Below are 62,015 nucleotides of genomic sequence, written 5' to 3' on the forward strand. Positions count from 1 at the left end.
GAAAAATAGTAGTCTAATTCCCAAAACACTTTACTCGAAAATTCTCCAAAGAGAAAGTCATAGAATATCCTTACAGAAAAATTATCACATAATTTCCCTTCACGAAACTCAATAAGTTTGAGAATTTATAAATTTCACACATGCATGTTAAATCGAGAATAATAAAGTAATGAAATCAATGAGTTATGAATAAAGCTTCTCAATACCAGTATTGCATACCATGGGTTCAATCAATTGACATAGTATATCTCAACTCCTTACTCAACACCATACATAAATCATGCTAAAAAGTAGTACTCGGAGTACATACATGCACCTCAAAAACATGTTAAAAAACATTGCTCAAAGCATCCTACTGAATAACAAGTTAATCCACAAAATGTAGAACCAACCAATTAAAGGTAACTGATTTTATGCAATATAATGTCATGCTCATAAAATATCGACATTATAACTTTTACTTTCTATTAATCATTCAACAAATAATAAATTGACAAATTCAACATTCTTTGTCAACAACCACAAAAGCATATATTTGTTTAGATGATTACTAGGAATTAACCCAAATGATATAATAACATAAGACTTGGTTTAGAATGAACCTCCCTTGAATTAAATCAAGTAACATGTGTGAGACCTCTATGAGATGTCCAACCGTCCTCGTTGTAAATAAGAGCCTCAAGATGTCATCATAACTCACTAATCTGAACAGCTAGTGAGAATCCAACCGGTGAAAAATAAGCCTCATGTGTCCCAAACATACTCCCAAAATTTCAGCTCAAACCGACCAAGGATGACCTTTGATCGGGGGTCATCTTTGGGACTGCTCCTGTAAATCCGCGAATAACGAACAAGCCCTAAAGTCTCAAATATATAGCATATTAAGGCATTAGAGAATATCAACAAAAAACTCCACAAAACAATGATATTTAGGAAACACTAAATCCCAAACAACTACAATGAAAAAATTAAAAACATTGTACAACTCTTTATTTTAAGGAATAACCAAATAAGATTGCAAACCGTAACAAATACGAGTGCAACCAGTAACATTATAATTTCCATTATTAGTCATTGAAATTAAATTATTAATAGCCATAATCAAGCAAATGAAAAGGAAATCCAAATCCACCAACCATACAAAAAGTAACGTACAACACTAATAAGCCTTAAAGAGGCTAATTAAATGGGTAATTAACTAATTATGGCTTAAATTAGTCTCTCCTTTCGACCGTTACTAACAAGTATGTGTGTTGATGTGTAGAAGGATAATAACCAAATAAAGCTTTAACCAAGCCAATCATATTTTTAAATAAAGTCAAAGACTCAAAGCTATTCTTCTACATAGTATCAAATAACCACCGAAACATGTCAAGAAAATCAATTGATTAAAAATAAAATAAAGAAAAGGCCAAAATTCCATAAACATACATATAAACATGTATTACGGTTGACCCTAAGTCCATAACGTACTAGTTACGTAGTACAAATAAATAAACAAAAGGCCTACGGAGCAACAGTAAATAAAAAATGCATGCAACTCATAGTTAGAAGCAATATACTCTACAAATTTTGGCATTACCCACTAATTAGAGGTCGGAGGAAGATCAACCAATAGAAGTATAGAATAAATACTCTATAAACTCATGACAACTAATAACAAGAAGATGGTTCTTATTTCAATACAATTCATCTCGTCACATACCCAACAAATTAACAAAATATGGTCCAAATAAAACCAAAACCTTATGTAAATTTATATGAAGAACCCACTAAATAATTAGTGAGGAAAATTAACTTGATGCATCATATAAACACAAACCCATAGGCAAATAAATCAAAGTTTGTTAAACGCAACCATGTCCACCATATAAAAAGCAAAATCAAATAGAACCAAAATATATGTGCATGTATTACTTCATGTAAAGAAGCCCAGCAATAAATTAAATCAAGGGAAATTCCTACTACTAATAAGAATAGTGGAGAACTAAGTATATACTCCATATTCATTACGAACAATCGAGGATGGCAATTTTTTTTCCAAATAATACATACCCCTTCCCACAATATGGGACAACCATCAATCTTATAAAACAACTACCATCAATACCCTCAAATTATTCATCATAAAATTAGTAATATGACCAATAACTACACATACACAACACAAAATAATTCGTATGTATTTAATTTGCAATTTCAACATATACGGAATCAATAAATCGTCTTTTAGATTGTTAGAAAATAAGCAAATTAAACGAAAAAATACTCATCTCAATGTTGTGTAGACCAATTGAAAATTGCCGCGTCGTGGTAAACCACTGACCTAAAAGACGATTTCGCGCTACCCCGGTGCAGTAGACATCAAGCGGTCGCCCTCCAGGATAAGCACGGCGCCGGAATTTGTGTGCACTCACAAACCCGACTGGAATTCAGAATACTTGCCCAAAAACCAAAAGAATATTTTTTAAAAAAGAATAAGAGAGTGTTTTATTTTTGTGTGTGTCATCTAGTAGTCAAGGAAGCTTGAATATATGTAAGTATAGAAGAAGGCAACGGCCAACCTTAATAAGTGGAGTATTAAGTGCCATTGACCAACTATTAAAATGAGTAATCAAGGAGGCAACGGCTAGGCAATAAGTAACAACATTAATCAGCAATAATGCCCATTAAATTAGCAATAAGAGGAAGCTAAAATCAAGGGATTCCAATAGCCATTAAATCCCAACAGTCAAAAGAATAAACATCGTAACTTTCTTGGTTTTACTTCAAGAACTTCCAACAGCCTATGTTCCTTTTATCGTATACTCGTATAGTGGCCTGTTTATGAACTTGTACATCCATGTGGTTGTTATTGTCACCCTATAGTAATGGTTACTTATAATTTTATAAAGTGTACGTAGTTGAGAACTGTCTTAAATTTTGAGATAAAGAAATCTTCAACTTGGACTGTGAAAGATCCTAGCTAGTAATATAATCCTGCCGAATTATACAAGTATACTGGTAAGCTGAGGTTGGACCGTTTACACTGTTTGGTTGACCATGCATGTCTATGATCGATCATCATAACTCTTTACGTACGTTGCATTCTTTGATCGTCTATAAGTGTCTTAACTGTCAAGTTGCTAAGATGTCTTAGTCTCAAACTCCCAACTGCCAAGCTTCAATTATCAACGTTTACACTGCGTGCACACTCATCTCTAACTGATGATAATGCTACAAATCTGTACAAACTACGTAATACTGACATATTGTACTAAGTTGCTCCTATTTGGATTGTCTCGATAAAAAGATGAAAACATTGGCCAAAAAATTGCTCAACGTTACCCTTAAAAACATTTCAAATAGGGGAGGGGAATAATTAAAATATGCGACCTATTGTATAAAAGCTTTTAATTTATATGCTTATATATGGGCTGGGGTTTACTTAAAATTGTTCAATATGTATTCCTAAAATATTAACTTAAATAAATTTTATAATACATAATCGATTGATGATGAAAGATGTGTAGTTAAAATTGTGAAATAACTAATAAATCGAATATTTAAGACCAACATGTTTCACAACACTAAGGGGTTGATGTAGATCAGATCAACAGAAGATTAGAAAGAGTAGAGAATTCAATATTGTCCCAAATAAGAAAAATAGAAGAATTTTGTGAATTCATATGCATATTAAGTTATTAACCATCCCTTGTGTTCTCTTGCTCCCAAGTCCTTTCCTAGTGTACTGTCACCGTATAATGAATGACATTTATTTGATTAGGATCGGCATATTATGACGTCGTCAATAATAATATTGCATTTTTTTAATTGCGTACGTACATTAAATAATTGAATTATGTGAAGTTTAAGACGTTAATTAAAATCTAATAATGCTAAATTGCTAATTAATAAGCTTGGACCGTCCATCTTAAAGTGGAAAAAAGCAGACAAATTAGAAGTTAATGTGTGATAATTATATGCATTTGTAGTGAAATGTGTGATCATTAGACGAATTTGTAGCAAAATTTGTTGTTGTGGATGAGATTAGACACAACAATCATATGTTCTTGAGCAGAATATTCGATCGAGTGGCACATAAAGGCCTACTTGGCTTATAGTTAGGAAAATTGGTCATAAATCAAGTTGTTAAGAGATGACACACGCAATAATTAATGGAATTTTGTGAGAATTGTTCTCTTACTTTTCTAGCTGGGCTGCTCTGAAGTTGGTTCAAGCAACTATAACACCCTTTATTGTATTGGCTGTTTTATGAAAATGACATGATGATAAATGACTAATAATATAGGGAGTAAGTGAGGTGTTTTTCTTGACCAATATGAACACCCACCTCTTTATTTTGTTTTCAAGGAGGATACATATAAAGATACAAAGGAAATACTGGTGAGATTTGGGTTATCGGAATATTTAGCAATATGACTTATCTATATGCAATTTTTTTTATTGCTTCCGCCTGTCTGGACTTACTTGAATTCATGCTATTTTACAACCATATTATTTCTCCAATTTAATAATAATATAAAAATTCGTTTTCACACAATATTAATTCTCATTTTCTTGTATATGTATCTATATATATTGATCGAGATGAATATAATGAAACGGCGAGTTGATGAGATAGTGGGAAAGTCAACTTCTGATCAGATCAAAAGTTCAGACTTTACCATCTACGACTTGTATTGTGCCTAGGACTAGAGAGATATTTCGATTACTTTAATTAATTTTTTAACTCTCAACTATTTACGTATATAGAAGGGCTAGTTAACCTATAAAAGGTTATGAATTGAAGGTTCAGTACAATTAAGGTATTGTCCTTGTTAACAAAAAAAAAAAAAAAAAAAAAAAAAAAAAAAGTTTCCTTTCACGAAACTTCATTTGACCTTAGCTTACTTGCACTTGTCTATCTTAATGATTTGGTAGAAAGTCTATGTTTGAATTAAAAATATCTATGATCGTATCTCTTCTCTCGAATTAATTAAGATTTTCCTGTCTTATTTGCATGATTAATGGTTATTGTCTGGTTTGATGTCTAAACTTTATTATTCTATCAAGTAGAATTTTGTAACTTGATCTCAGTATACATATTCGGTTGGTTTTTTTTTTTTTTTTTTTTTTTTTTTTTTGTGTGTGTGTGTGTCAAATGCATGTTGATATAATTAGTATTTCGTATATATTATTGACTGCTATTAAGTGCATTTGAGTACATACATCATGTTATCAAAAAAAAAAAGGAAAGCTTTTGCATGCATTTGTTGCATAAAATGAATGGAAATTGAGTAACTCACCACAAGCTAAGTTTGGCTATAAATGAGTTATAATTAGGTCAAATATATATATTAAATAAATCCAGTAGTTTATTGGTGTGTATGAAATTATTGTCACTCCACAAATTAAATACGAGACCTCTTATTCGAGCCACCCAAATGATGCGAAAGCTACCATGCATGCACATTGCGCGTATTTATAATAAACTATTACACGTTTAGACCCCGCACCATTTATGTATACACTTTAACCAGCTAATTAATTACTTTGTACGAGAAATATTTAAGCTAATGTATTTTGCTTGGTGGTTTATTAAAAATATAAAGTTAGTTTTATAAATGTAAAAATACAGTAGTAGTTGAGTACATTCACAGCATATCACTTAAAAGTCCATGCGCATCTAAGGAAATAAATTCTTTTAGGGAAATTATCAATAATACCCTTCAGGTTTTGACTTTTATCAATGATACACTTCATTAAACTTTCATTATCAGCGGTACCCCTAAACTTTTTCCTAAATTGCTACAGTAACGTTAAGTTGGGTGTTTTAATGGGTTGGGAAAGTGAAAATACTCAAATGCCCCTACCATTTAATCTCCCTCCAAAATTCCCTTTCAGATTTCCCTCCTTTTATTTCGATATTCCCCTCTTTCCTATTTAACCTTCTCCCAACTTTTTTTCTTTTTTTCATTTCTCATGTCTTTTGTCTTCTCTTCCTTTCTCTTTCAGAATTCTTTCAACTCTTACACTTCAATGGCTTCTTCTGGGAATGTCCTAACTAAAATCTCATAAAATTCGACATTTGGGAATGTCCTAAACATTCTCCATAACCCACCATCATCATCTATTGGCCAGTGTTTACCAATATAAGCATAAGCAAAAATAGAGTTTGATATAACTACTAACCTTTTTTTTTTTAAACCTATCTTCAAATTCTATAATTTAATCCATGAGGTTACAAATATGAGGATCCACATCAATGTCAATAGTATGCATCTTATACTTAAATCAAAACAAAACCTTCTCATACATTCTGCAAAATCGGATTAAATTACCTTAATTTAACCACACCAAAACATCTCATACTCAAGAACAATACAAATTCAAACCTAGGTTCAACATTTAAGAAGTAAAACTGTTCCATGCAAACACAAACACAATTTCCTACTCAAATGTATATTTATATCTAACAAAATACAAAATTTAGTATGTGTTTCGGGTGAAAACAATGGGGCCTTGTCGAAGGCCCGCTGAAGTGGCTGAAGACTGGTCCGGTCCAATTGATGCTGGGCCGAAGGTTTCCTGCACAACTAAAACACGTAAACTGGCCTCGGGGGTGGATCCGAGGAAGACCCCTCCGATGCCAGAGTCAAACAGTGTTTAGAGAGAGAAAGCTATGCAAGAGATTTTATGCTTGAGGCTTTGTTGTGTTGTTATGTACAAATGAATGAATTGAAGGCTTTTATACCTTTGCACATGATGAGAGGAGAGAAATTGGGCCTTTAGATAGTCATGGGCTGACCATGGCAATTCGGACCAAAGGACTCTTGGTTGACTTGGCTTGATTGGAGGCTCGGGCCTTGACCTTGGAATATGAAGTCATTTAGTGACCAGGCCCAATAAGATAATTGGACCCAAATACATGACTAGGCCTAATTAGATAAATTGGACCCAAACAACTTGCCCCCCAGACCCGATTTGGAAGGATGACGGGTCGGGTTTGAATCCAATAAGAAATGGAGGGAAGTAAATGATTTAATCAAAAGATTTAAATTTTTAAACAGTTATTAATTAAATAACTGTAATTTGGATAATTAACAGGAAGTGGAGTGGATAGTGGGCGGTTAATCGAGAGAGAGAGTGTTTAACGGTTAATTAAGGAGGCATTTAAGAGAAATTTGAACTCTTCGACCTTTGGGATTCTCCTTCCTGGAATTATAAGGTCTGATTCGCATTTCAACCTCATTTCTTCACCAACTTACACTCAAATTCTCGCGCAAGCCCTTTTTCGCTCTGAATTTCCAGCGTACCGTTTTCGAATCCAAGTTCGAGACTCAAATCCATCGCTTTCACTGATTTGACCGGCGTATTCCGGCCAATTTGAAGGTAATTTTCTCCGAGCTTTTTCGATTTTCTTGCCCTTTTTTAGGGAAATTCTTCTTCTCCCTTCTTTCCTTCTCTGAATTTGATTATGGCTCGAGAAAGGAGGCGTCAGCCGGGTCGACGGGGTCAGGCTAGGGATCCCCGTGACCGCGCCGACGTTTGGAACGGGGAACGAGCCGGTGAAGACCCGGAAAGGGGGATTCCGGCAGTTCCTTTGAACGCCGCGCCGCCTCAGCAAGACGCCGAGGCCGGCGAGGCGGAGCAACCTGAGCAGAGAGAACAGGCTGGGCAGGCTGAAGATTTTCCCCCTGTGCTCTGGGACCTGCTTCCTGGGCATGCTGAATGGCAGGACGCCGAGGCCCAGGACGCCATGGTGAGAAATACCCCATACTCATGGTGGGTTCGGCATGCCGAAACCTACCGATTCGCCGAGCAAATTGAGTTGCACTACGACATTTTTGAAGAGGATGGGCATTGGTGCCGAATGCCCTCGCCAACTGACAGGATTCACCGTCCCCCTCCTGGGTATGTAGGGGTGTACACTCGGCAATTGCAATACGGGCTTCGGTTTCCTTTGGATCCCTTCGTTAGGGACATTTTAATAAAGTACAAGATCTCCCTGTGCCAATTAACACCCGTTAGCATTCGGCGGGTGATGACTTATCTCTGGGTGTGTCGGTTTTTTGCTGTTGAACCGAATTTGCACTGCTTCCGAAAGATGCATCAGCTAGTGCAGAACCTCCAGAGCGTGTACGGCCAACACGGGTCTTCAGGCTGGTGGCGAATAGAGAGTCGCCCCCAATATCTGACTATGTGGCCGAACGACTCCTCGGATAAGGATTGGAGGGGTCAATGGGTCTGGGTGAGAGTTCCCGCTGATCCGGAGCATCCATATTTTTTCGGGGCTCCCCGATACCTCTCCAGGCCTGATCCGAACATGCAAGACTTGGGTCCTGAGGACCCTGATGCCACTAGCCACCCGAGTTATGAGAAAATGAGCTTCTTCGGGAAGCAGAATAACCCCGGGGGAGTTGGCCGAATGAGAACTCTCCCGGCCAGATGGCTTCCGGATAACCATTACATCTTTCAAGAGAAGATGTTGGCAGTTGTCGGTCTCAGCCGAAAGTACAGGGGTGGTAAGTATGTTCGGCTGGGGCCGAGGACTTTAACTTAATCAATTTTGATTTGTCTTTGATGCTTATTCCCTTAGTCTAACCTTCGTCTGTTCTTTTCAGAGCTGAGCGAAGCTACCTCGGGAATTGATTATAACCGGCTCGGGGTGAACGCTGAAAGGGTCATTCTAGACCGGGCTCCGGCAATCACAGCTCCGAAGAACCGTCCGCTGCATCTGCACAAAACGGGTCTTCAAATTGAAGCCGCTGCCGAATACACCAAGCAGAAGCCTTGGTGGGAGAAGCGAGATCCCCTTCGGCCTTTATTACCTGAGGAAGCACAGGCTGCTCAGACAGCAGCTGACGTGTCCTGAGTAATCAACTCCTTGGAAGGAGGTGTTGGAACGTCTGGTGCTGCTGAGAGGGATATCCCTGCACCCGGAGTTCAGCCGAGGGTTCCAGTAAGTTCCTGACTTGCTTGGTATTTATTTTATTTTATTATTATTATTTTATTTTATTTTTTTACTCATACTTTGCTGCCCCCCCTTTCTGCAGTCTGAGGAAGGGAGCGGAAGAAGAGAAGGAAAGGCGCCTGCTCGTTCTGAAGATCCATCTTCGTCAGAATCTGAAGAAATGGACGAGCAGCCCTTAGCAAAGAGAAGGAGGAGGTTGGCCGTGCTGGGGCCTCGGCAGTTTCAGATGGGGATGAGGCCTACTGGGGGCATCCTCATACGGGAGCTTGATGAAGGTAGACGCTCGCCGAGGGCTCCCCCTCCGCCGGAAGCTCCGCGTCCTCAAACCCCCCCTCCACCTCCCGAAACTCAAGAGATGGAGGTGGACCAAAGAACTCCTGATCCGAAGGGGGGGGTTCAGGGACACCCTGCTGAAGAATCTGAGAAGCCGATTGCTGAAGGCTTCTCAGATGATATTGATAGGGAGGTTGACGCTTTTCTTCGTCAACCTGATCTGGGGGAGGAAGCAGAGAAGGTCGTTGCTGCTGACCCTGGTGGAGACCAACTGGGCTCCGCCGAAGGAGAAGGTCATGCTGAACCTGAGAAGATTCAGGAGGTTCCCTCTTCTTCCTTTCCCTCATTCCAGACGCTGAACTCTGGAGATTTGGGTTTCTCGGCCCCCCGTATTACAGTCCCAGAACCTGTTTGGGAGCGAATTTGGGGCCAGAACCGTGAAGGGGCTGCAGGCTACTTCGGCGACTTGACTAGCATGTCCGAAGTGGACCGAGCAAGGGTGTGGTCGCTGAAGGCCACGGCTGGGATGGGAGAATCCAGCCGAAGGGTCCCTGACCCTGCAAGAGACAACCAGCGTTTTCTGATGCAGGTACTTAACCTTTTAGCTGCTTTGCTTTCACTCAGCTCTTCTTTATTACTTTATTTATTTCAACTGATGTGCCCCTGCAAATAGGTTGTGCACAATCAGACTCTTACTGTAGAGTTGATTGACACCCTCCAAGACAAGCTGGAGCATGCCTGGGAGGAGGCAAAAATTGCCCGGGAGGAGGCGAAGCTTGCTGAGCTGAAGCAGCAGGCTGCTGAAGAGAAGCAGCAGCAGAGCGAAGAGTATGAAAAGAGGGCTGCTGAAGCCATTCAAACCTTCTGCTCGGCTATGGAGAAGGAAGTTTTTCCCCCGCTGATGGAAGGGGAGAAATTCCTTTAGGAGCAAATGGGAGTGGACATCTCCAAATTTAAAGTTGCCATCGAGATCCGAATTCAAGAAGGAGCTGCTGCCCAAGCTGAAGTGCAGCGGAAGCTGGAAGCTCTTGAAGCCAGCAGGATGGCTGCTGAAGAGGCTCTACAGGCTAGGGATGTTCACCTTTCTGCTGCCCAAGCTGCTGCTGAGAGCCAAGACCAGAAGCTGAAGGAGTTGGAAGATCAGCTGAGAGTCAAAGGAGATGAGCTGACCCAGGCCAAAACCGAAGCTTCCAACGTCCAGCTGGAGCTTAATGAGCAGAAGACTTCTTCCTCCAAACTCTCAGAAGAGTTAGAAAAATCTAAAAAGGATTTGGAGGAGAGTCAAAAGAAGTTTGCTGATGCTGAAGCCCTACTCCAAGTCCGCCTATACACCCAAGAAGAATATGAGATGGGCTACATTAATGGGTTTAAGGTGGCTCGGAGGTTGGCTCTCCATGCTGAGCCTTCGCTGGATTGGTCCAAGTGTGCGCTTTGGGCTCAGGACCCCGAAGATCCGCACATGCTGTATGCCACTCCTGCTGAGCATGAGATCCTTCAGGCTGAACAAGCCGAGGAGGAAGCTGAGCGGCAGGAGTTGGAGGCTGAACAGCGAGCCGCTGAAGCTCAGGCAAGGGCCCAACCTGCCTCCTCTGCTGCTGGAACCGAGACTGCCCCGGGGCTTGGCCCGGCTGATCAGCCTGATCCTCCAACTGAAGCATAGGAAATCGGGCAGTCGTCTTCAGAATCTTGCGGATCAACATGCGCTTAATTTCAGACTCGCCGCTTTCTGAATCTCTTTTTGCCTTATCTTTTTGCTTCAGCTTGCCTTGATGTACAAACAGTTTATTTTTGTTTCTGTACGTATTTCGGCAGCTGTTATTTTCCGCTTGTGGGCGGCTGCCGATATAGTCTTTAATCTATTTGAACTTGTAGCTCACTTTTTGAGCATGAGTCATTAATCTGATGTTCCTTTCTTCAACTGCTTTGTCTTATTTTGAATGCTTTACTGTTTCTGAGCTTGAGAAATTTTCGCAAAAATTTGCTAAGTACAAAGCTTCCGGCTTGAAGAATTTTGCTGAACATAAACTTGCACTGGTAGTGCCTCTTGCCCCCCCAGAAATCTGAAGATTCAAGTCTTTGGATTACTGAGCTGGGTTTTGTTTCTCTATCTTTTAAAAATGGATATCCGAAACACAGGGTCAACTGAAGGCAATGCTTCGGATAATGGCTTTCTGGGATACAAGGCTCAGTTAAGGCAATATCCCAGACTGAAGAACAAGTCTTTGGAGAACAAGTTTTACTGAAGTTTGACTTCAGCTGAAAGACCGGAGTTCTTTAAAAAGACGAGTTTGTCAGCAATCCGAAACCCAGTTACCCGGAGGCGAAGGTTTCAGACGGGGCTGAATAAAAAATTTCCAACAGTTGCTGTTATCCTTGATTTTCTGTCTATCTTTAAAAAATGGATATCCGAAACACAGGGCCAACTAAAGGCAATGTTTCGGATAATGGCTTTCTAGGATACAAGGCTCAGTTAAGGCAATATCCCAGACTTGTCCATGGACACATGTCTTTCATTAATTCAAAATGTACTTACAAAGATTGTTCTGCCCCGAAGGGTTTACACATGATATTTCTTCAGTACATCAGCGTTCCAGTGATTTTTCAACTCAGTTCCATCCAACTGCCGAAGTCGGTATGTCCCTGGCTGAAGCTCATCACAGATTTCATAGGGCCCTTCCCATGCGGCTGAGAGTTTCCCATGGACTCGGCCTTTCTGAACTGCAGCAGCATTCCGAAGGACAAGGTCTCCAATTTTGAGTGGCCTTGCATGGACCCTTCGGTTGTAAAATTTGCTGATTCTCTGCTTATAAGCAGCCATTCTGCCTCGGGATGAGTCTCTCACTTCGTCGAGGAAATCGACAGATTCCTTCATCAGTTGCTCATTCTCAGCCGAGAAGTGGTGCACTCGTAAACTCTCAGAGCCGATTTCCACTGGAAGAACAGCTTCGGCACCATATACCAGTTCAAAAGGTGAATAGCCCGTTGCCTCTTTTTCAGTTGTCCGAAGGGACCAAAGGGTTCCTGGGAGCTCCTCCAGCCACTTGGACTTTTGATCTTCCACCCTCTTTTTGAGGGCATTTAGGATCTGTTTATTTGCAGCTTCGGCTTGTCCGTTACTTTGCGGGTGGCATACCGCCGAATATGCCAGTTTGATGCCGAACTGATCTGTATACCGCTTCAGCGGTAAGTTATCGAATTGCCTCCCATGATCGAAGACAAATACTCTCGGGATGCCGAAACGAGTGATGATATTCTGCCAGATAAATTTCCTGACAGTTTGCTCTGTAATGTTCGAGGCTGCTTCGGCCTCGATCCATTTGCTGAAGTAGTCAACACCGACTATCAGCCATTTTTTCTGGTACACAGCATCTGGAAATGGTCCCAGTATATCCAGTCCCCATTGGGCAAACGGGAGTGGATTAAGGATCGGCTGAAGATCCCTAGCTGGCTGATGGATAACTGGTGCGAATTTTTGACATTTTTCGCATTTCCGGACCAGCTCTTTAGCATCTGAGATCATGGTGGGCCAGTAATATCCGGCCCTCAATGCCTTGTGGGCTAAGGTCCTTCCCCCGATGTGGTTCCCGCAGATGCCGAGGTGAATCTCCCGTAGGATATAATCTGCATCTGTTGGTCCCACGCATTTCAGCAATGGGGCTGAGAAGGACTTTTTCAGAAGTTCCCCCCTGAAGACAATGAACCTTGAGCTGGTTCTCTTCAGCTTGGAGGCCAAAATTCTATCTTCGGGAATCTCTCCCCGAAGCTTGAAAGCTAGGATGGGGTCCATCCAGCTAGGCTCTGGGTCCGCGCAGCACACTTCAGGTGCTTCGTCGACACTTCTTTCTCGACACACTTCCACATATACAGATCTGTTCAGCTCAGTGAGAGTTGAACTGGCGAGTTTGGAGAGTGCATCGGCCTGAATATTCTGACCCCTTGGGATCAGCTGAACCACAAAAGTTCTCAGCTTTGCAATGACTGATTTGATCTTGGCAAGATAGGCTATCATGGAGGGCTCTTTGGCCTCGTAGCTGCCACTGATCTGATATGCAACTAGCTGAGAGTCTGTTTTCAGGCAGACATGCTCGGCTTCCATGGAGATGCACAATTCTAGGCCAGCGATTGCTGCCTCATATTCAGCTTCGTTGTTCGAAGCCTTAAAAGAAAATTTTAGTGCATACTCAAAGGATTTGCCTTCGGGAGAGGTTATCACTACCCCTGCCCCCGAACCATTTACGGTGGAGGATCCATCCGTAAACACGGTCCAGACTTTCCTTTCATTGTCTAACGTCTCTTGGTACGAGCATTCGGCCAAGAAATCCGCTAGAGCTTGAGCCTTGATGGCAGCCCTCGGCTGGTAGCTGATGCTGAATTCGGTGAGCTCAAAAGCCCACTTGGCCAGCCTACCAGATTTTTCAACTTTGCCGAGAACTTTTTCCAGCGGCTGATCAGTTAAGACCACTATCTGATGGCAATCAAAATAGGGCCTCAGCTTCCGAGCAGCTACCACTACCGCAAAAGCGACTTTCTCGAGTAGAGGGTAGCGAGTCTCGGCATCCGTCAGGGTGTGACTGACGAAATAGATCGGTTGCTGAATTTTGCTTTCTTCCTTCAGCAGCACTGCACTGATGGTGGCTGGGCTAACAGCCACATACAGATACAAAGTTTCTCCCTCTGCTGGGCTAGCCAGCGTTGGGAGTTGAGCCAGATGCTCCCGAAGCTGCTTGAAGGCTTCTTTTTGCTCTTCCTCCCAAACGAGCTCTTTTGTTTTCGGGAGTTTCAGGGCTTTGAAGAAAGGTAACCCCTTATCCGAAGCTCTGGAAATGAACCTCGAGAGAGCTGCCATTCTTCCGGTGAGCCGCTGAACATCCCGCTTTGTTTTCGGCTCAAGAAGGTCGAGCGCTGCTTTAACTTTGGAGGGATTGGTATCAATCCCCCTCTTGCTGACCATGAACCCAAGGAATTTCCTTGACTTCACGCCGAAGACACACTTCTTCGGATTCAGCTTCATTTGATGCTTTCTTAATGTGGCGAAGGTTTCAGCCAGGTCTTTAACATGGTCCTCAGATTTTTTGCTTTTGACGATCGAATCGTCAACATAGACTTCCATGTTTCGGCCCTTTTGATCGGCGAAAACTTGATCCACCAGCCTTTGATAGGTTGCCCCCGCATTTTTCAATCCGAAGGGCATCATTTTATAATTGTACACCCCGGCGTTCGTGACGAATGTCGTCTTTGCTCGATCGTCGGGGTGCATGAAGATCTGATGATACCCCGAGAATGCGTCCATGAAACTAAGCAAGGCATGGCCACTTGTCGAGTCGACTAGCTGATCGATCCTCGGCAAGGGATAGAAATCCTTCGGACAAGCCTTATTTAGGTCCGTGAAGTCAACGCACATCCTCCAGGTACCATTGGCCTTCTGCACCATCACCACATTTTCCAGCCATTCTTGATATTGACAAGGCTCGATGAAGCCTGCCTCCAGCAACTTTTGTACCTCGGCTGCGATGTCTCGGTTCTTATTAGCGGAGTAATTCCGCTTCTTTTGCTTAATTGGTCGACACGTTGGGCATATCAGCTGCCGAGAAAGCAAACACATCTCTGTTGTCCCGAAGGAGCTGAATAAGTTCACAACGGGTGTTCGGATCAAGGTCCATCCCGATTGTCACACATTTCTCAGCGTCTCCTTCGGCCAACTCGACCGTTTCAGTCTGCTGGTCCATGTCCATTGCTGACTGACTGGACTCTTCACAATCTGGCCTGCTGTTTATGTCAGCAGACGTCCCAGACTTTTTGTTCTTCGGCTGGCTCTCTGAGTCTTTCGGCTCAGATGAAGAGCTAGCCTTTTCCCTTTCTGGCCCTTTTTCTCTGGGCACAGAACCTTGGGCCGAAGCACTTAGGCCTTTCGGCTTTTTTGTGCTGGGCTCTTTTTCTTTTTCTTTCTCCTCCTCATCCTGGTCATCGTCATCTGGGCGACTAGTGGATGGCTTGAGGTTAGGGATGGCAATAGATCCGTATCCGACCCGGATCCGTGGATCCATATCCGTTTTCACGGATATGGATCTTGTTAAATTGGACCCGTCGGATCCGGGTCGGATACGGATCCTGTCCTGAAAAACGGATCTGGATACGGGTCTGACTCAAATACCCGTATCCGTATCCGTTTACCCGTGTTTTTTAAGAAAAAATATTTTTAATATAATATACAAGCCCAGCCCACAAGATATGATTTTATGCCTCTAAGGGCCTTAAGGCTCTAAGTTCTAACTCTACCAAACCTAAATCTCACGCACACACCCTCTGAGAGTCTGACTCTTTCTCCTCTCTCCCAAGTCCAAACTCCCAAACGACACCTTCATTCTCCCATATTTTCCGGCGACCGCAATACACTCCAGTAGTCCACCTCATCCTCTCCGACGACCGCAAGTACACTACAGCAGTTCGTGTTCTGGTAAGTAGTTTAATTAATCTTCGAATTCGTTACTTTATGTTTGGTTTTATTAAAGCAATTTTTTCATGTTAATGCTTAATAAATTGTTAGTATAATGAGTGGATCTAATGAAGTAATGAGTGATGTCTGATGTTTCGTTAGTTTCCGACTTTCCGTTGCATGTTTTAGTTTTTAGAATTTTACTTTATGTTAAGTTTAATTAATTTTCATGTTGTAGACTTGTAGTTTTAGCTAATTGTAGGATCTGTAAGTTTAATTAATTTGCTGCAATTCTTTTGCATGTTTTAATTTTCATTTTGTCATTTAGTTTGTAAATTTTGGTTATGTTGTGTTTGGTTATCAGGTTATGCCGTGTATATGATTTTGCTTTAAAAAGTTGTTGAAATAGATTGTAAATTGTTGATGAAAATTAGTTTAAATTATTATTCTTTGTAATATTTCAGCCTTATGGATGAACAATCAAATTTTAAAGATAGTAATGAAGTACCATTTGTGGTGGTGTCAAATGCAAATGATGAGGAAGGGGATTCGGAGGAGGGGTTTGTTGAGGTCCAGAATGATACTAGCAAAGAAGTTGAATCTAGTTCTTCTAAGAGAAGTAAGAAACTAACTTCTGAAGTATGGGATTATTTTGATTTGGTTACAATCAAAGGTATAGAAAAGGCACAATGCAAGTATTGTAAAAGTAAACTCTCTTACAACGGAAAAAATGGAACTTCACACCTTCTCAAACATGCTAACAATTCATGTTCGGGAAAGCATTTGAAGCTTGCAGCCGGTCAATCACAGTTGAAAATTAAGACTGAACTTGATGGGACTACATCTTTGACCGTTAAGGAAAAGCAAAAGAAAGTGATATTTGATCAAGATGTTTCAAGGCGAGAATTGGTTAAGATGGTAGTAATCCATGAGTATCCTTTGTCAATTGTGAATCACACTGGTTTTAGAAGCTTTGTCAAGAGCTTAAATGAGAATTTCAAGATTATTTCAAGAAACACACTAAGGAGTGATGTGATGAAGATGTACAACAATGAGAAAATTTCTCTAAAGGCTTTGTTAGAGGCTAATGAGGGTAGAGTGGCTATAACAACCGATATGTGGACTGCCTCCAATCAGAAAAAAGGATACATGGCTGTGACCGCGCATTTTATTGATCATCGATGGGTTATGCATAATCGAACATTAAGGTAATTGTTTGATTAATTTTGTTATTATTTAGTATAGTTAATATAATGTTTATATACTAGTATTTCATTGTTTTTTGTAATTTGAATTCTGGTTATATGATGATATGATGTTTGTGTTGGTAATTGTTCTAGCCTTAATTTGTGTATTTGGTATTTTGGTATGTATATTTTGTGTGTAGGTTTTGTTTTGTTCCATGTCCACATACAAAGGGGGTTATTGCTAAGGTTCTAATGGATAGTTTGTCTCAATTCTCTTTGGAAAACAAAATTTCTTCTATTGTTGTTGATAATTGTACCACAAATGATTCCATGATCAATGTCTTGTTAGAGAAATTAGAAAGTAGTTGTTTGGTGTTGAATGGAGATTTTTTGCACATGAGGTGTAGTGCTCATATTCTAAACTTGATTGTGAAAGATGGTTTAGAAGTTATTGATAGTGCAATTGTCAAAGTAAGAGAGTGTGTAGCATTTTGGATGTCTACTCCTAAAAGAATTGAAAAATTTGAGGAAGCTTGTCGTCTTTTGAATGTGACAAAACCTAAAAGAATAGGTCTTGATTGTAAAACTAGGTGGAATTCTACTTACTTGATGCTTGAATCTAGTTTGCCTTTCAAGGAAGTTTTTAATAAGTTGAAACGTCTAAATAAAAGGCTTAAGTTTTCTGTTCCTAGTGACAATGATTGGACTATGGCAACTCTTGTTTGTCAAAAGTTGGAAATTTTCTACAAGGCTACCAAGGTTTTTTCTATAAGAAATCATCCAACAGCTAATTTGTTTTTCCGAATTGTTTGTGAGATTAGACTTGCTTTGAATCGTTGGGTGCAAATTGAAAATCATGAAGTTATTAGGACAATGGCTAAGAGTATGGTAGAAAAGTTTGACAAATATTGGTCACATATCAATGGGATTTTGGCTATTGCTGCCATTTTAGATCCTAGAAACAAAATGGATTGTGTGGCTCATTATTTTGGAAAATTATATGGAGATGATGCTTATATTGAAATGACAAGAATTAGAAAGACCCTTGATAATCTAGTCCATGAGTTTCAAAACAAGCCCGAGGTAGTGAATGAGCAATCACCATTAAAGAGAGGGTTTAATGACCTTGGTGATGAAGATGATTTTGCAAGATCTAAGAGACAAAAGGTTAGAAGTACACCCTTGAGGAGTGAGATTGATCAATACTTAGAGAGTGAAACTATGCCGGAGGACAATGAATTTAATGTTCTTAAATGGTGGAGTAGAGATCAAAATTATCCAACTTTGAAAAGAATTGCCAAGGATATTCTTGCAATCCCTGTCTCTTCGGTTGCTTCGGAAAGTGCATTTAGTATGGGTGGAAGAGTAGTTAGTGCCCATCGTTCTCGACTTCATTCTCAAACCGTGGAGGCTTTAATGTGCTTACAAAGTTGGATGGTTGATGACGTGAAAAGTAATATATATTTTGCTTAGTTCTTTTTTATTTCCTTTTATTAATTATTAAATTCATCTTTTATTTCTAATATAATGTAATTTTATTTATTTATGACAAAGGTGAATTTGAAGGATCACTTTCATGCTCCACTATTACGGAAGATTGTGAGGATGATAATGACACACAAGGGATGGATATCATCGACATGGTAATATTTGCTAAGTTGTATCAATATGTAAACATAGAAGTTTTACTCTTTGTCGATAACTAATTCACTAATTCTTTTGTTTGCTTGTTTTTCTATTTTAGGATGTTGATGATGTTAGTAGTGATGAAGATTAGCCCTCTTGGTAGTTAGTCCAAAGACTTCTTAGGAGATGGATTTGGATGCTCATCTTTCTTGTATCGTTGTACTTGTTTGTATTGTTATTCATAAGACATGTATTAATGGATTGTTGAGATTGTTATAAGTTGTCTTGTATTATTGGAGTAATTGTAGAACTTGGATTCAAATATTGAACGAAACAATTGAGGGAGGTTTGAGAATTGAAAGTTAAACCACTGTTTTAATTGAAAACTACATTTTTTGCTAAAAAAAGGTACAATGTGCAGGATCCGTTTTGGACCCGTTTTGGACCCGGATCCGTAGGATCCAACGTATATGGATATGGATCCTCCTTTTTCATACCCGACGGATCCGGATCGGATCTGGATCCAGGGTGCAAAAACGGATCTGGATCTGGATCCGGTCGGATCCGGTCCAGATCCGACCCGTTGCCATCCCTACTTGAGGTAGTTGCACCTTCGGGCGTCCTTTTGGCTGCCCTGGATCCTTTCGGGGAAGCCGGCGTCTGAGACGTAAATCATCAGCTGATGATAAGTTGAGACGACCCCTTGGATCTCGTGAATTATGGGTCTCCCTAAAATCACGTTGTACACTGAAGGAGCGTCAATGACCAAAAATTCAGTCATGACATTCCTGGCTGCCTCATCGCAGCCGATGGTGACAGGAAGTGTCACCTTCCCATCTGGATAAGTTGAAGCCCCGTTGAATCCGGATACCGGGTAGGGTACCGGCGTAAGGTGCTTGGGCTTCAGCTTGATTTGATTGTAGGCCTTTCGGAACAGAATGTTTGCTCCGCTGCCACCGTCAACAAGGACCTTGCTGACGTCGTGGTTGGCCACCGTGGCGATGATCACCAACGGATCCTCGTGAGGGAACGTTACCCCCCGGCAGTCGGCGGCTGTGAACGTCATGTTCGGCACCGGCGACTGCGGAGGCTGAATGTCAGCGTTGTTCACCTGGTGGGTCAGAGCCCTAAGGTGTCGCTTGTGTTCCCTCCGAGAGCATATTCCTCCCGAGATAACATTGATCGGAGAGAATTTTCCCTCCGCATTTTTACTGTTCTTCCGGGGGAAGTCGAGGTCTTGCCGAGGGTCCTTTGCTGACTTCTCGGCCTCCTTTTTCTCGCGGTGATCCGCGATGTATTTTTTCAAATATCCCTTCCGGACCATGTCCTCGATCTGGTCCTTCAGTTGGATACACTCCTCAGTGTTATGTCCCGGAGATTCGTGGAACTTGCACCACTGATTTTTATTTTTTCGCTGATACCACTCTGGGAGTGGTCTCGGCTTTCGGTAACTCTGCTCTTCCTTCGTCACGCTGTAAATTTTGGCGCGTGGAAGAGAGAGCGGAGTGTAGGACTCGTATCTGCCTGTGTATGAGGCAGATTTTTCCTTCTTCGGCTCATTGGCCGAAGATTGTTCCGAGGCCTTGGCCTTTCCCTTAGTCCTCTGGCCTTGGCCTTCAGACAAGGGTGTTTGTTTTTGCTTCCCTCCCCCAGATTAAGGTTGGGTTTTTGTTTTGTTCCACTCTTCGGCTCGGATGAATTTATCCGAGGCGTTCAGAGCTTCCTCCAAGGTCTGCGGGGTATGCATGACCATGAAGTCTAGGAACTTCCCGGGCTGAAGGCCATTCTGCATTGCAAAAACGGCTAGCCCTTGGTCCAGCTGAGAGACGCTGGATGACTCGTTGCTGAAACGGGTCAGACAGTCTCGGAGGCTTTCGGCCTCCCCTTGTTGCAGACCCATGAGTTCTGCAGTAGTCTTCTCTCGGCGGTTTTCCGTGGAAAACTTGCTCCTAAATTTGGAGGACAGATCGTCCCACCCTGTTATAGAGCCTTGCTTCACTCCCTTGGAGATCCATGCTTGCGCGACCCCCTTGAGAGTGGTTGGAAAATATTTGCACCAAGTCGCTTCGGATCTGGGGCAAAGATGCATATGAGCCTCATACGAGGCAATGTGGTCCTTCGGATCCGAAGTCCCATCATATGTGATGTGCGACAGTATTTTAACCGTGGGCACGTGCTCTTCCAGTATCCATTGCTCGAATGGGGAACTGGTGGGTAGCATAACGGCCTTGCCCTTGTTCCTGGCCGAAGGGACCGCGCTCCGCCCTCTTAGAGAGGTAGGAGTGGTTTTCGTCCCTGGCTGGGAAGTCTGTGCCTCGGCTGCAGGGAACGAGAGGCGACTGTGCACGCTCGGTTCCTTGCCGCCGAGTCGGTCGAGGACGCTTCGGCGAACAGTCTCAGGTTGTTCTCGGCGAGCAGATTCTGGCCGAGAAGCTGAGCTGCTGCTCTTATGCGTTTCTGGTCGGGAGGTTGAGGATCCTCTGAAAAATTGAGGGTTCTTTTTCCTCTCTCTTTCAGTTCTCCAGGTATCCTCTTCCCACTTTTCCAGTTCCCGGAAGGAAGGAGGTTTCCCACCATCATGGTCTAGCTTCCTCCGCTGATGCCGGGTATGCGGAGGAGTTCGATCGCGAGGTGGAGGCATATTTTGTGCCCTCATTGCCTCCATGAGCACTGCCAGCGCTCTCGCCACCTCCTCCGAGCTGGGCCCCGTCAAAGGGGTCCTCGGCTGAGTGTGGGAATGAGAGCGGATGGTCGATGGTTGGCTTTGGGGCATTGAATGAGTCCTGTGATCGGACTGACCCCTGCTAGACCGAGAGGGACTCGGCCTATGATGAGAGTTGTGAATTACGGGAGAAAGGGAATCCTCCCTGTATGATCCTCCCCCCGAACTGGCACCCTTGGGAGAGTTCCGGTCCGGTGAGGGTGATGGTGTAGGAGTTTTAGGCTTTTCGCCTGCTCCTTGACGGAGGCTTTTGCTCTTGCGGTTCTTAGCCATTGCTGCTAAGATGATTGCAAGATGATTTTGATTAGAAATTTGGCTTAAAGATTTTTGAAAGTCTTCCCCACAGACGACGCCAAATTGTTTCGGGTGAAAACAATGGGGCCTTGCCGAAGGCCCGCTGAAGTGGCTGAAGACTGGTCCGGTCCAATTGATGCTGGGCCGAAGGTTTCCTGCACAACTAAAACACGTAAACTGGCCTCGGGGGTGGATCCGAGGAAGACCCCTCCGATGCCAGAGTCAAACAGTGTTTAGAGAGAGAAAGCTATGCAAGAGATTTTATGCTTGAGGCTTTGTTGTGTTGTTATGTACAAATGAATGAATTGAAGGCTTTTATACCTTTGCACATGATGAGAGGAGAGCAATTGGGCCTTTAGATAGTCATGGGCTGACCATGGCAATTCGGACCAAAGGACTCTTGGTTGACTTGGCTTGATTGGAGGCTCGGGCCTTGACCTTGGAATATGAAGTCATTTAGTGACCAGGCCCAATAAGATAATTGGACCCAAATACATGACTAGGCCCAATTAGATAAATTGGACCCAAACAGTATGCAAACTTGATCATATGGAAATTGATTAGAATTTAGAGCAAAATCTAACAACATTTACAAATTGTATATAAAATCCAACAAATTATGCAAAGATGCATACATTAACTTAAACCTAACAATTTAAACCAAAAAACCAAAATTCACAACAAAAGTAAGCACTAACCTTTTAAAATCCATAAAGAATCGATTAATCTCCAAGGATCTTGCTTCACTTGAACGTCAATTAAGGTTTACGGAAGAAGAAGAAGAACAGGGGAAAAAGTGAGGGAGATGAACGATAAAAAATTTTGTATTTAATGTTGTTGGTTGGGCTTGGAGGGGGTCTTATTGAGTGGGGGGCATTTTAGTCAAGCAAATTCAGCCCAAAATCGCTGTCAACTAATGGTAATTAACGTTTACTTAACGTTATGATTACTGTAGCAATTTAGGGAAAAGTTTAGGGGTTCCGCTGATAATAAAAGTTTAATGAGGTGTATCATTGATAAAAGTCAAAACCTGGAGGGTATCATTGATAATTTCCCATTCTTTTATTATCCAACATGTACCAAAATATATATTTATTTCATAAACCGTAAAATTGTACTAATATGAATTGAAGGATAAATTATTGTTCAACAACAGAGCCAGGGTATCATCATTAATCGAATGAATCTAAGTCTCTGAGACCATTTAATTTACTGACCAAATCCAAATTAGGATTGGTACACTTCTTAGTCACAATTTTTGTAAAATGTATATGTAGGGTTAGGCTCAAAAAGAAGCAAACTTATTAAATTGGTTTATAGCTCTACTACCTTCTCTATCTAGGGGTTATAGTTAATGATTAGTTTATGAACTGAAAGTATCGGAGGAAACACAAGTATGCAACGATATACAAGGATAAATTAAAATCGCAAAGCAACATCATAAAAATCTAATATGCAACATATATTTTGCAAAAATGGATCTACTCAGTTATTAGGAATGTTCTTACGTACTCATATAGTGATATATACTCCGTATGTGTATAAATCATGCTTCTTCACTTGTTAATATATTTATAAATCATAACAATATACGGAGTCATTAATATAAATACAAGTATACATGGGAAAGATAAAAATTCTTCAATGATCCTGACTCGTTAAGCGCAGGAAACGCTACAACTTGATGGTACTAAAGAAAAAGCCAGACTACTTTTGATATTCTGAAAACTCCACATTAAAATATCACTTTCTAATTAAGAAGTACGTACTTGTATTGTATAAATAATAAATCTATCTATTTCTATATTTGATAAGTGGTGCAAATATGCTTCTTTCTAAACTGCCTGCAGTAGACAACTCAACTAAAAAAATTGAAGTATCGAATCCTCAACTACCAAACCATTTACCAGAGTCATTCAATTTTAAGCCTTTAAGACTACTATTACACATACACCCAATGGACCATAGAGCGCGAAGCAAGATCTAAAAGATCAAAATTGTCATTCACCAATTTAATTCGATCTACACGTAGTACTATTAATTCAATTTTAGAATGTATTACTCAACTACACGTAGTACTATTAATTCAATTTTAGAATGATACTATTACTCAAGATATGATATCAAATCTCGTCTATTTCAACAGTACCCTTTGAGAACCCTTTTGAAAACATGCATTCAATAGAGTCCATACTGTACATCAAATCCTTAGCTTAGTACCCTTTTGAGCCAACAATCACATGATTGTAATGAAATTGTGGGAAATTTCTGTAAGTCTATCCAATGACAATGATGAATATTGAATATCATCACATTTGAGAACTCTTACCTTGTATAAACTGAAGCTAGGGTAAATAACAATTTAATCTTCAATGCAAAATTAAATTCCACGTGGATGAATAAAGAGTTTTCTTAAATTATAGTGAGTAATGACTGAAAACAAATAATCAGCTAACAAGAAACTGATCCAATTAATTATGGATTCAACCAACTTGAACCACTATAATTTGATGGTACAAAAATAAAAAATCTTTTGTTAACATCAAATAACAAGCTAATTCAATCAATTCTTAACACAGACACTTAACCAAATCTCGAGGTCAGCTTCATTCGGCCCATGCAAGATAATGGGCTGTGGTCCTTTTTTTGTGTTTAAAGTTTAAACTATGACTTTGCCCGTCCTATTCTATTTAATTTTTTTTTTTTGGGAAATCCTATTCTATTCAATTCATGCTTATCTAATTTTAGGCTTATAAATAAATATAAGGACTGATTATATATCGGACTATTGCAATTTTTTTATTTTTTTATTTTTTTTTTATCAGGACGAAATCTAGGCCAAAGAAGAAACAAGGCTAAAACAAAATTACAAATAAATTAAGGAGAAGTGAAACGGGACATTGTTATGCGCCTCCACCTACACCGTCAGATCCTCTTCTAAAATACTACGGAGTACTAAGAGCTAAAGGTATATATTCCATGGTCTAACTTTTATGTGTTAGAGCCACTTCAAGGTTGGCTTAGCCAATCAGCTGCAAAATTTCCCTCCATATTGATCATAGAACGACATTACAATAATTGATCAATTGCAGAAACTCGCCAGTCACCAGCCTAAGTCAACTTAGATTAGTTGTAACCTATTGTTTCTAGAGTATCTTATTGTTAATAGTCTGTTGAGTCTTAGTCTATCATTAGCTTAGTCAGTGTGTATCATTTAGCTTATTAATAAGATGTATCTTATACTGACAAAGTGTGCTTAAAAGCATGAACACATACTAGATTATCAAGTTGGATCAATAATTTGCTTATCGCATTTCTCTTGTTAGTTCAATCTCACAAATAAGAGCCATATTTTCTGCCCCAAAATAATTACAGGACTTACAATTTGCAGAAAAAGCCGAGACCATAGTTTCTAAATCCTTAATTTCACATTATTCGCATGTTTATAAGATTGTTTCAACATTATTCATCACCTGAGATAATTGTTTTTCTGGGGTTTGGGGGAAACTGATAATAATTCTTGAAGCAGTTAATTTGATTAGAATGGGATCTTGGCGATATTTGATCAATTACAAAAGTTTTAAAAGAAGTTTAAGCCTCCAAGACAAAGTTTGGTCGCCATACAAACAACTTCATCATTCATAGTTCAAATGAGATAACAATTTCATAGATTGGTGCACCACATCGCGCCCCTGGTTCAGTGGGGGGATGGTTAACCACCACATGACAATTGCATACGCTAGCGTCTAACATTTACAGCAACTCCATTTTTTGCATGGATGGCCCCATCTTCCCCCAGCCCCTTCCCTTGAATTAAAGGGATATATTGACACATTTCCGGAAAAAAATAAATTAATGGCCGGGGGTTGGAGGATCAAGGGTCGATTTCATAACTTTGAATCTTCATCATTTGAATCACTTTTCCAAACGACGTCTTTCAGTCCTGATGAGAAATTCTTGAAGAACTGTCATGGAACAACAACAAATGTACAGTGTTAGTTCTATGTAAACTACCTCAGGCTAAAAATATTATCAGAACTAATAAACACTGAAGTTTAAAAAGAAAGCTGCTTACCTTGTGAAATTCCAAAGTATCACCTCCAGTTTTACGCAACTCTACTACATGAAAAGAAGGCGCTACTTCAAACACCTGAGGTCAAGGAGAATGTAACGTATTAAAGATTGTCCCCAATCGAAGTTGTATTGATCTTCACAACTAATGATACATATAGTTGTATACAACAAGCAATATACATATATATATTAGATCAGATAAGAGAGGATACCTCTGTAGCCACAGAAAGGCGTCCCTTTCTTCCACTTGCATGACCTTGCAGCTTCATCTAGAAAGGATAAGAAAGAAGAAAACATATAAATCATGATTAACACAGGTATTGAGGCCAAGCATGCTACATCGAATAGAAAACTGATGAAGACAGAACGATAGTCACCTTATAATTTTGCTTACGAACATTGAAGTCTAAAGACTTTGCAGCTTCCTCAATCTTAGACACAATCTCATTTGCAGGGCATTGGGAAGTAAACCTTGTTTCTCGCTTTACAGTACCCTGTAAGGTAAATTTGAATAACAAAGAAGTTAATAACGAACTTGGTAAAATATATACAATTAAAGGAACAGCAAATATCAATTATGAAATAACTACTTTGGTTATCAAAGGTTAATAAAAAAAATTAGCATCCTGAAAGAGATAATGGTGAGACCAATTATAGAAAAGCTTGTCAAACCAGCCAAAGGCCTATCATCCCAAATTCCCAATGGCACTAACAACACAAAGCACGGTGGGTGAAGTCAGATGTATATATAGAGCTTTGAACATAAAAGTGCAATGAACCACTTGTAGGCTAATAGCAATTGCTCTAATATTGCAAAGAGTGTTTCTGTCTGTCAGATTCTTGATTTAAAAGGCGAACTCGATAGCCTACTACTACATACAAAGCTGCGCAACAAGTATTTATATCATGAACAATAATTTACCCTTGTATCCACTACTCTAATGACATCCAAATTTCCACATCTACCAATATTACAGCTTACTTCAGAATTGGTTATGAAGATAAAACTCTGCAAGATTAGTAAGAGAAACATACGGGTTCCCTATTGAAGAGACTGTCAAGACTGAAACCTTGTGACCCAGAAATAAGCTCAAAAGCATTCATTGATACAGGCTTCTCCCGTCTCTCTGTTACAAGATTTTCCTGCAATGAAAATAATACAAATGAGAAACCTATTCAAAATAATACTGTCAAAAGAATGTCACCATACCATAATAAGCTGATTTTAACTCTCCTAATTGTCTTAAAACGTTAGAGTAAAATTAATTATAAGTTTCAAGCTACCAAAATTGACACAAGCTAATTAACAAAAAGAATGTTCACATTTATTGGACTGAATAACATGACTCAAGGAATGTTTGATTAGTTTGAGGTGGTTTACTCGTTTTCACAAAACGCCATATATTTTTGAATGAGAAGATACAACTTGCTAGCTCACAAGGTTGCAAAAAGAGAGAAGATACAAGCTGATTAACAAAAAGAATGTTCACATAGTAACCCTTTTTAAACCACTAGCTAGCTCACAAGGTTACAGGTTGGAAACAAATCTATTCTATATCGCCATACTATGATGAGAAAAATAGCCTCTGTGATCACTATGGAAAAGAAAAGGAGTTTAGCTCTCGTAATCAGACCAGAATCCAAATCTAATATTACAAACATAATGCTCACCTCTGAGTCGTCAAAAGCAGCATCTACATCATCAAGATTCACATCACTTTCCTCAGCAAAACTCGGTGGATGGTAATCCTTTTTAAACCATTCATCTTGCAAAATTTCTGAGATTGTAATTCTCTGCAGACAGATAACATTCTCATTAAAGAGCGCCAACTTTGACCAAGTGTGAGTAGATGCACAAGAGTTATTCAATGATGGGATCTTACAGTCAGAGGATTAGGATCAAGAATATGTTTGATAAACTTCCTAGCACCAGAAGAAAACCATGAAGGAGTAACAAAGGAACCATTTTGGATCTGCAGTAGAAAAACAACTCCTGTCAATGATTTTTGTTAATAAGTAGTGCACCAGACGGTAAAAAATATCCTCAACGCTCACTTTTTTGTACAAATTCATGAGGTTTGGGTCATCAAAGGGCAAGTACCCTGCCATAAGGACAAAGAGAATGATCCCACAAGACCATATATCAGCTGCTGTACCGTCATAGCCTTTATCAGTGAGCACCTGATTGGAAATGCAGGAAATTAGAACACATGTAAATTTAACAATAATGGTAGATATAATACTGAGACTCTGCGAGTGGATACCTCAGGAGCAACATAATTAGGAGTTCCACAGGCAGTGTGAAGTAGACCATCTTCCTGCAAAATTCCAAAATACTATGTTTAAAAGTACTTTCAAAAGACAAGGGAAAATTCAGTTCAGCAATCAGCACTTAGGTATTCAACTGATAAACATAGGTCTTTATAAACACGAGAAACCAAGTATTCTTACCCTCACTTGCTGTGAAAATGCACTTAATCCAAAATCGGCAACTTTTAGAACACCATAGGAATCCAAAAGCAGATTCTCCGGCTGCAAATTAAATTATGTGTGAGATAGGGAGAAGAAGTAACCAATACAGAAGGACAAGTAGGCATGTTATTACTAGACTGCATGCAGATGGAATTTTCTCTCAAAGAAGGAAAGGAAAAACTATAATCAAAGAAAAAGAGGAGAAGAAAAACCTTTAAATCCCTGTGGTATACACCTCTGCTGTGGCAGTAATCCACGGCGTTGATTAGCTGCTGAAAGTACATCCTGGCTTTGTCTTCCTTAAGTCTGCCTTGTTTAGCCTGTACAAGAGTGAGCTCAGATAAGATTCCTTCTAAAACAGAACAATAGTACGTGGCATGATTTCATTCATACAGACATTTGTGTGCAAGAGAAATGCATTAATATAACCCATTCCGTACTAGGGAAGAAATTTTCATTAAAAGTACTCACAATTAAGTCAAAGAGCTCGCCTCCATCAACTAGTTCAAGAACAATATAGATCTTTGTTTTGCTTCCCATTACCTGTTCAGACAGACGCGATTAATCACATTCAGATTTCAGACACATGTTATCATTAGAAGTAAATACAACACGTTGGATTGCATCCTAAACTACGATGGAAAGAAATCAAGGAAGCAGCGAGGCAATATGACCTAGTACATTGCAGATTAAACTTCATAAAGACTCAACCAAGAGAATGTCACACAGATCGCTTTTAAACATTAATGATGCAATACTTATTTGAACCTACTTCACCCTTTTAGTACTGCAGCCATAAAATTAAGCACGACTGCAGGCTGCGATTACAGATACACATACATATGCACTTATCTAAGCAAAGAGAATCCCATTTGACATCTAACCGAAATTACATACAGTAGGCAGGCCTAGAAAAATCAACTTTTTTTTCACAATCCTGACCATTTGAAGACCAGTGAAGGAGTTAATATTGGACCGAATTTCATCTTTAGACTACCTAATCAACATTGTGCACCACATTTACCTCCGGCCCTTAGGCACTGTCTCAGCCTAATTGAATACGAAAATGCATGCCTTTACCAATGTTATTCAAAGTTTATCAAGCAAAGGTCTCTTTTATGTCAAAGACTCAAAGCTCTAAACTAAACCTCAGTTACATACTTGTAAATCATTCAACTTATGTTCGGCTTTGAAATGTAAATTCCAATCCTTGTCTTAATTTATCTAAACTTATTACAAGTAGATTAAGTTCGGAGAAGATCAATGCAGGACCTTTCTGTCTAATAAGTACATATAAGTTCATGAAAATTTTCCATGTCCTAGTTAAACAAAAGACCAATGTAACACGTCTTGATGAAGTTTACGTAAAAATTGTAACTTTTACGGATTACTCTATAATTTAAAGCATTGAAGAATAAACAAGAAGATTAGTACCTCATAAAGTTTAACCACATTAGGATGCTTAATCACCTTCATTGTCGAAATCTCCCTCTTTATCTGGTATAATTAAATAATATACATTAAACAAAAAAATTAATTATTGAAAATCATTTGTACGATAAAAATTATGCTCTATTATGATTACGGAATAATGTTAATAGAATATGCTTCAATTATTCTCATAACAATAACAATGAAAGTGAGAGTATAAGAAATCAATGATTCATACAAAAAATAAATATATGTACGGTCCGTATTGATAGTCAAAAATCAAATCAAAATAAACATCATAAACCAAAATAAAAATTATAAAGTGAGGATCTTTCGAGAATTACAGAGCATAAAATAATCATCCATTCAAATTTTGGATGTCATCATACCAGAATTAAAAAGTCTAATCATCCAAGATAATTTTTTTTTTTTGAAAAAAAAATCGTTCCCAGAATTAAATTATTTTTTAAAAAAATTAAAAGCAACCTCGTACGATATTGATGTATACTGATATTATACTGTATTGTTTATTCATGTAGATCAACCAACTCCAAATTAAAAAAATCAAAATTACAAATTAAAAAAGGTTGTTTATAAAGTTGGTTAAAAAAAATGTCAAATTTCAATAATCACAGATATTTTTTTAATAAATAATCGTAATCAACATCATCAAATAATAATTCAATTGTTAATCATAATTCAATTGAGAAGAAAAATTAAAACCTGTTCAACCATCTTGTGTTGGAGGAGATGTTCACGACTGAGAACTTTAACAGCGACAAAATCCGAAGTTTCAACATTTTTAGCTAATTTCACCTTGGCAAAGTTTCCCTCACCAAGCGTTTTTCCCAATTCGTATTTACCGACTCGAGTTCGAGTTGCCGGAGTTCTCCTGTTCATTCTCCGCCGATGATATATTTTTTTTTTTTTAATTTTTATGATTATTGATATATTTTTTTCAAATACAACAGATACACAAAATAGTTGTATGGTTTGTGTTTTGTAACTCCACAAAAATAAATATGAAAGAAATCAATGAGATATGGTATTTAAAAGAAATAAATAAATGAATTGATTTGGTTTGATTTGGTTTTTTATAAAAGGGGTATGTGTATATCAGGTATGGGTTTGTCTGGGGAAAAAATGGGGGGAAAAATGAATGAAATAAAAGAAGGAAATTAAATTGATAAGGGTGAAATAATAATTGAGAGAGGCCACAAAAATACTCGCACAGTACACGGTGTTGACGTGGCATGTGGGACCCAGGTTCATAAGTGAGTATGTTCCAAAAGTGGGGTCTTTTGGATTTTCAATCAAGTATTACCAAGATGGTCCTTACTCTCATTTTTTTAAGACAATCATCAATTTTGTGTTTGTTGACGACATCCACGTTTAAATTTGTCACATGATGTATCATTATCATCTGGTTAAATTTATCTATGATAATTAGAGGCTTCGTCTAATTAGGGGTGTGCATAATCGGGTTTAATGTATGAGTTTATGAGTCTAAATTTTTTTTCTTTTGAAAACATTGTGTGTCGGAATTTTAATAGGAAATTCGGTTTAATAATGTGATTGGAATATTTAGTTGTTTAAATTTGGATGTTTGTGATGAAATTTAATTATGAGATTTGTTGGAGTAATGAAACTTGATTGTACCTGTCGTACGTTTTTAAATGTATTTATTATGCATTAAATATAAAGGTGTTATTGTAACCATAGAACATGCAAGTTAAAGATATGTTTAATGTACAAATGTACAATATAGGCTATATAGCATTAACTTGTATTGTACCATTGTACGTAAATGTCTGTAATTTGTTAATTCAGTTATATTACTCCATACTTTGAAATATGAGCTGCTGACTTGTAATTGCAATAATCTGTATAATATGTTACACGGAGTAAAAAGTATTTAAATCCTCTAAACCAAATGTATCAGTATAACATGAAGGAGAAAAATCCACAATTTTATTTATTTATTTTTAATAGAAACATATCCACCTAATTCAACTCAACCATATCTGTCCTCCCATTTAAAATTAGCTTATCATGTCGAATTTTGAGTTTTAAAGTTTGTTACCAAGTAAGCATTCCATTATCCTTCTTTTGTAGGTGCTAAATTATTAGTCCATTAATTAAATAATTAGTCTTTTTTAAATCTCTTTCCATTTTCTTTGTTATTTGGAGCTGAGATAGAAGATCCGTTTTATAAGTTCATATATGTGTAACAAAGGCATTGACATAAACTTTTAGGTAAAATTTGTTTATGAATGTTTTTTTTTTTTTTTTTTTTTTTTTGAATAGATTTGTTTATGAATGTTAAATTGAGAGAGAATGATATAAATGTATGTGGTGAAGAGTGAGATAGAAAGAAATGATAATTTTAAAAGGAAATAAAACATTTGTTATACTACGTATATATCGTGTAACATTCATTTTTAATAAATGCTGCACAAAATGTGAAGCTGAGGTACTCCCTCCATTCCAGAATAATTAAAACGTTGGACTTTAGTTTTTTTTTTCTAACATAATAAAATATATTTTATTATAAAATATTGATAGAGAATATCCATAGAATATTCTCATCCTAGGTTTAGGATATATTTTGTATAAGATTATCTTTTATATCTGTACATATCTTATAGTTACCTAATATGATTAGGTTTCTCATTGTAACCCTATAAATATTGATCAATGGAAATCACTCTATCAAGGAGTTTATATTATCTGACATGGTATAACAGCTTAGGTTAGATCTTGGGATTATATACAAAAATTCTCACCCTGCCGGTGGGTTAGAAAATTAAACCCACCGGCGGGATATACAAAGTTTTTTATACTTCCGCAAACACACATATAGATTTTTTTTTTCTTTTCTCAAAGTTTTTTTTAGAATCTTTATGTAACCTTGCGCCTCCCACCAACAGTAGCAATCGCGAAAGCCTCCTCCATCATTGTTGGCAATCGCATACACTACCGCCTCCCACTACTGGCAGTAACCACATCTGCCAACCTACTCCATGTGCCGCACTCTATTTCCACCTCCCCATGACCAACAATGATTCTTACATTGCCTCATTGGTTTTTTTAACACATAATCACATAGATTTTGTTTGGGTGGTGGTATATCACAATAAGGTCAACTTTTGCACATCTCTTTTGCTATCAAGTTAGCTCATTTTATTGTTGCAGCACTTGGAATCTTTGTGGAGTATTACTTCTTGCTACCTGGTTTCTCTTCTGAGAATTGATTCATTTCAAGCGGTGGGATTTAATCTTTTCTTGCGCAATTTTATTTATTTTTCTTCAACTGTGATTTCACGTAGTAGTGTAGTGTCTTCTTCCCGATGATGGTTTGATCCCTTAGCTTCTTCTTCTCTGGATCTGCAACTTAGCCCAAGTCTGTGTGCGGCTCTTCTCCTTCTCCTCCGGCCTAGCAGTGCTTATCTCTACTCTATGTAGGTCGTGGTTGTTGCTTCTCTCGTCATCACCGACACATTTCTACTACTTTCTCTTTTGATCATGGGTTACTATACTATGCTTACCGTTCGATGCGTGATTCAGATCCAGTCTGAGCATCCGATTTTCTCCCGCTCTGACTGCGGGGGTGTGATAGAGAATATCCATAGAATATTCTCATCCTAGGTTTAGGATATATTTTGTATAAGATTATCTTTGATATCTGTACATATCTTATGGTTACCTAATATGATTAGGTTTCTCATTGTAACCCTATAAATATTGATCAATGGAAATCACTCTATCAAAGAGTTTATATTATCTGACAAATATGTTATTAGATACATATTAATATAGTCATTGTGGGATTGAACCTCCAAGCTCCAACTTCATGGTTGAAAAGATACACTCGTTTCTGAATTCTGATAGACCAAGCAAATTACGGATCAGACACGAGGCTACGAAGAGCTGAACAAATGAACAATACGGAGTAATACATTGGCCGAAAGAGAGGTGTGTACGTTCACGGATCACTACATTGTCATTGACTCATTGTACTGTACGTGATTTAGAAGAATATCAGTTATCACGTGGTAGCGTCTTTTCACATGCATTCTCTTTTGATTTTTGACTACTCCGTATCTTTGCTCTAAGACTCGTAAGTCGTAACAACTCCGTATTCAAGATTTCAAGACCAAGTACCGAGACCACATAACCTATAAATAGACAGACGTGAACTTTTAAGATATCTAAAAAAGAAACGAAGTATTGGTGTTTACTTATAATGACGGATGGATCTAATGAGGTCTAAATTAAATATAGAACTCGACTGGCAATATACATTCTCTAAATCTTGTGCTATATATGCCCCTTTGAAGTTTGAAACATCCAATATGCTATATGCCCATGTTAGAATAGATCTAGCATCTCTCTAAGTCCCTTGTTGTTATTAAGTCAATTGGAACGCCATAACTCATAGTGCATTTTAATCACAATGATCCAATAATAGCTAGTAGCATATACTTCTAAATTATTATGCAACAGAGAATCATAGATAAAGGATCCTCGTGTTTCATTATTAAAAGACATTGTCGATTGAAGGATAAGGTGATTTATAATATCATATGCATTGTTGGATTTGATGATGAGCATGGGGCTTGCTAGCCTGGAAAACATGTCAATGTTATCTTTTTTGTAACCTTATGTGTCCTCTTATACCCCATTTTATTGAATTTAATTAACATCAAACAAAATCATAAAGATATGCATGTCATAATTAATGCCTTACGTACATAGATCAGATCAAAGACTAATAGATTGAATAAAGTTGAACTCCATATAACGTACATAGATCAAAGACTAATAGATTGAACAAAGTTGAACTCCATATAACGTACATAGATCAAAGACTAATAGATCGAATAAAGTTGAACTCCATATAACGAGCGCAGTGTATTATTTGTATAAAATAAAATTGATATCTATACTTGTATACAGAGATCAGGGGGGAAGATGATTACACAAGTCTAAAAGAGATTCTGGTCCCAAAACTATATGAACAATAGGAGAAGTAGCTCATTGGCATTGTAAACTACTCTGATAGTTAACTCTATCTGCTTTTATCAATATAAAGCACTACATGCATGATTTGAAAAGGTAAGACTAACAATTCAACAATATCACACAAAATCACGCACGTAAAATAGATGATTCCATAAGAATTTTAATTCCATTACAAATTTACAACAAATATAACTATTGTTATATAAGCATGAAGCAAGATATGAACAATGACATGTCGTGTCTATTGTACGTAACTGTTAATATGGTTGCTCATCATTATCAAGAAAATAATATAAAATATTCCCTTTGTCCTAGTTGTATTTAGATAGAGTGTTTTATGTCAATGTGTCTAAAAACAGTATGTATGTTGATACAAAACAGCCGAGTATAGGAATATGCCGGGAAAGTGATTTTAAAAAAGAAAGATACAAAAAGGGAAATGAGATTAGTAAAGTAAAGACGTATAAAAATAGAGTTCCTAAAAATCTAAATTGTAATGAGGAAAGTGCAATTATTGAAAACGTCCAAATAACAGCGTCGCTTTACAAGGCTCTTTAATTTCTACAAATTCGGTACTTGACTACATCCATTTTTTCACCGTCCGTCATTCCGTATAATTTCATGACAAAATTGACAATAGTATTCTAATTCTAAGGTTTGTACTTTGTAGCAGTTGTTGTATAATCTTCCTCCACGTCATCCTTTTCATGACCATGCAAAGTCCACAAACTTTTTTGCAAAAAAAATTACTCATTATAGCGCGAAACTTTTGTTTTTTTTATGCAACTGTGCGAAACTATTAATACTAATTGTATTATTATTATTATTTTTTAAAAGGAAGTCGCATTGATTATATATATATAACTAAATTTATGTCAAGTTATATTTTCCGTTGTAAAAGTTACTCGATCCTTTAAATTATAATCATCATATATAAATTCAACAAGTTCAGTCTTTAATTTAATTGGTGATAGGTGAAATAGTTTACCTCCTAGTTATTTTTTCTCTATAATTTTGATATATGACAACTAAGGGTCTGTTCTAATTTATTGAATTGAGCTGAACTAAACTGATTGGAGTTGAGTTGAACTGAATTATATAGAGTTGAAATGAATTGTTAATAAGAGAAGAAAATTAGAAAATGAACTGATTGGAGCTTAACTGAATTGAACTGAACTGAACGAAATTAAGGTGAAGAGAAGGCCCTAATTCCGATTCATATGTTTTGTTAGACATTTGTCCATATTAACCTCGTAATATATTAGGATATTGTGTGTAAACCCTAAAATGGCACTGTATACATTTTTTTTTTTAGAAAAATGACAATGTATACATATACTCTGTGATTAATTATCAGAAGCCTTCACGGCTTCAGGGAGGAATTTCCTATCTTACAAATTACAATGTGGATGATTTTCCAAACTACTCATTGTTTGAAGAAAAAAGGTGGGCCAGTGGCCCAGAGTATTTTCTGGCCCAAAGAACAAAACAGGGCTGGTTGATTGGAATGGAATTCTGTTGACATATTGGAGGCGACAATTGGCTAAAATACAGTCCAATTCATGTGAAGCGCAAAGGGCTAGCTTATCGGTTTCTCATATTGGTCTCAAATAATCATACAGATCAATTCGTTCACATCCAGCCCATATGGATAAATAGAGTTTTGATAAATTAGGAGTTTTTCTTCTTCTTATATTATTAGAAAACCTATAAAGCCAATCAATTTAAAAATTTTCTAAATATTGCCACTCTCAAACATTTAATAGTTGGTAGGGCTTGAATTTGAAGTCACAAGGTGAATTCCCCACCAATATATTATTATTATTATTATTATTATTGAAAAAGCTAGTAAGTAGTAACATGGATATATAACCATATATATTTATTTATTTTTGACGACGGTAAGAAAAGGGGTTAGCCCTCGGTAACCCTGTGATAACAATATATTATGGAGTATACTTTATTATTTTTGTTGTCTAATAAATTATAGATGTGAATTATCTTGATAATAAAATAGATTTCACATTATATTGTAGTGTACGTATAACTTAACTTTTAAATTATACAAAGTATCATGGAGAATATTATTTCAATTTTAATTTAGCACTAGCTAAAGAAAGCTCTTATATGTGGTGAATGATATGATTTGAGAGTATGTCCTCACCTAGTTTTTGTAGTCAAATTTTGTTTGTTTATATATTGTCACAAAGGTTATTGTTAACTTGAATCATCACATGTTCTTAATTATAAAAGGTTGAGACTCGAGAGTATGTATGCGATAATTGTGTCGCAAAGTATAGTTGTATTATAAACTCAATACGCTAATAGGAAATGCAAAAGAAATTCAATAATCCAATGAAATTTTGATTAACTATTAATTACTTAATGACTAATACTCCAAATTAGGTCTATATGTACTCATGGGTGCATCGGTAATTATATATTGAGAGGGACAACTGATGAAAAAAATGTAAAAGTGAAAATGAAATTGGTTTTGATCATATACAAATATACAATCACATACCATCCACAAGTTGATAACATGCAGTACAATTGATGAAGATGGTTGTCTTTTTTTTTTTTTTCATCAAACACGCATTTATCCTATTTTATTAAAATTATCCCTAATTTCTCGTACAATCTATTATTGATGACTACTACATATATTATTTCTTCGTTCTTTGTTTATGTTAACCATCTAGACGCTAAAGATCTCCTTTTTTAAAAAAAAAAAAATAGATTTTTATTTTTACTCTTCAATTCTTTGACTCAACCTACTTTGATTTAAGCATTACTTTCATACTTTTCTTTAACCAAAATATAGTAATGTTTGTTAAAATGACCTCAATTCATTATATTTATGTTTTCTTTATATGGCTTCTAGTAGTTGATAATCAAAGACATGATAGTTACAACTACGCATTAGTAAGCAACTAAGCATGATAAATAAAACAAGATAACAACAACAAAAAAAAAAGAAAAAAAAAAAAAAAAAAAAAAAAAAAAAAACAAAGAAAGAAAGAAGTATATAGTTGAAGTCTTGAAGATAATAAAGGCTAAAGATGTGAATTTAGATGAGTTGCAACTAATAAAGAAAACAAAATTAAGAATTACAAGTTGCAAATGGTGGATCTTTCTAAAAATAATTTAATCAAACGGTCAAATAAAACTCCTCTCTAGAAGAACTACAATAATTGTAAATTTGTAATGAGGTATGACACTCATCCATGCATGCCCTATTTCATGATAATTATTCCATTCTATATTTTGCTCCACAACGAAGTCAAAATTATACCATGAGTCATAAATCATAAAACTTAATAAGGCGGCAAAATTAACAATTCTAAAGAGAGGATGACTTTCTCAAATACTTCCAATCTGAAAATATCCCAAAGAATCCAAGAATATAAAGATCGAGCACAAAGATAGATTTTGTATATTGTGCAGCACTTTGTTATAAACATGTCCAAATTAAAGCAAACTAATAGTAATAGCCTTACAAAATTGACATCCATTGAAAACGACCTTAAGAAAATCCAATCAAGAACTCTAGTTTACTGAAAAACTAATTAATCCAATCATTAGTGCTCAAACAATTAATCCTAGATTATCTGCTTAAACTTTTTTCAGCACTTTAATAAAGTAAAAAGGCAGGCATGCAACTAAATACAGTAGAATTACTTCATAAAAATATTATAAAGCAATTATATCTAGAATTTTCCTAACATTTGGCACATGAAGTTTAATTTGAATTGTAAAATACAAGTGAGTAGTTAAATTGCAAATCACCAATAGCGACTAAGGCCCTGTTTGGTTTGATGTAAAAGGTTTTCATGGAAAATGAATTTTCCATTTTTTCCCATTTTCCTTTGTTTGGTTTGTTAAGGAGTGGAAAACAATTTTTCAAGGGTGGAAAATTTCATCCTTAATGATGAAAAACATTTTCCTTCCAAAAACAAGGGAAGCCACATTTTCCTCTCTCCTCCTTACCTCTTTTTTTACTTCCCTCTCATTCATCCTTACATTTTCACTCTTATTTTTTATTTTTCTTGGACTTTTTCTTGTATGCAACCAAACAAAGGAAAACTAATTTGCAATTGTGTTTTTCCTTGAAAATATGTTTTCCATTGAAAATATTTTACATTAAACCAAACGGGGCCTAAATAAGAGCAGCCACATTAAATTGGTCCCATATTCATAAAATGAGATTAATTAACTAAAGTAAATAATGGGATTATATTTAAGTGGCGCAGGTGGGCTGCTAAGCCCAAAAACACAATCTACTTTAGGCCCACCATTCCACCAATGCGTATAAAACGACGAGTTTCAAGATTCTACTCGTTCGTTTAGAATTCAAAATTGAATTGATGGCGTTCCCACTAGGTTCACGAAATTAGACCAGTTATCGGAGGAAGTCTCAATCAGCTTGAGTCAAGATTGAACCATCTCACTCATTTAGGTCAAGTTTTCAACCTTTTTGATAGTGACTACTAGATTTTAGATTTTTAACCATAAGCTGGCTACCATTCCAATTGATGCCTCACTTATATAGTTATATTCCCTGTATTTGTTTTTGTCGTTATGACGTTATTTACTACCTCAGCTACTTATTGTGTACGACTTTTGAATTTTTTATATCATAAAAATAATACGGAGTACCTTAAAATTGCATATTATTGTAATATGTAACGGAGGTAATACAAATATAATTGCTCTTGAGTACATGTTATAATTTTGTGAGACCAAATAATCATTAACAAACTTGCGTGCATAATTAAAACAAAAACGGCAAGGAGCACGACTGCACGAGTATAACTTATGCACTAATTTTAATCTTTGGTTATATGAAGTACAGAGTATGAGTTCAAATTAATTTTCGTGAAAAGTAGGAGTGCTATGCAAATTTAGATTAAAAGAAAAAAAAAATTAATAAAATATTTAGAATGGTTGAAACTTGAAAGATAACAGATTACGCGGCTATATATTACGCCAGTATGTACAACAATAGCACGGCATGAATTCTGATAATAATTAGGGAAGATCATGCCATGCCACATGACTACAAAAAATCAATTAACAGTTAATTAATCACCACCTAATTAATTACACAATTCACTAATATAGTATTGAGTAAAATCTGATCGAAAACATCTTTCCTCAGATACGACCATTATTTCCAAGTCGTCAGTGACAAGCAGCCTATTGTTAGACTTGGAAAAAAAACCCCACTTTTGAAACGTAACTCATTGGAAGTGTGAGTTTACTTATTTTTAATACTATTATAAACGTATAATATATGCTCATACAAAAATGACCTGTTTGTTAAAAACTTAATTGAGTAACACTCTCCTCTTATGCCTCACAAGTCACACATTTATCCTACCTCAAACAAACCCAAACAACGTTCCTGGTAAATACCTCTAAATGAAAGTACTTGATATGCTTAAAGTCGTTGATCATTTGTAGGAATGATCGATCTTTAAGGTAAGGTTGTGTACATCTGACCTATCTGAAAGCGAGTTTTTAGTTCACATTGTATATTTCGAATGTATTTGATGGGAGTTGAGAGGAATGGTGTAGAAGAGGTTCCAAGGAAGAGGAAGATACAAAAAATCCTAGCTTTATTATTGTTAGCAACTTTGGTAAGCATGATTGGAGGGGTAGTTTTGGTATATTGGGTTATAAAATACCACCCAAAAAACAGAGAATTGTGGATGGTTCCTTTTGGGTTGGTGTTGTTCACTACTCCTCCGCTTGTTTGGTTCATCTCTATTGCTGCTGATTTTTGCTGCCCTAAAGAAGAACAACTCGCTGATTTGGAGCTTAGTCATCAACTCGCTGTCGGCTCGCTCAGTCAACCGGTTCAAGACATGGAAAGGAGATGATTGCTTGATCAAAGGACTCAAATTTCAATATTAAAAGGTGAATATGAATGTATTTTGAATACTGGATTTTTTTTTTTCGTTAATTCTTATTTTAGGAATATAGATTCTGTGTTTAGAATCTATCAGTGACTAGTTACTGTTAATATAAATGTTTTAGGCTGTGTCCTAGATTAGTTTCGTAACTCAATTATCACAATTCATACACTTTCCTTTGTTCGGATTTGGTTGTTAGGATGACTGACATGAAACAGAGGAAGGGTGCAAATTTTAAGGGATACTTAAAATTTGAAAGTCGAGGCAGTGTCAAATTATATGTTAGTACTCGTCCTAAGATATAATTTAAGACATGTTTGATCACACAAACCTTGCGTTACTTAAACAGGCAGGTCAATCACTCAATCTAATGCTAATTACTGATCATTGTCATCATGTACATCCAAGCTATTATGCTAATCCTTGGATTAGTTTTGCCTTCGGCGTGCGTGCAGAGGTTAATTAACTGTAACGTTTGAGCTAGAACCAACACATTACATCCCACCAATTACGAGTACTAAACTTTTATTTTCAACCGTGCTTAAATCGTTATATGAATTATTGTTTTTCGATTTTTACATATATACTCCCTCTACTTCTAAAATTCGTTAAGTCGTTTTAAAACTCAATTTTGCATTACAATTTTTTTTTTTTTTTTTCCGTAATCTCCATAAAAAAATTTACCAATATTCTATTTCTCTTACTTTATACACTTTTTTCTAATCTAAACTCACTTTTTGTCTTCATGCATAAAAACAAGTGAGTCGGAGTATAATAAAACACACTTATGTGAGATTAGTATTGTGAATGACTACATTAGCTCACCATCACTGCAATAAAATCAGCAATTGACCAATTGAGAATATTTAAATATCGAAGAGCAAATAGATAAATAAAATCTATAATTCTCAATTAATATTCCATAAAAAGGAGCAATAATTCTAGTATTTAGAAATAATATTGGTTAGAAAAAGAGGAAGTTGTTGTCACAGGCTTACAACCTTCCCCAGTAGAAGGCTGTACCAGTGAATTAATAAGCTTAATAATACTCTGCTTTTGCTTCCGAATCAAATAGCCCTTAATTCAAGGTGAGCGCTACCACTAGCACGCCATATAAATCATCACATATAGTGACTCCCTCCATAAAAAAGATACAGTAGTATCTAAAAAATAGACCCTTACTATTTATTTAATTACTAATTGTGTCACACAGAATTATTTTTTTCATAAAAGTATTATAGTAAAACCTATGTTAAGAAAACTTTAATCCTACCGAAGAGACCCTTAAAAACAGCATAATCACAGCATGTTGTTTGAAGGAAACAATAACCGGCTAAAAAGTCTTTTTTTTTTTTTTTTTGAAAGAACGGCTAAAAAGTCATTAATGTGCCCACACATACCCCATGTCTTCATTTCATTTTCACTAACGTTTCGGAATCTATTTTTCAATCCACTTCTATTCGATGTAACTTGAGCTTCCCATTAGAGGTATCGTAAGAATCCTAACTTAAGTACGAGTACTATTTTTTAGGATACGTTAGTAGCTTTTCCATTGTTCGAATCAGCTCTTGTCAAAAAAAAAAAAAAAAAAAAAAAAAATTGTTCGAATCAATTGTCTAATAATCTAATCTTTTCATTTGACATACGGTACATTCAGAATGCTACACAATATGGAATACAAAATACAAAATTGAATGACTAGCAATCTAGCATAATTAGAATAATTTTCATGTTTCTAAGATTGTTTTAAAGGTGACCATGCATATTGACTTGCATGATATCAAATTATCAATGCATAATAATTACCAATTAAAATGGAAAAACATCGAAGTATACAACAAAAGTCATGCTTGGCCAAAATTGAGAAAGCCCCAAGTAATAGTCGAAGGAAAGTATAATGGTCCATTTACATGAAATTTAACAGCTTCATATTAAAGGTCCAAAATTGATTCAAGGTTTTATGCTAGACAAATAGTTGTAGACCATAACAAAAGTCAAAGGTATAATGCTTAGATGCAGCGTATAGAGCAAAGGGGGGAAAACGAATAGCATTGAATATTGTCTAAGGTGAAGTGTACGACACCAATTTTGATTTCGGGTCGAGGAGTACGGGATTCTGAGCCAATGAAGGTTCACGTCAGAAACTACAACATATTGCCAGACCCCCTTGCAAGAGGCTGCATAGGACAGCGTTATATGAGCCAAGGGTACTTAAAAGTCATTTTGCGAGCGCAATTGTAGTTTCCTTTATTTCGAACTTGTAATTGGTTCTTTTGTCTTTGTATTGTTCGATTACGATCTCTTATGTAAGTGTCGTATGGCTTATTATTAATGAATTTTTATCTCCCCCCTTCAAAAAAAAAAAAAAAAGTCCATTCCTTTAATGTATACATGCTCAAGGGGAAGTAATTAAAGGACCACATGATTTTAGGAAAAGACAATTTTGCATGAATTGGAACCTTCTGCAAGAATAATCAGCAAATTCGTAACTTAACCAATTAGCCATATCTTACCTAAATCTAATACGGAGTACATTGTAACTTATACGAAGTATAACCTAAATTGTAAACCCAACCATTACGATGCAAATTCTAACGGGCTAACAAGACATGTTTGCCCTAGCGTATCATGGACCTAGTTCTTGGAGTGGCCAACGCGAGATGAACTTAGTCATGCCTTCGGAAGTCTCAACCCACAATTACCACATCTAATTCCATGCTTATTATAGATGTTCAAGGTTTATAGTACTCATACCTTGGAAATAAGCTAAGATAGATATTAATATCTTATAGTCAGATTGTTCCCATTGTAAGTGATGACTGAGAAAACTCTTAGTCAAAACCAAAGGTGTGTCATACAAAATTATTGTTTTGGAACTATCAAACTCTAAATTGTGTTGGATATCAAACACCTTGTTTTTTAGTGTAGACCAAACATCTAATATTAGTCAACAGACCAGTAGTCCAGTATGCTTGCCTTTTCAATCTGTTCCCATCAACATGAAGTATATTACTTCGTATTCAGTACTGTAAGAGTTTTAAACACCTTGAATTCTTAAACAGCCTGACGGGAAAAAAAGGTAAACTGACTCCGCTGCTGCGAGTCAACTTACCTCCTTTCCTGTATATATTGCAAGAATTCAAGGAGAGTTAAAGCTTTGCCCTTAAATCCATTGCACGAAAACATGATAATGGATTCAATAACTGTTTGAAACTAAATCCCAACATGCCAGCCACTTGGTTTAACGGCAAAGTCTTATGTGTGGCGCAGGGTTCACAGTTTGTGAGGAATGATATCACATGAGACTTGCTGCAAAGGATATAAAACATCTGCATGACAAATTCATACAAATCTGAAGCCTGGAGAAAGAACTGCAAGGGATAATGAGCAGTATATGCAGAAGACGCTAGTAGTATCACACGTCCACACTCGTGACACTACAATATAAATTTTAAGGAGGGAAGATAAATTTTCTACACTCAAGAATGAATGTAACAGACTAACAGTTATCACCTACTTGTATTTTTGACAATGATGATGTAAGAGGAACTATCACATAAACAAGTATTATGGAACAGGTTTGCCACTCCAGCCGTTGCAATAATGGTGCCGCACTCAAGTTCAAATATTACAATGGCGTCATCTGGCTGGTGTGATGGCACCCTCAACAACACTAGGGTCAACTAATGTTTAGTCACCAGCTTTTTACGACTCAGAATCATCACGCACAGGAAAATGTGTGCCTTGTAGCGAGGGTACATTGTCTAAATCATCCTTTGTAAACATTGGAAGAAACCATAGCGCTTTTTTCGTGCCAAAGACCTGCAAAATTGTTACAGAAATGTGAGCCTTTTAATAAATCAAGCCAAAAAAACTCAACCAAAACATAATATTTTTAATTTAAGTTCAAGTTGCGTCATCTTTTGCCACCCCAAGCATTCACGAAACATGGAGGTCAGGAACTTGAAACAGAAGGAACATAGAAAAATACTCCAGATATAATTCAGTTTGTTGAAATAAAAGTAAAATAGGCTTCTTGAAGAACTAGAAACATACTATAGTTAAAATTTGTTTATTTAGTTGATCAGTTAGAGTTAGTAATACCCCGCATTGTTTTAATAATACGATGTAAACAAAAACAACAAAATTAAATTCATTCTTCTGCAATGCAACTTTAAGAGAAAAGGAAGGAGAAGCAAAGTCCAATAACCTCCTCAACATTCTTTCTCCAACCCAAGTCATACTTCCATCTGGATGCCGTTTCCTTTTTATCCCTCTTCTTCTCATAAACCTGGAATATAAAATACAAGCTCAAATAAGTTACAGTATAGTACCAATCTATCAGGTGGAGTGGCAATAGCACATTAGGAAGTTATAAATTATAAGTAATAATACACCACAAAACTTATAAGATCAAAGTCAAAAACAGCAACAACAAAGCTCAATAGTTAAAATTTAGGACAGTATTAAGTTACTAGGGCTCTCCATACCTCGATAGTTGTTGTGTTGCTCCAAAGAAGTGTTGCATGCATGATCACAAAACAGAGGAGACTAAGGGCAAAGGCCAAATTTAGAACTGCATTAAGTTACAACATCTGTAAGAGAAATCGAAAAGATGAGAATGCTGAAATATGTAAATAATGACATGATCAGTGAGAGCAAAACCCTTACCAAATGCCAAAACCATGACTGCCAGATTACCGGGAGAGGCAGAATGTTTCCTTGCTTCTCCAAATAAAGCAATAACTTTAGGAAGCAATGCAAATGTGTCCAATGTTGTCTCCAGAAATGTATATATCTAAACAGAAAACCAGGAGGATTAGAGAGGACACAAGGAAGTCAATCCCATAAATTAATTGCCAATATTGTTCAAAACATACTCGCAAGCAGTATTATTATTCACCATCAAAAGAGATCGTTACACTAAAATGAAATCACAATTCAAAAGGGTTCTTCAAGACAACAGCCATTTTAACTCAGACAAGATACATCATCACTTTATCAGTCAATTCCAACACTCAATTCAGGGGAAAAAAAATAAATAAATAAAACCTTCCTGCCATGAAAAAGTAGAAACAAAAGAATATATATTAAAATGACAGAGATTAGAGACTTACAAGAAATAAGAGGAAGAACTTGTAGTTGCGTGCCCCAACACAATTAACTACCCATACACAATGGTGATCCATTTTGAGAACACACTTTTGGCCTATACAAACAAGCAGTTATAATTAGTTAAAGTCCCTCAACAACAAAAAAAAAAAAAAAAAAAAAGGAAATTAAGTAAGAACTATTCAGCCTGATATAAATTAAAGAACAAAGGATAAAGATGTGTTATAGGTGGAGCATTAAAAGCCAGTATCAATTATTTCAATAGAAGTATGGAACAGAATACAAGCAAGTACAAGTATGTGTTGCCCACAACACTAGAATGGGAAGAATGCGCAAATGCAAGTGTTTGCTTCACTTTTTAATAAGATGCCACAAAAAAAGAAAAAGAAAAGACAGGAAACAACCGTGAAACTAAAGCCAAAATATTGGAGTAGCTTACAGACAGAACAATGGTGGCAACGTGGTGGCCTGGGATTCTGACATCGACTACAATACCCCACAGTTGATCTTCGCTCTGATACATTTGATGCAGGCCGTGGAGTTGCTACAGATGAAGATGAAGTACCTTCCTCCAGATTAACATCCAATACTGGAGCCCAGTTTTGAGGTATAGAACCAGGATCTCGGAAGACTACCATAAAGTAGCTCCAGGTTAACAGTATAAGCTACAAAAGGAGTAGTCTACAAACAATCAGAATAACCAATTACAAACAATACGTATAAGCTACATCAACAAACAGCAACAAACATACAAAATGATATTTATAGCAAAAAAGGAATTTATCAAGCTCACAACTTTGCTTATTGGTACATTCACTAAATGCAATCCATTAGTCCGATGCCATTGCTATTAGGTATTTCTATACATCTTGAGCACAAATGTTTAGCAATCTTATGAATTCAAATAGGATTAGTAAGGATGTGCGTTGTCAGACACAATACTACATTGAGTTCATAGCCCTATATGATTCTCTTCAAAATTCATGTTAGAATTTTCTTAAACTCAGTTAGTGTGACACACAGAACTAATGCAGAGAAGAATTAATACAGACGAGGATTCCAAAAACTCTGATAACATTAAAAGAAGTCTATGATGTCACTGTAAGAAGCCAAGTGCTCTCTTCCTCTCTTCTAGTGTTTTCTAAATTTTTGACCGTTTAGGCCGGAAATAGTCTTGTTTTTCTTTAATTTATTCATGTAAACCATTCAATTTATTCATGTAACAACTCCACCTCTTTGGTTGCATGCTGACCTCTAGAACCATAGCATGCCCACTTCACAAATGGAGAGTACATAAAACCTCTTGAACTTTCAAAGACAATTACTTGATGGTTTCAGCCCAAATCAATGTCCTTCGTTTCTCGAAATTTATAGATCATGCTCACTCCTTTGCGAACTACGTTACAAAGAACCAAGGGCGTGAACTGACAAGTACTAAATTGAGCGTTCTGTATGGTTTAGAGTAACGTGATCTAAGAGCACAAATCTCAACACCTAAGACTCCAAGGAGGACAATTCCGAAAAAATAGCCAATTGGCAAATCAAGCCAATCACTTTGACAAAGAGATAATACTATAAAGTTGACATCTTTCCATCCAACCAAATTAGCTGCAAACTGATAACTATTCAACTTATGTTCATCATCTCTTACCAATAAACCTCTAAAATCTAAACACTCACACTACCTTCACCCCAGCCCCTCTTTCTATTCCACCAACTTCCTGCCAAAATTGAACTTTGATCACTCATCAACCTTGTAAATCTAGACTCGATTAGTAGGAGTGGGATTGGGTCTAGATTTACATCTTAAACTCCTAAACCCTGCCAACCTTGTAATCCTATCAATTGAACTATTCCCTCCTCTCAAATATAAAACTTTACCAATTATACCAAAACTTGTAAAAGTTATCACCTTTCCAACCAATTATAGATCCCTAACATGGCAATTGGCAAAAACAATCAATATAATCATCTCCACAAAATCATAACCAAACAACTAAAATACGGAGTACCAAAATCATAACCAAATCAAGTAGTAAATTTAACAATGAGAATAACTAATCATCAATCAAACAGGAATCAGAAAACAACGCTAATTCAAATGAACGGATGATGAAACAGTAAAGAATCAGCAAACTCACAAGAACATGGAAAAGAAGAACAATGAATGCAGCCAAAACCGCCGGAGCACCACCGTGGATCAATTTGGGCCCCCAAACAAGAACGATAACGGCCCAATAAGAGAGGGCAATGATACCCAAAACCATAAAGATCATCAGGTAGCCCAAGTAACGGAGCCCCGAACAATACTTAAACGGGTTAATATCCATTGTTCGTCGGAGCATCCGATTTTGGGGGACTGAGAGAAGAGGCTGGGATTTAGTTCTTCTGGGTTGAAACAGCGATTTGCAGAAATCTGAAGCCAGGATTTATTTATTTGTGTTTCTAATTTGGGTCGTTTATTTTCAGTTGGAAAGTTGTTTTCTTGATTTGCGAAAACCAAGGAATAATCTTGGTTGGTTTTCTAAAAAAATTGAATCTTGGTTGGGTTTCTAAAAAAATTGAATCTTGGGAAGTTTGATTTGAAGATTGGTTATTGTGGGGAAGAAGAAAATTAGGGTTATTTTGGGAATATTTATGGAAGTAATCAATGAATCAATGGCGGATTATGAAGAAAGTAAGCCATGAACAGTTTATAGGGAGTAGTTGAAAACCAAATTTGGGAAATGTAGAGCCCTGTCACCAAAGGATTCTATGCCTGTCACATCACGCAACTCAATTTGTCTTTGATTTCAGGCCCTGTGTTTTTATTTTTAGACTCAATTTTAAATTATGAGTATCAATCTAGGTTAGCTCAATTTTTATTTAGAAAATTAAGTTATGGAGTAAATTCAAACATTGATATGAATTTATGATGAAGAGTTGGGGATCTTTAGAATTTTGATTAATTTGTTTGTTTATCTAATCTAATCTCCTTTTTTTCAATTATGTGTCAACAGTCTATATTGCTAGTATTTAAAATGAATGCATATAATAAATTCCATAAAGTTAGCAAAATCGATCCACGGATGAAAGAGTTCAATACTAAAATTAGTTTTAAAGTAACGTATTGGTAGTATTATAGTGACGTGATGGTTTTACTCCTATTTAAAATACTTATTTAGGGAAGTTGAAAAACTCTTTTTTCCACATTATAAAAGAGTACAATAGGCACATGATCTTTTGTTTGGCTTGAAACGAAATGTTTTATGTTTCGCGCTTGATTCACTCCCACATAAAAGTGTTGATTTGAGTTAAAAAGGGGAAATCCTGTAAGTACATCATGACATTCAACTATTTAATCAAGCTCAGTTTACGTGTATGGTTACTAATAGATTTGGCATACCTTTATCATTGCTATCCTCCATAATAACTTCTTTCCATCACAATTAATAGAAGAGGAGATTCAATAATGCAATCCGTGGGAGATCTTATCTAAATATTACGGAGTATAAACTATTAGAATGTCACTAGACCAAGTTTCATAATCAATTTAATATTTATTTCCTTTATATCAATAATCGCTATAACATAAATACATTATATAACCAAACAACTTGCTAATTATCGACTTCCTAGTAGAAATTGTTTACATTATCATAATGAGTTTAATGAATGTGTTGTACCCTATACAAATTACAAACCATAGTAGAATTAATCAAGAGAGACAAGAAAGTGATACTAGTTCAGACAACACGTGCCAGGAGACCCTCCCGGCAAAATAGACAGTGTTACTTACTACTCGTACTAGTACTGTATTAAAATACGGTTACTGTTTTAAGTGGCACTCGTACTTCTCAGACACCTGATACTTAAAACCCAAACTTTTTATTTTTATATTTATATTATTTGAGGGGTTGGTTCAATATTCGAGAATCATCGACGATACCTTGTCTTCCCCTCCAAATTCAAATTTTATTTCGCATTTTTTCTATCTCATCTACAGGTAACTTGGCTAATTGTTCATCAATTTCCCTTTTTCTTTCATTCTAATTTTGGGTAAATTAAGAATTAGGGTTTTTCTTTTGTTCAATTAAGTTTGCAGAAATTAATCAGGGGAGAAAGAAATTCATCGATAGTAAAATGCAGCAGCCTACGCCTTCAATGATGCCTGTTATGCCTTCGTTTCCTCCGGCTAACATCACCACTGAGCAGATTCAAAAGGTTTTTCTCTCTCCTTTTAATCTTTTTATCATCTAGAATTTGATTATGATCTGTTAATAATTTCTTTGATTTGGTAATTTGATTATTGCTGCTTGATTAATTTGCTGGATTTCTTATTTATATGAAAAAATTGAGTAATATTATGGCAGAATTAGTTCAATTTTGTGCGAAAATGAACTAATTTAAGAGTTTATGCTAAATTGCTAATCATGGTGGTACTGTCAAATTAGGTTATTGTGATTGGGTGTTTAGATGTTGCAGTAATTGGTGTTGCCTGTTTCTTTTGGGATTTCTAATTGTTTATCTGTGAACAAACTAGTATTATGGAGTATGTATTTTGGTGTCTAGATTTTATAACAAAATGACTAGTTTAGGTGGATGATGCCAGTGAGAAGGAGGGCACTTCACTGGGTTGCCCAATTGTCATACAATCTAGATACAAAGTATCTGCTATATGCGTGTTGCTTCAAGACTTTGCGTATTTTGAATGGGCCGTGGTTGTTGGAGGGGATGCCGGTGGTATAAATTACTTCAATCCACCAAAACTTATCACTTGCATGCTTATAGCAAAGCTGACTGACACTATCCACTAGAAAAGAAGGGTGTTTTGGGATTGTTTTAGTCTTATTACGGCCTGAAAGTCCTTGGATTGGGGTAGAAATAAGGATGAGCTGAGGATCTTTAGGTGTTTATAGTTTCATTAATATTTTTAGTTGTGATTCTGACTAGTTAGGCAAGGGAGGTCCTGGCTGAAGGATGAGAGATGGTTGATTGGACACATTGTTATATGAGATTTTAGAAATGAAGAGATGGCACGGTCAAGATGCCGGAAGTATGAGGCTTTACATATTGGAGAAATGGAGAGGTTGATACTTAAGGATAACATGTATTAGTTTCTGCATAGTATGGCATATATTCTTTCCCAGATCCATGATTTATTTCTGCTAACCTCTAGACCTGTTGACCAATTTTATGGTTACTGAAGTAAATTTTAGTTTAAGTTGATGTGTTGTATTGGACTTGACACTTAGGCCTTATTTGTACATGCTTCTTCTATTTTTTGCTTAATATTTTGCTCATCAGGCACGTTATGTGACCTTATTCAAATTGGGTACTTTTGTCACTTTATGGATATGGATAGGCCATTTCTCCAGGCAAATCTATTATTTGGTGCTGTGTGATTTCGACCAGAATATTATTCATCTAAATTGAAGTGCGTTTCTTCATTTATTTGGCACTCTATGCGTAGTTCTATAGACCCTTCTTACTCTTGTCAAATATAGTTCTACGCATATGTTTGTACAAGATTTGCTCAATCAATATAACAAAGAAATTTAGTCATGCTCATGATTCATTTTACAGATTTGATTTCAAATGCGTATACCTTATATGTAAAAGTTTTTGTGATACTATTGTGTATGTTATAATCATGATTTCTGTACATTAAGCTTCATTTTTCCTTCCAGTTAACCTCCTCCTTATATTATTTCTTCCAAAAGTGAGGTAGTCCAGCCTGACTGTAAAGAGCAGTTGTGTGCTTTTGTCCCTCAGATCTTCAAATCTTGTCTTTGTCTTAGCTAGGTTCACGCTGTATTTTCTTCCAGTGACTCCTGCATTATTTTGATTTGATCTGTGAATAGATTTGTTCAATTATATTAAACTCCATTTAGATGTTTTACCATGACAGATTGACAGTTATGTAACCTCGTCATAGCTATAAATTATATGATCTAGTTGCTTCCTTTACATAGCAACATAGAGACTGACTCTAACTGGTGACTGTTTTGGAAGTTTTGATTCACTTACAGTAATCATATTCAATTGCAGTATTTTTATAACCACTTCCTTTCCTGGCCTTATGTTCATATTTGATTGCAGTATCTTGACGAGAATAAAAAGCTAATCCTGGCTATATTGGATAACCAAAACCTTGGGAAGCTTGCTGAGTGTGCTCAGTAAGTTACTGCTTAATTTCTGTTCAGCTTTCTTGCTTATCTACTGAGACTGGTTCTTTATCTATTTCTTGGTCATGGCTCATTATTGGTTATTCTGGTTTTTTTTTCAAGGGTCCATGGGATGGTTTCTTTTTATGATTTAGATTTGCATCTGTGTGACCAGTTATGCCTCATCAGAAGTTTATAATCCGGTAAACTTGCAACATGCATCCATGTGGTTGCTTCTCTAGGATTGCCCTGTCTTCAGTTTTTCTCTCATCAAAGAATCCCTTCATACATGCTGTTGATTATGATCCCCTTTCTCCCACCCTTCTACCCTTTATTTCTGAATCATACCGCGATGCCAGGGGAAATAGTTCATGGCAAGTGAAAGTACCAGGATTGTTATAACGTTTTAGTGAAAGGAAACTTAAATAAGTTCATGGTTCTATCATATGGTTACTAAGTCTGGAAGATGGTGTTTTGGTGTGTAAAAATGAGTGCAATCTGTATAGATATAGGTTTGGGTTATTAGAGCTCAGAGACGCTGAAATTTATGTAATGTGTGGTATATTAAAAGTTGTGTAGATGTTATCAGTATCGACCACTTTGCATTTAGATGGTTGGACAAGGACATGTTTCATATGCTTGCTTTGTAATAGTATGTCACGGCATTGATATTGACCTTGAATTTGAGGACTGATAACTGTGGTAAGCACTAGACTTGAAGAGTTGAGGCCTTCAGTGACCTATAATATTTCTGTGGCAATTATTAACTCAACTTCTATGGATTGTACTTCTAGAAGTGATGAATTGATGATAGTCATAATGGCTGCAATCTTGTATCTTCTGTTTTTGGGCAATGTTGCTTCCATTGATCTAACTAATTCTACGTATATCTTGATTCTGCAGATATCAAGCACAGCTTCAGAAAAACTTGATGTATCTGGCTGCAATTGCTGATGCTCAACCTCAGATGGCAACAGTACCTGCCCAAGTATGCTTGCTTACAACATCACTTAACTGACTCTCTAATTTTGATGTATTCTCTGTGCTTATGTATTGAGCATCACCTGCAGGTGGCCCCGCATCCTACCATGCAACAAGGAGCATATTACATGCAACAGCAAGCTGCTGCAATGGCTCAACAGCAAGGTTTCACTCCTAGGATGCCTGCTCAGTTCACTAATCCACTTCAGATGCAGGAGCAACAACATCAGCAACAATCTCAGGTACATCAGCAGCAGCAGCAGCAGGCCATGGCTGGGCAAATGAACTTTAGACCTGCTGGACCTAGTGACGGGATGCATCCCATGCAAACTGAAGCAATGCATGGAGGTGGTGGTGGTGGTGGGCCACTTGCATCGGCCAGTCCTAGTGAGACACGTGGGGGAAACAAGCAAGATGGCCCTGAGGCAGGGTCTACAGGTGACGGAACAGGAAATTCCACTGCAGGTGCAGGGCGCAGTATTGAAGGAGAACCGTCTTACCTAAAAGGGTCAGAAGAAGGAAAGTGACATGCCTTTTCATTTATAGGCATATGAATGTTGATAAGTAGGAATATGTGTTTTTCTAATACAGGAAGAAGGTAGTGGTGGTGGTCTGGCCTCATCTTTGGTAAGCTTAAAATAGGAAGTGTAATTTTCGTGTTTGTTTCTTAATTTAGCTTAAGTTAGTGGAAGTTGTAGGGTTCCTGTTATGTTGCTATGTCCTAACATGTTGGCAAAAATCAAGTCCAGCATCCAATTATGATTCTAGACCATCTTTATCTATGGAAAAGATTGATGTTTGATCTTTCCTCTTGGCTATTCATGTACTCATTAGGGTTATGCTGCGGATGTGGATTTGCAGCTGTGCCAGACGAATCTTCTGAAGTAAAATCTCTCTCACTGTCTTTCCATTTTAACTCTTCCTGCCATAGTATTGTCCAATAACTATTTGTAGTTATAGCTTGAATAATGCATATGTATCTGGTTAAATTGCAACGGGGGAAGGTTTCGAGGATAAAGAAGGGATGTTATAACATTTGTGCTGATGACGGTTTGGTTGGCTCTTTGCTATCTCAATCATGAACTAACTGAGAGACCTATAATTTGATAGTCTAGTATTATTAGGCTTAATTTACTATTAAAATTCTATAGATGAATTAGGTTGGTCCAGGTACTGCAAACTAGTAGGAATTAATGTTAGTGGGTGAGAAATTAAGAAGAAATATTCATTTACAAGCAATGAAGAAAAAGGTTAGGGGGGTATAATTAAAGAAAAAGGACGTCGAAGTTGGCCATATTTTAAAAGCAACAAAAGTTTAAAGTGAGACGTGTAGTGGTAATACAAAGTTGCTCTGGTTTTTGTGAGGGCTTTATTTCATTTGTAAGGAACAACATGAATAAAGTACGGACTATTAGATAAAATAGAAATAATGAACTATGGGTACATAGTACGGAATGCTGTGATAAACAAAGTATGGATTTGCTATCGAACAAGTATAGTTAGTTGAAAATTACACTGTCATTGTTATTGTGTTGCCATTGTTTTAAAGAACGTAATTATAAAACAGCTTATATTTTGGAGTATGGTATGTATAAAATTTTTAGATGTAATATAAGTGCTGAAGTGGTCCGATAATACTCATGAATTGGAAGTTGGATATTGTTAACTTGTAATACCAAGTGCTTTGTTTAAAAAGTCAAATTTGCAAAAGTAATATCAATCTCATTGGACAACATAATTAAGCAATAATGGTTTTAAAGGGACATAAATTAATTTATAATAATTCTTCAAGAAAGACAGATTACATATCATAGAATTGTTTAGTGTTAGGTGTTACTATAATATAGTCCAAATTATTGTTGATAAATTAGTGGCTTGCATGGGTTAACACGACGTGCAAGAAATATGAAGAAGATGAGGTTTATCCGTATATGAGAATGTTGCAAAATATGAACAAATCCTTGTATAATAAACTATGTACAAGTATACAACCTACGTTGACTGCAACCAAAAATAATAATAATAATAATAATAATAATAATAATCAGCTACTAATGACATGCAAGCGACGAATGGTACAAGAAAACGTACTAATGAGGTTTATATTAAGTGTCACATTTTTAATTAACGTTCAACTCTATTTAGTTATCACATTTGTCTATGGACTATAACATTGAAATGATACAAGAAAAGGTAATACAGAGTACTCCGTAACAATTTAAAATATTGAGGTAAAACTTCAAAACCGTCTTTTATTTTTAGAATTTTAACATGCGCATATAAATCAAACGAGTAATGGTCTTTGTAGCTTTCAAACTCTATATTAAGGAATAAGAATAATGTAGGTCATAAATGTTAATTAAAACAGAAACTTAATACGATTAGATATAATTTTGGAAGTAAAAACAATGAAGTAATCTATATAGAAAAGCAACCTTCAATTCTACTATGTATATAAAAGTGTTTTCCCAAATTCAATACTAGTATGTGTTTGATTATTTAACTTAATACTTGTACCATCATATGTATTATTAAACCATAATTTTTTATTTAAATCATACTTTTTGTCACCATTTTCACACTAAAAATAAAATCCATGATACAAGTATTACTTAATGCGTAAATAACTTTAAGAAAAAGTTGAATATTCACATTCCAAAATAATTAATTAATGAATTAATTAGCCTCTACCAATATCTATTTATTATACAGTTATACACTTTCCCAACTTCCTTCCATTTCAACCTTCTTCTATAACCCCTTTCTCCTTCCTTTCTCTCACCTCAACAAAATTACATATCATGAAAAACGATCATCATCAACACCTCCCTCGGCAGCAGCTGCCGTTACACCATAGAAGCTTCTGGAAGAATTCCTCAAACTATCTACGTAATCCTAAACCAACGGCGTACTTTATCCTCCTCATCTTAACATACGCCCTTGGCTACTTTACCGCCTCATCTTCTCTCTCCTCCAACAAACAACTCACTTCTCCTCCTTCTCCTGACGATTCTGCTTCCACTACTCCAACTGTCGTTAATCTCGTTACAACAACTAATAACTGTCCTCTTGCCACGTCATCTCCTATCCTCGACAAGAATAACGACCATAACCGGTTCGGCCCGGTTTGTTCAGCCCCGGTCCCACCAGAGATAATCCGGTCCATAATTATAAACCGGGTCTACAACGGAACCTCACCCTACGAGAACTTTCCACCACCCCACGTGGCAGAATTACTCCGTCCTAAGCGAGTCAAAGGGTGGGGCTCATACGGCGCCGTTTTCGAAAACCTTATCAGGAAAACCCAACCAAAAACAATCATTGAAGTCGGAACATTCTTAGGCGCGTCAGCAACTCACATGGCTGAGTTAACTCGCCAACTCGGACTCCAAACTCAAATCCTCTGCCTCGACGATTTCCGCGGTTGGCCCGGGTTTCGCGATCGAGTTGACTACGTCCCCGTACAAAACGGCGACGTTTTACTCCTCCCGCAGTTTCTACAAAACGTGATTTACCTGAACTCGAGCGAGTCAATATTACCGATTCCGTTTACGACGGGGTCAACGCTTCAGAAGCTTTGCGAATGGGGAGTAATGGCGGATTTGATAGAGGTGGATGCGGGTCATGATTTTCACTCGGCTTGGTCGGATATAAACCGGGCTTATAAATTGCTTAGACCGGGTGGAGTCATGTTTGGGCATGACTATTTTACTAAGTATGATGATAAAGGTGTTAGGAGAGCTGTTGATTTGTTTGCTAAGGTTAATGGGTTTAAGGTTAATGTTGATGGTCAACACTGGGTTATCGAGTAAACTGGTGTTTTTATACATACTACTTCCGTTTCATATTATTTGCAACGATTTGATAATAAAAATCGTTGCAAATAATATGAAACGGGGGTAGTACATAGATAAGACATTATGCAAATAGTGTATGATCGGATACTACATATAATGTTTTGTTTTACACTTTTACGGTTGATTTGATTTGCACGAATGTGTAGATTATACGGTTGTAGGAAATAAAGAAATGAATTGAAACAAAATGACTAAGATTTTTTCAAGGGTTTTGTGATATCTTCTTAATTATTTTGTGGTTGGAAAGTGAAGTGGATATATCTATACAAGATTGAATACGTATATGTATATTAGTTGCATCATGTGAGTATGTGACTCTAGATTTAACTTGTATAGCTCAAATTATGTTTAATGTCATTATCACATTATGCCTATTATGATTGTATAAGTAATTTATAGAATGATGGCCATAATTTTACAAATTAAGTTTATGTGCAATTTTGTAAAGAATAATCCTATGTACTTGTACGTAATGAGTAGATGAATGTATATTATGCTTATTATCTCCTAAAGTCCTAATAAAGCAGTGATAGCATAGCCAACAAAAGGAAAAATGTTTTGAGCTCCCATTGATTTGCATTACGTATAAACAAAGAAATGTTACTTTTTGTTCTAAATTATGAAACAAGTAAAAGTCTCCAATTCTCAAAACTTTCGCAAATAGAGCTGGATATGACCTTGATCTAGAAATATGGGTAGAATATTGAAGGAGCGCACAGATGGAATAATAAAAGAGAAACGAGGCTTATACTTAGTGTTGTCGTGTTGAATCTGTTGATGCATACTCCCTCCGTTCCTTTTTGTTTTCATCGAGTCTCTTTTCAATTTATTCCTTTGAGTCTAACACCCTATTGTAAACAATTATAAGAGATCATAAATGACGAGATTATATCTATTCAATTGGTTTATACATCATATACGAGTCATCTATAAATCTAATTATTTTATTTATTCAATTGGTTTATACGTAATACTAAGAGAGCGAAAGCTGAAATCATCTTAATGTGCAATGGGTTGATACAAGCAAAACTCTTATACGTATTATATAAAGTGGGCTGAAGTAAGCTTTTGAAGATGGAGTAAATCTATCTCAGATATTTGAGCCCATTTACGAAGTGGGTTCGATCTGACAAATTAAACAGTCTCAATCCTCATCTCCTGCATAAAACATTTGTGATTCATAATCGGCCCAAACCATCAGCAGACGACAAACTGGTCTAACTTCACCAAATATTTGTAATAAAGATACACGGAGTACTTTATATGTTTTTTTTTTCAAGCTTTCTACGAGTAATAGACATTTTGGCTTGTATCAAAATTCAATTAAATACTACCTCGGTTTTTTTTTTTTATTATTTATTTGAAATAAGGAAAATGCTATACATAGCCCTTAGGGCTACAAATAAACATTAAATATACTCTGAAAAAATTGTTTAAATTTTGGAAATCATTACAAAAACACACTGATTTACTTGTGTTTTAGTCATTTACTCTTGAAAATTGTATAAATTTAATGCTTATATGTAGCTTTAAGGGCTATGTATAGCATTACATTTGAAACAATAGTATCTCTATTTCTTTTTATGTGTAGCAAATGAAAACTAAAAGTCATGAGATAAAGCAGAAAACCAGCATTTAACATGAATCACTCATCCAAAAATGGTTACTAAATGGAGCATATGCGGAGTAGCTATTAAAGTAAAAACAGTTTGGAGTTTCGACAAGGTACCGGAAATTTGGATCGTGTTTATGCGAATGTAATTAATGGGCCTTGGGCTGTTCGTTGTTGGCTGTAAGTTGGATATGACAAGTGAACAACATGAAGCCAATGGATTCACACTTCACTTCTTTAATGTTGTCTCCTATCATCTTTAATTTTGTTACTAGTACGACTACATTATTACGTAGTATTAACTATTAAGCCAATGGGCCTTTTAATGTTGTCTCTTTTACTTGTCAAAAAAAATGTTGTCTCTTTTTATTTACAAACTAATTCAATAATCCTCTCGTTTATTCATCCAATTATTTTACGGAAAAGTATTGTGTATAACGGACTCACGTGAGTCCGATCATACAAAAAAAAAAAAAAAAAAAAAAAAAAATCAATTTATAAGCCTGGGGATGGTGGTTGCTGGTTGCCGACAAGTGGCTAAGAAGTGTTAGTGGGGTGGGGATGAGTGTGTGCATTATAAACCGGACTCACATAAAACGCACGCAAAACCTTTTCTTATTTTACTTGTATATTTTTTTTTATCACGAGTACTTGTAATTTATAATATTCTTTTGTTCCTAACAACAAATTGATACCAACAAATGCATTGCTTTGATTTTTATTGGTGTTCATATACTATTTTTGTTTCATATAGATGTAAGCGTTTCATAATTTTTCCACATTTGCTACTCCGTAGTATTGTATAAAAGTTTGAACACCATTATGTATGTTGATAATTGTCTCCTTATAAAAACTATTAAGTGTTTAAGAAATCAAAATTTCACATTGAAACAATCGGAAGGGAAGTTCTAAACACTTGAGCTATTCCTCACTCTCGTCAATGCATAAATTTAATGGTAAATATCTCTAATTATCAATAAATAAATCATCACATAAGCTAGTTAAAAAAGATTTCGTGAATAGTGCAAAAGGTTAAAAGGTGTCAAGTCTGTAAACTCATCTAATTTGGAACAAATAATACATTAAAATAAGACTGTACGTGATTATGTGTGTGTGTGTATAGATATACTCCCTCCATGTTTTTTCAAGTGTTACACTTCCTTTTTTGGCAAAAAGCTACATTAAAATATTGTATCTCTCTCCTCTCATAGTCCCCACCCAAACCCACCACTACCTTTTTATTATATATTTCCTCTCACATTCATTATTTTCAATAAACTATTAACTCCATAATCTTTCTTTTACAATTTTTTAATACTCCAACTGTGGTGCCCCACTTATCTCTTATTTTATTTAAGGGTCTGTTCTCATACGTTGAAATTCAGTTCAGTTCAGCTCAGCTCAGCTCCTAATTTCCTTCTCTTATAAAATATTCATTTCAGTTCAGTTCAGCTCGGTTCAGATCAGTTCCGTTCAGTTGAGTTGAGTTCAGTCAATGAGAACATGCCCTAATAAGTCAATTAAATTGCCTAGAACTATGTATCGGTCAAAGTGTAACACTTAAAAAAAACACTGAGGGAGTATATCGATTTTTATACTACGTATTAAATAAGACTTCATAATTTTTAATAATAATAATAACTATATTGGTGAGTTGAGTCCCTTTTTTATATATACACTGTATTATTTTTATAATTTTATTTTCATTATAATTATCTGACAAACGTGCATATATTGTTCGGGGTTTAACCTATTTTAATACTCCTTTCGTCCCATAATACTTGGAACGTTGGAATGGACACATAGTTTTAGAAAACTACAAGTAGATCCATTGAAAACATTTGTTTATTATAAAAAATAATTCTCTTTCGTATTTTTTTATTATAAGAAAATAAAAAGTGGGGAAAGTAAGACTGTAATATAAGTGTAGCGAGGAGAGAGAAAATGTAGGATTTAACTAGGTTTTGGGGTTTGTGGTCCCAAACATAGTATAGGAAAATATTTTTTTATTAGTGATCTCATTTTATATTTAATAATGTGTCAGGTATTTTGGGACGAACAACAATAAAAATTATGTCAAATATTCTAGAATGTAGAGAGCATTACATTGAGATTAATTAAAAACAGAAGAAGTGCATATGAAGATATGATATGCATCGTTTTATCCTTTGTATCACATGTTTAAATTTGATATACAATGACAAGAAAGAGATTCAGGTTCATGGAACATTTCCACATTTCTGTCAAAGAAGAATTACTTCAACATTAAAAATATACAAGAGGTCAAATCACTCAGGTCAATTTTCACTCGGTAGTTTTATTTTTTTATTATCAAATTTTGTGGGGCCCATATTGATAATAAAGGGTCAATCATATTCATGAACCATAACATAAACGAGTAGTGAGATGGTACAGTGATAAAATAGAGAAGAATAGAAAATAATTGGAATAGAATTGCTTGCCTTCTCATTGAAAAACATTGGGAATATATAGAGTTACAAAGATATCAGGAATTAACTAAAATATAAAAGATAAATATAAGGAAATATTCTATCAAATCTCCTAATATACGATAATATCTCAATATACAGTCTTTGAATCATCGTATATTAGGAGATTTGATAGAATATTTCCTTATATTTATCTTTTATATTTTAGTTAATTCCTGATATCTTTGTAACTCTATATATTCCCAATGTTTTTCAATGAGAAGGCAAGCAATTCTATTCCAATTATTTTCTATTCCTAAACAAGCTAAATTATTACAAGTAAAATAATTTTACTTTTTCCCTTGAATTGGATATTTTTTTCATATTTTTTTTTTACTATTACTCCGTAATATGTATTTACACTTAAAGAATCCAGATCAAGCAATTAATACAAACTTTGGAAAACTGACATTTAATTCTCAATGATATTATGTAACAGTAACACTAAGCAAAAAATCACCCATGCATGGAATAGAAATTTCAACTCCATTTCACTTCCAATCCAATGACTTATATACTTACTGTTTGTTTGGTTCAACAAGAGAATAAATTCTCATATGAAATCATACATATATTATATATCATGGGAAGTTTTTTCATTGCTAATTGCATAAAAATTGTACAAAAATGTTTGGTTGACATTATGGGAGTGGTATTTCCTACACTATGATATACGAAGTAAGTTGTATGCATTGTATGAATTCCACCTAGAGAGGCTTTGTGAGTTATTTCCCATGTTATGTGAGAATTTACATTTCACTTAAAAATTACATTTCCTAGGAAATTTCTAATGAAACACAACATATTTATTAACATATTTTAGCTATTGCCTAGAAAATTTTCATATCCAAATTAAAGAAGATATCTTCTAATCAAACAAGCACTTAATTATACTCTCTAAAACAATCTCACGGAATTTCATCTTCCATATAGTTGCTCCAAACTTCCCATCAACAATTTTTTTTTTTTTTTTTTTTTTTTTTGGTGTTTAGAAAGGTACAAGGACAAGATGATGAGAATCGATCACATAATCACCTAAAACCGAGAGAGGAGCTATAACTACTTGAGTTATTCCTGACCTTCATTAACAAAAAATATACATAAAGTAACTCTTTTAATAAACTACCAAAAAGGGCAAAAACGATAAATAGCAATGCAATATTATTAGCAAGAATATTTGTGATCTACAAAGTGATTTGCTAAGCTACCAACCACCAATGAACAATATTACTCGAAATTAGGGATAGATAGAAACAAACTTACAATTATTAGTAATCCAGACAAAATTTTAAAATTAGGTGGAATAATAAATTATTAATATATGGAGGGTTTAAGGGAGTGATGAGAATGGTGGTGGAGGGTACGTTACTAGGGTAGCCTGCTATTAGCGGCTATTTACAAGTATGA

At 36.3% G+C, this 62,015-nt stretch overlaps 4 protein-coding genes across 6 annotated transcripts; 2 read left to right on the plus strand and 2 right to left on the minus strand.

Annotated features, from left to right (window-relative positions):
- Nucleotides 1-24,999: 24,999 nt before the first annotated feature.
- LOC145639693 (CBL-interacting serine/threonine-protein kinase 9-like) lies at nucleotides 25,000-30,614 on the minus strand. The gene is made up of 14 exons (XM_081691006.1): nucleotides 30,192-30,614; nucleotides 29,472-29,534; nucleotides 28,509-28,580; nucleotides 28,250-28,357; nucleotides 28,017-28,097; nucleotides 27,830-27,883; nucleotides 27,621-27,746; nucleotides 27,449-27,538; nucleotides 27,237-27,359; nucleotides 26,601-26,708; nucleotides 25,943-26,059; nucleotides 25,778-25,834; nucleotides 25,567-25,641; nucleotides 25,000-25,456 (listed from the first exon to the last, which is right to left on the minus strand). Exons 1-14 carry the CDS (start codon nucleotides 30,366-30,368, stop codon nucleotides 25,379-25,381), a joined length of 1,329 nt encoding a protein of 442 aa, XP_081547132.1. The 5' UTR covers nucleotides 30,369-30,614; the 3' UTR covers nucleotides 25,000-25,378.
- Nucleotides 30,615-43,731: 13,117 nt separating this feature from the next.
- LOC145638644 (putative protein S-acyltransferase 12) lies at nucleotides 43,732-48,332 on the minus strand. The gene is made up of 7 exons (XM_081689631.1): nucleotides 47,665-48,332; nucleotides 45,963-46,188; nucleotides 45,529-45,620; nucleotides 45,083-45,209; nucleotides 44,902-44,987; nucleotides 44,622-44,702; nucleotides 43,732-44,233 (listed from the first exon to the last, which is right to left on the minus strand). The coding sequence occupies exons 1-7, from the start codon at nucleotides 47,866-47,868 to the stop codon at nucleotides 44,117-44,119; spliced, it is 933 nt and encodes a 310-aa protein (XP_081545757.1). The 5' UTR covers nucleotides 47,869-48,332; the 3' UTR covers nucleotides 43,732-44,116.
- Nucleotides 48,333-49,355: 1,023 nt separating this feature from the next.
- Nucleotides 49,356-53,637, plus strand: LOC145638645 (GRF1-interacting factor 2-like). 3 transcript variants are annotated; one of them, XR_014114682.1, is made up of 6 exons: nucleotides 49,356-49,508; nucleotides 49,601-49,726; nucleotides 51,605-51,681; nucleotides 52,573-52,657; nucleotides 52,740-53,277; nucleotides 53,485-53,637. XR_014114682.1 is itself a non-coding variant. In XM_081689632.1 (5 exons), the coding sequence occupies exons 2-5, from the start codon at nucleotides 49,646-49,648 to the stop codon at nucleotides 53,175-53,177; spliced, it is 681 nt and encodes a 226-aa protein (XP_081545758.1). In that variant the 5' UTR covers nucleotides 49,356-49,508; nucleotides 49,601-49,645; the 3' UTR covers nucleotides 53,178-53,457. The 3 variants fall into 3 exon arrangements, 2 of the variants coding, with proteins under 2 accessions (XP_081545758.1, XP_081545760.1); XM_081689632.1 differs by lacking the exon at nucleotides 53,485-53,637 and having other exon boundaries at nucleotides 52,740-53,457; XM_081689634.1 differs by lacking the exon at nucleotides 53,485-53,637 and having other exon boundaries at nucleotides 49,357-49,508; nucleotides 49,608-49,726; nucleotides 52,740-53,457.
- A 1,596-nt stretch (nucleotides 53,638-55,233) lies between these two features.
- LOC145638646 (uncharacterized) lies at nucleotides 55,234-56,863 on the plus strand. Its single transcript, XM_081689635.1, has one exon. The coding sequence runs from the start codon at nucleotides 55,452-55,454 to the stop codon at nucleotides 56,460-56,462; it is 1,011 nt and encodes a 336-aa protein (XP_081545761.1). The 5' UTR covers nucleotides 55,234-55,451; the 3' UTR covers nucleotides 56,463-56,863.
- Nucleotides 56,864-62,015: the final 5,152 nt, after the last annotated feature.

This window comes from Chenopodium album, chromosome 7 (assembly GCF_948465745.1).
Source record: "Chenopodium album chromosome 7, dcCheAlbu1.1, whole genome shotgun sequence".
NCBI classification, from domain to species: Eukaryota; Viridiplantae; Streptophyta; class Magnoliopsida; order Caryophyllales; family Amaranthaceae; genus Chenopodium; species Chenopodium album.

Bases quoted from the DNA above. Each gene is read 5' to 3' on its own strand.
- LOC145639693 (XM_081691006.1), bottom strand. From the start codon at position 30,368: ATGAACAGGAGAACTCCGGCAACTCGAACTCGAGTCGGTAAATACGAA. The intron at 28,581-29,471 runs GTACTAATCTTC...CTGTCTGAACAG, and splicing joins ATGTGGTTAAACTTTATGAG to GTAATGGGAAGCAAAACAAA. The intron at 27,747-27,829 runs GTATCCACTCGC...ATTTCCAATCAG, and splicing joins CTAATTATGTTGCTCCTGAG to GTGCTCACTGATAAAGGCTA.
- LOC145638645 (XM_081689632.1), top strand. From the start codon at position 49,646: ATGCAGCAGCCTACGCCTTCAATGATGCCTGTTATGCCTTCGTTTCCT. The intron at 51,682-52,572 runs GTAAGTTACTGC...TTGATTCTGCAG, and splicing joins AAGCTTGCTGAGTGTGCTCA to ATATCAAGCACAGCTTCAGA. The intron at 52,658-52,739 runs GTATGCTTGCTT...CATCACCTGCAG, and splicing joins TGGCAACAGTACCTGCCCAA to GTGGCCCCGCATCCTACCAT.
- LOC145638644 (XM_081689631.1), bottom strand. From the start codon at position 47,868: ATGCTCCGACGAACAATGGATATTAACCCGTTTAAGTATTGTTCGGGG. The intron at 45,621-45,962 runs GTAAGCTACTCC...TTGTTTGTATAG, and splicing joins TTGCCACCATTGTTCTGTCT to GCCAAAAGTGTGTTCTCAAA. The intron at 44,988-45,082 runs GTAAGGGTTTTG...AACTTAATGCAG, and splicing joins AGTCATGGTTTTGGCATTTG to TTCTAAATTTGGCCTTTGCC.
- LOC145638646 (XM_081689635.1), top strand. From the start codon at position 55,452: ATGAAAAACGATCATCATCAACACCTCCCTCGGCAGCAGCTGCCGTTA.